Source organism: Ictalurus punctatus, chromosome 10 (genome assembly GCF_001660625.3).
Source record: "Ictalurus punctatus breed USDA103 chromosome 10, Coco_2.0, whole genome shotgun sequence".
NCBI classification, from domain to species: Eukaryota; Metazoa; Chordata; class Actinopteri; order Siluriformes; family Ictaluridae; genus Ictalurus; species Ictalurus punctatus.
The window spans coordinates 12,859,374-12,931,462 of NC_030425.2; the positions used below are offsets into that span (position 1 = coordinate 12,859,374).

Below are 72,089 nucleotides of genomic sequence, written 5' to 3' on the forward strand. Positions count from 1 at the left end.
ACATTTTTATGTTAACGATATTCATTATTTGGGGGCATAGCTTTGGATTTCTTCAGTTCTTTTTAGGCTGTGGTTGCAATGATCTGATGATTTGGATCAATGCATCGAATTAAAAGGCAACAATTGAGTGTGTAAAAAGTGCCTCATGTATTTAAATGGCTGTGTAAACCATTTAATAGGCTAGAAAGTTAGTTTATGTAACTCTGATTTGTCCTTCTGTATGTCATCATAACAGAATGGACAAATATCAAACCATTGCCAAATATTGTCAAATATCAAGCCATTGCCTAATGAATCAAAATCATATCATATTTTGTGGAAGGCTGAGGTTGATACCGCTTATTATTAGTTACCATTAGCTAGAGATACATCATAACACTAGTATACTTCATAAGATATACCAATCGGTCATGACATTAAAACCACCTGCCTAATATCATGTAGGTCTTCCTTGTGCTGCCAAAAATATAAGACCTCTGAAGGTGAGGTGTGATGTCTGGTAGCAAGATATTAGCAGCAGATCCTTTAAGTCCTTTATGTTGTGAGGTGGGGCCCCCATAGATTAGACTTGTTTGTCCAGCACTTCACACAGATGCTCGATCGAATTGAGATCTGGGGAATTTGTGAAATCTTTGTCATGTTCCTCAAACCATTTCTGAACAATTTTTTCAGTGTGGCAGGGTACATTATCCTGCTGAAAAAGGTCACTGCCATTAGGGAACACGGTTGCCATGAAGGGGTGCACTTGGTCTGGAACAATGTTTAGGAAGGTGGTACATGTCAAAGTAACATCCAAATGAATGCCAGGACCCAAGGTTTCCAGGCATAACATACCCCAGACCATCACACTTACTCTATCCGACTGGTCTGCAGCTACACAACCCCATACGCAACAAGTTGCAACGCAGTGTGTGTTCTGACACCTTTTTTTTTTTTTTATCATAGGCAGCATTAACTTTTCAGCAATTTGTTCTACAGTAGCTCTTCTGTGGGATCGGACCAGGTGGACTAGCCATGGGATGGTGCCCTCCCATGGTGTGAGCCCTGGTGTTTAAATAGCACTCCCATGGTGCTCTTTCAGCTCAGAAGTAGCGGATCTTTACGGGTCTGGGAGGTCTATTATATGAAACACCTTTCACCTGCTCATATTCATACCACACAGTTGCCATTGTTGCTATTCTACTTCATTTTGTATTTGTGGGCGTGAGAAGTTAGCATTAGCGGAGGCACCACTTTTATTTCATTAGCTATACACCAGTTGAACTATAATTACTACTGTAAGTACCAGCCTTTTGTCAAGCCCTTTGGTTGCCCTTGTTCAATTTTAAGAACTTGTAGTTTCTATATGAACAGGACTAAGAACATTTATCAGATACCAATTTTGGAATCCCTGTGAATATAGCTGTAGGGGTATGAAGCTGGGAAACTGAAAAAAGTATGAGAAATTTGGATATTTGAATTATATAAATACTACATCGCATTAAATGTGTTGTATTCTTGTGGTAGCCCAATTAAATGCCTAATATATTGTCCATAATGATTCTGCAGGATTTTAGGTAGTTGTCAAGTAATTTTGGTCTAGCATATATGAAATTGATGTAAAGGCTTGGTCTCAAGAAGGATTTGATGGTTTTTGGTCTCGATTTTGACTCACTTTCATTTGGACTTGTCATTGCCCCCTCAAGACTCAGCTAGTCCTGGTAGTGAACTTGTCTTGGATGTGACAGTAGTGGTCATAAGTATAATCCTAATAGTCCTACTGTTACACTTTAAAGGCAGTGTAGGCAGAGTTCAGGAGCTGCAGATTTTGATCATTTGCCTAATTTTGTTGCTACTGTTATAGCACTGACCTAGCAACACTATAAACAGAACAAATACACAACGAACAGCAGTGGGTGAGTGGAGGTAAAATAAGCAACATTTGGCAGAGAGATTTCAGGCTGTGTTGATTTATTTAGTGAAGTAGGAACAGAAAACAGAAAAATTGTCATTTTATTAAGTTTTTCTTTGAACATACTGGGCTTGCTGCTTCAATAGCTTCGAGCAAACACCCATAAACAGGACTCAAACTGCTACAACTAATCCTATGCTATCCATGCAGTGACATAATCCACCATGTGATATTTGGACCAATCACAGACATCTTTTTCCTGTGACACATCTTAAGCCAACTTAAGCTCCCTCATCTGATCACATAATGATTTGGCCTTCAAACTGGTCAGTAGAAAACTGGTAAGAATGCCATCCTTTCTTATAGTTCCACAATCTTATGAGTATTTATTGAAGACATAGACTGCAGTAGCTAAAACAGACTTATACAATGACCCTTTTTGCTGAATTCTCAATTTTGTTTGGTTAGAAGGTTAATTAATTTTCTGTAACAGCAACTCCACAAGGCTTATATTAATGCACCCATTCTAATGAGTCATATATGTTCACAGGGACTTCATATAAAATGTGTATAATTGTTGAAACTGTCTCCAGTGTCAGCCCTTTGTAACAGTCAGAGGTAAAGCCGTAACTTTAAATGAAAGTTTTCCACCATAGGAAAGTCTTCAGGACAGTTTTTCTATAACAGGACAAGCTGCATTTTGTCTTAAGAAGTTCAAGAGATGGATAAAAAAAAATAGAGGTTGGTGAAGAAATGATTATTTATAGATGTTAAAACATAACAGGAACTAACTTGTTTTATGGGAGTTCCACAACCTTATATGTACTATAAACAGATAAGAGTACTATACATCATGGTTTAATTAAGAGCAAAGTATAATCATTGGCAAATTGCTGTGGTATAAGAGGAAAAAAACTCTTTGGGATGTACTGTTATTGAAAATAATCAACTCTGAGCTGCATTACACCAATTATTTTCCTATATCAGCACATTCCAAAGTGTTATATTCCTTATGTGGATCCAATACAAATTGTGAATTTAAACAACCTGTCTAGCATAGCTATATACTGTAGTTTCAAAGCCCTATTTCATTTCAGATCAGTATGCTTTACCAGTGAATGGCACTGTACATTCCTATTCACCTGACATTTACTAAGTGCACTTGATGGAGCATGGAGTATCAGTGGGCAGAATAATACTAAAGAAAATAATAATAATAATAATGATTTCTTAGATCTATATAGTGATTTTCTAGAAACTCAAAGCGCTTTACATTGTATGGAGGGGAAATCTCCTCAAACCACCACCCGTGTGTAGCATTGACCTGGATGATGCGACGGCAGCCATAGTGCGCCAGAACGCCCACCACACATCGGCTATTGGTGGAGAGGAGAGGAGAGTGATGTCGCCAATTCAGGGATGAAGATTATTAGGGGGTCATGAGAGATAAGGGCCACTGTGGGAATTTCACCAGGACACAGAGGTTATAACCCTACTCTTTTACGAGAAGTGTACTGGGATTTTTAATGACCACAGAGAGCCAGGACCTTGGTTTAACGGCTCATCCAAAAGATATTAGTGTAATATATGTTGTTTTTTTCTTTTGCAACATGTATCATTTGTTTGGGTTTTATTATTATTATTATTATTATTATTATTATTATTATTATTATTATTATTCAATAAATCTATTTTTTTAAGCATTAGACAAACAACTCTCTAAAGCCTGTAGAGGCCAGGTAACATAACAGCTGTGAGCAGGGTTCTGTTTGCACTCCAGCATATAAATACTTTATTAGAACAGCTAGAATTCAGCCAGTGGCTTTAGATTTCCTCTCTCTGCCAGTCATATGATGTTCAACATTAGCTGTCAGATCAGCACATTGTGGTTTACGGCATAAAGTCAGTAATTCATGTACCAGGCCAACAGTTTGGAAAGAAAAAAACGATTGACAGGAACACCACCTCTAAACTCAATAATGTGTAAGGTTGAAACATATGAAATGCAGCATTTGCAACAGGTTGTGGGGGAAATGTTAGTGTGATTTAAACACAAATAATACAAAGTGTTATATAGAGAAATAGTCCAGTATACAAGCTGTCAATCCAGTCCATTGTTCTAATGGATGATCAATTGTGTGTGGAGGTTTGAAGCAGTGTTTGTGTCTGACCTCCATCATTCCAGCAAGAGTCCTTTGAGAAAAGTTGACAGTGAATATAATACAGTACTAATTAGTGTTTTTCCTGCTCCTAAAACACCTGTTCCAGCTCATTATCTCATTATCAGTCCAGATCAGCTGATTGAGGTGTGTTACAGAAGAGAAAATTTGACATTACAGAGTTATTAACTCCTGATCTAGTGTTTTGTGGTTAGTTCTGATATAACTCTACAGTATTTAAAAAAAAAAAAAAAAAAAAAAAAAAAAAAGGGTTCCTCTAGGGCTTTTTGGATGGTTAACAATTCTAGCACTCTAAAATGATTCTTGTAAATATGTAGCTTGGAAGCTGACTGAAGTATTTGAAGATGAATTTTGTAGATTTGAAATATAAACACATTATATTAAACATGAAAAAATTTTAGGATTTAGGAAATTTACTAAATGTGTTTTTTGTTTTTTTGATCTTGAGTAAGATTTTCCTTTAAAAACACATCATATGAAACTGCAGGTTTACCTTTTTCAGATAAAAAAAAAAATCAAAACCTTGATGCAAATCTCAAAAATTAAAAAGTTTATATAAAATTTATATAAATAAAGTTATTAAGTAAAAAGTTTATATAAATTAGGCCAAATGTGAATCATCCAGAGAAAAGTAGATCAGTCATTAAACGAATGAAAAAGCTTTATGTTCTACTAAAATAGCTAGTTCTTTCTACAGTGATGTTAAACACTCAATACCCAGTTTAGCTATGTAGTCTTGGGCATAACCTGGCCTGGGCATTCAAGGCTGTTCTTTAGCCACGAATGATTCTCCACTTGGAGTGGTTTGTCACAATGTAACTGAACATCAGTAAAAGAAGATGGCAGTGTTGTAACTTTGTATCTTCACTGAACAGTGTGTTGTATTTTGTCTACCAAACTGAAATACTTATATCCTCAGATTCTGAGCAGGATAACAAGGCTTGTAAATGTCTATATGAGTTCCAGTTTACGTGAACATGATATGGGCAGAGCATAAGGACAGCTAATGCACTTTGCATGGCACTGTAGCAGCAAAACCCATGCAATCATAGCTCATGTTAGACAGGTAAAAAGTTTTATATTTTATCGGTCTGGTAGTCTTGCAAACAGTGATAACAGCTGAGGCAAGTTTTATGATAATTTCACATTTTTTAAGCAGTTAGCCTTCACATGCAAGAAAAAATGCATGGAAACAGACTATTTAGAAGTACATTTTTAAATGTTTTTTTGATGGAGAAGAATCTAGGCTCAGCCCTGGATGATTAACAGCCCAGGTAATGCCCCTGTTGTAGCTAATGATCTGCCTAGTAATGTTAGCTTGCTGGCAAAGCGAGCTGCTTAACAGGAATTTAGCTACGTCTGTGGAACATAGAGCATTTTTGAGGTGCTTGGTCATGGTGCAAGCGTGACTGGCTTGACCACTGCCTTGGAATCCAGTATGCTTAACATTTGGCCCATTTTACAAAAAAAAAAAAAATAATAATAATAATAAAAAATCTCAAAACCATAACAAGTAATTTTGAATTATATGGTTTTTAATTGAAAATCCTACCCCTAACAAGTTCAAAACAAAGAAAAATAACATTGGCAAAAATTTAATTATATTAAATACACAGCAGAAAAATGTGGAATTTTATTTAATGTGATAATTCAAATATCCAAATTCATTTTCAAATACTTTTGTCAGCTGAAATGGAAATCCTCAGTTTTAGGGTTCTACATATAACTGTTTAGTTACATATAACTGTAAGGGTTCTCTCAAAGGCACAAACTTGATAACCCTTTAGGGTTCTACGTAATCTAAGTGTAGTTTGATTGCAGCAAAGATGTTAGAAGCACTTGGACTTGTATTTATATACCTGACATAAAAATACACATCTGAGTGAACACAAAATCTTTTTTTTTTTTTTTTTTTTTTTTTTTTTTAGGGACGTGGAAAACGTGTTTTGTCAAAACTGAAGACACAAATGTTACAACGCAAGTATCTTTCCATTATATCTAAGAAAACCGTGTTTGAGGATGTTTTGTTTCTAAAATGTTAACTACTAGTCTATTGCCGTGACGTAAAAATTATAATGTATTTTACAACAGCTGGTTAGAGATGTTGTAAATGCTTAGTGTCTCCAGCAAGAACATACTGTAAATATGGCAAGTAATTGCTTATGTATAATATTAAACACCTTACAACAGCTTTATTAGGCTTTAAGCTAACAGGGATGGAAGAATAAGTTAATATACTATGTGACAATGCAAAAAAAAGATGTAGAAAGTATCCTTTGCAAGCATACATTTATAGCTATATATGTGTATGACATTAATAATAATAATAATAATAATAATAATAATAATAATAATAATAATAATAATAAGCTAATTAGAGATTGCAGTTATGTTGGGAGCATTGGGAGGAAGTGAGTGGAAGGGTGTCGCCGTCTAGCTTTATGGCCCCTCCGCGGTTTCCCTCGACCATTCAGTGACACAAACATCTGTCTCCCGCCATGCTTCCAGCGCAAGGACGCGTATGTGTTGTAGCCGTTCTCCTCAATGCGCTCCTTAAACTTGCAGCTTGGGCTATATCTTACCTACAAAAAAGCAAGGGAATACATGAATATAGTTGACTTTGTCTAGTATTTCCTATCATATGATTATAATAAGCCAAATATAAGATTAATAATCTTACTTCTAGATATTTTTTTAATAATTGCGAGGTTTACATGTTCTTATTCTGTTAGCAGATAATTTTGCTTCGTTTTAGAAATAAATGCTTAAAATAGAACAAGGTTGAACCGATCCAATAAGAGTATGTGAATGTGAACATGAGTTGCTGCATTCATCCTTAGTAATTGCCTGGTCAGGGTCACAGTTTAGTGTACTAGCTAACTTACATATATTTTGGAGAATAAAAACAAAAATTATTTAGAAAATATCACAGGCAGGCACAGACCAAAAATATAACTGCAAGCAGTAATACCAGGGTCAAGCAAATTATCAGCACCGTGAGCAGCAAAAGGAGCTTTGTGACATGTTTTTGGTTAGAGTCTGATGAACAGCATATAAGGAGTAAGAAAAAGTAAACTTTCAATCATAAAAATACATTTATTTAAAAAAAAATACTAAAAATAGCTTTTTATCCAGTATGTGGCGCTGTTCTGAAACTGCTCAGGTAGCATTGGGCATGATGCTTATCATACAGGAAAGCGTTGAAGAGTTATAAGCCAAAAAACATTTTTTGCTATCTCCTGAACAGTAGGAGGCACTGTGCCAAAACTCTGCAGGTAAGCTCAGGGCCTAATGTTAATGACACGTACCAAGTTTCGTCACAATCCCTCAAAGTGTTGCGGAGATACAACCTCAAGTTCAATTTTGCATGTTCGGAAAAATTTTCTTGACGTCAAAGAATTTTGCTTCTAGGACTCATAGTTCAAAAGTTATTTACGTATACATGAGTGCAATTTTTGGCAGTTGGTGGCATGAAAGGGATTGAGTTAGAGAATCCAAATTTGCTGTATTAACACAACAGACTGTCCTCTATCTGTGTGCCAAATTTCAGAACGTTCCTGCAAGCGGTTCTATACACTGCCATAGACTCAAGAGCAGAAGCAGAATGATAATAAGAAAACTAACGAAGACAGTAGGGCTCTTCACCCCTTCAGGGCTTGACCCATAATAACTGTTTGACAAAATAATAAAGAAATAAAAAAAATAGTCCCACATACATCTGTTGTGATATCTGAGGTTGATGAACTGTCAGAGCCAGAATTCACAGACCACAATCAGTGCTGGCATTTTAAAATCTGAATACAGATACACTAAACAGATATAGATAGTAGTATTACATTACACTCCTACTATAGTGATATTTTGCTCTTCTGCTACGGCTGGGTAGAGCTCTTATCTCAAGAAGAAGAGATGGCACAATGACAATGTGGTTCATGTTTCCGCTTACAGGATGTTATCAGCGCCGTCCCACTGCCTGCACTTAGATAAGATCAGCTCCTGAGTGAGTGTTATGATTAATAGTCATTAGGGTGAGCTTCAAACAGGGATGAAATCAGATGTTTTCGTGCTACGTGAATTGTTTGTTTGTTTACTTTCATAATAGAGATGTCTGAAAGGCAGACTTATCATCGTTGGGTGACTGATTGTCATGTTGAATGGTCTCATAGAGTGCATAAAGTTCTCAGGCACCACACGCTCATTAAACGAGGCACAAACAACTGTCTGATGGCACGCACAAGGTTCACAGGAACAAGACTGTGACCAGCAGGAGCCCTCAAAGAGTTCTCGTAAAGCTCACTGAGCTCAGTTAAATGGGATTTAGGTCAGTGCACTTATTTTCTGGCATTTTAAATTCAGCGGCATTTCAGTGACATTTACTGCTAGGTTCATTCTTTCTTTTGGGCGAAGACAGAAATCAACCACATCCAGGTGTGGATGAAGGTAAATATTATTTTCACTTCAAGCAATATGAGGTTCCGTATTGAAAAGAAAAACCATATACCATTGCTCTAAATACTGTATTGTGTTAGTTCTCATGAGATTGGACTGTAGCCCTTACAGAATGTCTTGTAAAATGACTGAAGATGTACCTACCGATCCAAACAGTGTGCCTTTTTTGGACATTGCTAAGTACAGGCCGGTGCTGACAGATTTGATGGCGACAACTCCCACACTAACAGATCGAATTTCCATCAGACCTGGAGAAGAAAACAGAAAATAGAGGCCTAGGTTAGAGAAGGGGGAGTTTCCCCATCAAAAACTACTCTATCATTACCGATTAGAAAAACAGCCATCCATGTGCTAGGAATATTTCTTTCCCCAGTAGTAGAAAAACATAGGACAAGCAACAATAGCCCTTTTGAATTATTCTATTTATTGTGAAGTTAAGCATAGTTCAGGTACGTGTCTACTTGTGTACCTGCACTTGCACCTGCACCTGTATCCTGTAGTTATAGTAATACACTGACAAATGGGAATAAAAGAGATTTTTAAAAAATGCATCACGCTGGGTTTGTAAACACTCCACCCATGTTATTTTATCATTTAACAGAGCACAAACTATCTTTAATTGCTTCTTAGAAATCAGACCTTGCCCATGTTCTTTAGTGATCTGCTTCTGTTTAAAACTGGAAGCCAGATCACAACGATAAAGCAGATAGTCCACTACAAACCTCAGTGCTTGTCCATCAACATCTGAATGGGATCTGATTGCTGTAAGGGAGGCACTCATCTCAACACTGTTTCAGGTTTCACCTACAAAGGATCCCTGATGCATCGTGCTATCTGTTCGGATAATCCCTGTTACCTAAAGGCTGTGTTACTTAGCTCAAAGAGCAAAAACGCAAACACCCTAAGAAACATTCCACCTCCGCTGAGGGTCGTGAGGGGAAATGACATAGACAAATCAGCTGCCTGCACTGGACTGTAAATACAGAATCACATGAAGGTGCTGAATGTGATGTTGATCCAGCGCCAGTAAGGAAATGCAGGCAGCAAATGCAAAAACTAACCCAGAGGCCACTTCAAGGCTTTTAGAGTCTGAGGTCTGGTTGAAGACATTAAAGAATTAGATCGTACGTGTTACACCTAAGACCTTTAGGCCAAACACGGCCCGCTGCTTAGTTTCATTCACTTACATAATGATATTGTAAATATTAATACTGAAACACCAAGAAATACCTACTACTGAACATTTTCACAGTAGAATTCACACCAGACCCATAATGTATATGTAACAGTGCATGTAGGATAGTGTATCACAGTGATGAAACTGGTTAAAATCAATGTTTGATGCAAATGGGTTTGATACAAATCCGACCCCTGTCTAAATAACACTTCAGAAACATGTTTGGTGTTGGACTTGTAATTCAGTGATTCGCTGAACTTGTACACTGGTCATGCAGTTATTCAATCAGCCAATGTGGCATGTAACGGTCACACAATACATAGAATCATGCAAATACAGGTCAATAGCTTCAATTAATGTTTACATGAAGCATTAAAATGGGGGAAATGTGATCTCAGTGACTTTCACCATTTCAGATTTTGCTTCCAGGCATTTTGAGTATGAGTCTTTAAGCAACTGCTGATCTCCTGGGATTTTCAATGCATTACAGCTTACACAGAATGGTGTAGAAAACAAAAAACATCCAAGGTGTGGCAGTTCTGCTGGCACAAATGCCTTGCTGATGAGAGAGGACAGAGGAGAATCACCAGACTGGTTTGAGCTGAAATGAAGGCAAGAGTAAGTAAACTAAACACTCTTCACAATTGAGTGTCATTTGAAAAGATGATAGAGCATGACTTGAGGGAGGCATAATTGAGAGAGTAGCCAGAGTTACACCTAAGTTCTTCTTAACTTGAATTCTTAAAAACTTGTTATTTGAAAAACAGATATACTGTATATTTAAACAAGTAGAATTTGACAACGAGAATACCAATCAAATATTCTTCAAACCTTAAGGAAGCTACTGAAGAAGCTACTACTATTTGGATACTATTTTAAGTTTCCTAGCAAATGGTCTTATTTATCATAGTCAAACCAAAGTAAATACTACACTCTTAGGAGAAAAAGATAAAATTTAAAGGCTCCTTGGTACAATACTTTTAGGGAAACCCTTAAATTAATACAAACACACTTAAATACCCAAAGAATCTTTGAAGAACTTGTGATGAAACCTCGATAAAAAGTCATTCTCCAAGCAGAACATTAACCAATAGCTTATGTTGAAAGCTTGTATCAGATATGGCACACTCTGTATGAACAAAGAAATTTATTTCAGCTGCTTTTGTACATGTGAATCTATTATAGAGGACCAGCTTAAACTGATGAATAGCCAATGTAATAACCTGTTTTTTTTTGGAAGTTCCACAACATTAAATAAATGGATAAACTGTATGATGTGTCATTCTTTAATAAATAAAAATGGTAATCATTGGCAAATTGCTGTGTAGGAGGGGAAAACCACCTTGGGGTATGTTGTTATTGGAAAATAATAAATCTTTGAGGTGGTTACAGTAACAGTAAAACTACCCCATCGTTGATTATTTTCAACATTATTTATAGCAACATACCATGTCATGTTTTATTCCATGTTTTATTATTGAATATTGTATCACCTGGAAAACTTAACCTTAAGCGATCACTGGCTCCATTTGTGGTAATGACTCTCAACACAGCAAAAGAAGAGCAGCCACGTGTCCGTGTAAGCATGCCAGTTCAAGACATCACCCGCTTCAGGTGAAGGAAGAAAGTAAATAAATAAATCGAGCGGCTTTCTTCTTTGACATGCGGGTGAAGGAGGCCCAGTCGCGGCTAGAAGCCAAACTCTCAGGTCATGCAGGTAGCTTCCACCAGCTGCAGAGCCAACTCATCATCTCCATTAGAAATGCCCGTGCTTTGAAGACCAGTGTGTTTTTTCCTGTTTATATTTCCTTTGGGTGTTGCAAGCATCATGCAGTAGAAGCATGTGTACAGCTCATAATCCTCTCTGACAGCGTCCCAGATGACTGGGGTTCACAATGAGTTTATGAGGACTGAGCCAGTCAAATGAAATGTACTGGTGCCTGAAAATGCTGCTACTCCTAATCTCTGTAATTAGGTATGAGCCCAGGGAGTCAAGACCTCTCCTCATTGGCATATAATTGACCACTTATGGATTAGCTTTAGGATGCTTCAAAAGACATGAGTAATACTCTGGGATTCTTGAAGAGAAAACAAAATTAGCTTGGGATAGATCTGTAAAGGCACGATAGTTTAATACTAACATTAATTCCCTTTGATAATATAAAATGTGCTGAAGGCCATTATATTAGCTTAAGTTTAGGATATGTCTATTATATCAGCCAACACACCATGCTTTCACATCATGCAACCCAAAGAATCCAAACAGTCATTGGATACATTTTTTTAAAGTTACATTTCAAGAAAAAATACCACCAATGTATTAGTACCATCTTATGAAAAAGGATGGAAAGCTCGATTAAACAAACATCACTGACCAGGTTTATTTAGCCAGAACTTTGTAGAACTTTATAATTTTTTTAAACATTATATAGAAAAATTCTCAAACTTTTTGCAACCAGGGACCCTTTTAACTGCTAAATAAATTATTACAGACACATGGACACAGACACAGACACACGCATTTACCATCAGAACACATGGTCCATATGACATTACTCAGCTGTTTTTTAGTTACAGGGGTTTGGATTAAACCCATTCAGTTCAAATGTCAGTCAAAGACAAAGAGTCAAATGTGCTAACCACTAAGCCACCATAAGAAATTGAAATGCTCGAGCTCTTTAAAGCAGGATGGATTCTGATTGGCTGTCAGTGTTTTTAGCATTCATTAGCTGGGGAAAAACTCGTTCTGAAAGTGATTCCAACGATATCGTTTCTCTGTGCCATTCTCGTTATAGCTGTGGTGTGGACTCTGCTATTCTTTTATATTTAGAGCGATTTTTAAAAACTATATCTTTATAGTTATCCTTAAGGATTCCCCTGGAGGGACAAATGGAAAAAACCTTTAGGATTCCAGATGAAATCTTTTTTCTTAAACTTGTACATCACTAATCTCTTGGCCCACATAATCCATCTTAAACTAAACTGGATTATATACAAGAGAAAAAAAAAGCGTTGTAACCTATGCTTCAGGTTTGCAATGACAAAGATCGTTCAAAAAGGTCATTTTGTGTGTCTGTGCTCTCTTAACCTTTTAGCCAAAACTGTCAATTAAGCAAATCCTCGCTTCTGCTTAGTCAACTGTGGACCAGACATTTTCTGATCTTGCATGGGATTTCTCAAAGCGTGGAACAAGTCCTGTGCTTAGTCTTCTTTATTCGTTTTGTCTCCTCATTCAGTCTTCTCTTTCAGCCCCCCAGTCTGTAGAGTTTTTTGGAAGTGAGCCCATCGTCAGATCATTGGGTCTTTTTTTGACCTTGAAAATAGGTAGAAAGAGAAGCGGGGGAGAAAAGAGAATTCTCACTGGGTTCCTTTTGTCAAAATTATAGTTGAATAAGGAGAAGGGGAGGGCTAAGAGTTGTACATGGTTAGTAAGAAGGTTTTGGTGGTAGTGGTGGTGGTGGTGGTGGTGGAGGGGGTTACAGGGGTCAGGGGGGTCATAAAATTATGTTTCCTTCAACTGGCCCTTTGCTCCGAATAGGCCTTTGTTACCTACCTGAGATCTGGAAGCCGACAAGGACTTATTAATGACCCGGCTTTTGTTGCGAAAACCAAGGTTCCTCCCACCTCAATTAAAAGGGAAGGAGGGGGTAGACCGGGTGAAAGATTGGGCAGAGTTTCTCTAGCTTTTCCCAACTTGCCTGGAGGTCTTTAATTTTGCAGGTCGCCCCCTTCATCATCTCTCCCTGGCCTGTCGCCCCCTCTACAAAAAAGCATGGGAATCTCTCGGTTCCAACGGTACGCTTGCCCTTGATTGACATACCTTTTCAATTATTTCACAGTTTGCTAAGAGAGGGCACTGTTGTTTTTTTCTCTGCTCCTTCTCTTTCTCTTCTTTGCTTCCCTTTCAAAACACAGGCTTTTCATGTTGGGTTCCTCTCTGCTGGCCCTAATGGCCGTGACCAGGACCTTTGATCTGATCTGCCTCCGCGGATGTGCTCTCGAGCCGGCTCCTGCCTCGGCCTGTGTGTGGTGAGATCTCACACCATAAAAAGGCCACACTAGTTACTGCTATGAACAGCTTGGTGCCGACTCATGAGAGTTACAGTTTCAGGGTTCTCTGGGACTCGAGAACATTGGGCCTCATTTATCAACCTGGATATGAACACATATTTTCATAAATCATTTGAAGGACCTTGTACACAAGAAATGTGGCATTCATGAAAATCGAGTTAGCCTAGAAAAATGTTCATTGGTGTAAATTTATGTATAAGGACACTCACTAATGTGATCTTCAGTTGATCAGCTTCAGATCATATATAATTAGCATGAAGCACTCAATTTTATATACAGATTATGCTATCAAGTTTAAATAGCTTATTTATTTCAAATGCATACAAAAATTTGACAAAATGCAGTCACTGTCAAACTCAACCATTTCATATTAATGACTTGGAAGAAAGCTTTTCAAAATAAATACACAGCCTACATAAATAAAAAAATAAGACTAGTAATTGAATTAAAAAAATATATGTTGCTGTAAAAAAGGAGGAGGAGTTAGTATGCGTCTTTCATAGTTTGCATACTGCAATGGGTAAGCTGCTTTACTGGAACGTATTTAGGAGGTGCTCTTTTGCTGTTTAGTCTTTTTTTTTTACTTGGTAATTTAAGATCAATTAGAATTTATCAGCATACGCATTTGAGTATGAAGAAATCAGCATTACAGAAACATTTGTAAATCTTGTGGAATTTTTTTTTGTTTCGGTTTGGCTTAGGAAAACATTTACACAAACTAAAAGATTGACAATATTACTTCAATCCTTCTTGGGATTAATGGGATTGATTGAGATTTTTTCACCACAAAAACATGGTTAATTTCTCTTATTTAGCCTTTGTTATACAAGTTGTTATATAACATGAAATGCTTGATTAGCAGGACCCCACTGCTTTGTTGTCATTTTAGTCTATTGTTCAAGTCTATTGTTCATTTCTAAGATTAATTTCTTATCCTCATGAGTGAACAAGAATCATTTCACAGTAAACAACTTACAAATAACAAAGGCCAGCAACAGAGTTTTTTCAGGAAATAAAAAACAAATTTTCTGAGTGAAGCCCCCAAATGGTTGCTCATAATATTCCTACTTTTACTCATTTTTATGGATAACATAGATGTGTGATTTAGCCACGATGCTAAACTTACAGTTGTTTATTTAATTTATTTGACCTAACTGTTGCTTTAATTTAATGCTTTAATTGTCTGTAGGTCATCACAACTTTCCTGTGTCACAATTTGACATATTATGTCGGCAGAATTCCTGCTGCTGAGGTGCTGAGTAACACTTGGCATTCAAGCTTGTGAACCTGCAACATGATAGCATGATCTTTATGAATGAGCTGGGTTTGTGGTGACATCATCATGGAGGTGACAATGAGCAGTTGAATGGTGTCATTGTGAAGGGAAGGATGCTCTGTCCTGCCGGGGAGCAAAGATTTTAAAAAAAAATGTTTTGTAACGTCTTCAGCTGGCTTGTCAGGTTTGACACACAAACTCAGGGTGACATTTGTAGAACATTTTCTAGCTTTTAGGTCTGTAACTCTATTTTACATAATTTAAATAAATTTAAAAAATATTGCATGGGTATAAGTTTATTTTCATTTCATTTAAGGATTATTTTCAACAGTGCCCTCCACTAATATTGGCACCTTTGGTAAATATAAGCAAAGAAGGCAGTGACAAATTGTCTTTATGGTTTAAGCTTTTGATATTTTGTTCAAAATATTCACAAAATACTCTGCTCTCATGGATATCAAACAATTGCAAACAAAACACAGGGTTATCCAAAAATATCTTTGCTAAATATAGGTATATACAACATATAATATATACAATTATTGGCTCCTTTTAGTCAATACTTTGTGCTACCTCCCTTGGCATGGCAAGGGATCTGAGACCATTCCTTACTACAGAATCTCTCCAGATCCTACAAATTTCGAGGTCCATGCTGGTGGAATCTCCTATTCGGTTCACCCCACAAGTGTTCTATGGGGTTCAAGTCAGGGAACTGGGATGACCATGGCAGGACTTTGATTTTGTGGTCAGTAAACCATTTTTGTGTTGATTTTGAAGTATGTTTTGGATCATTGTCCTGCTGGAAGATCCAACCACGGCCCATTTTAAGCTGTCTGGCAGAGGCAAAATTCAGATTTTCATTTAATATTTGCTGATATCTGATAGAGTCCATGATGCCATGTATCCTAACAAAATGACCATGTCCAGAAAAACAGCCCCAAAACATTAAAGAGCCACCACCATATTTAACCGTGGACATGGGGTACTTTTCCATGCAGCTGCCTCTCTATGCTCGCCAAAACCACCTCTGGTGTTTATTGCCAAAAAGCTCTCTTTCATCTGATCATAGAACCCAGTCCCATTTGAAGTTCCAGTAGTGTCTGGCAAACTGAAGATGCTTGAGTTTGTTTTTGGATGAGAGTGGAGACTTTTTTCTTGAAACTCTTCCAAACAACGTGATGTAGATGACTTCGGATTGTAGTTTTGGAGACTTTCAGACCCGAAGACACAACTAATTTCTGTAATTCTTCAGCTGTGATCCTTGGAGATTTATTGGCCACTCGAACCATCCTCTTTCCAGTGCGATCAGACAATATAGACACACCTTCAATTCAATTTCCAGTTGACTGGAACTTCTTAATTATTGCCCTGATGGTGGAAATGGGCATTTTCAATGCTTTTGCTATATTCTTTTAACCACTTCCCATTTTGTGTAACCTCAAATTTATACCTCTGTAAAACAGGAAATCATGGTTGAACAATTTCCTGTTCCTAGTCACCCAGGTGTACTAAAGAAAAAAATTAAATATCAGTGGAATTTTTGAAGGAATATACTTCAAATATATTTTTCTCATATGAATTCATAGGGGTACCAATAATTGTTGCACACCTATATTTAACAAATATATCTTCTTTTTTATATATATATATATAAACTGGTGTTGTGTTTGCAATTATTTGATATTCATGAGAGCAGAGCATTTTTGTGAATTTCTTGAATTTTCATATTTACCAAGGGTGCCAATATTAGTGGAGGGAACTGTAGATCCCTATTCAGAATCCAATATAGTATGTTTCTGCTATGGATTTATCAGTACCAATACTGATATTAGGTATCAGTCCAATACCATGTTCATCTACTTGTACTCATAAACAAAGCAGAATTTTCCATTAAAAATGGTTTGTGCTGTATGAGTAGCTTGGAGTTTTCCGCAGAGACATTAGACAGGGTGAGCTGTGAGGAAAACACTTGTGTTTATAGATGTGCATCATACTCAGTAAGCGACTGAAGTCGAGTGAGATTCACTTATCCCACCCAACAGGCTATGAGAAACGTCTCAGTGGGCACACTGTGTGTATATCTATCTATCTATCTATCTATCTATCTATCTATATATATATATATATATATATATATATATATATATATATATATATATATATATATACACACACACACACTATCCTTGCAGGGACCTTCCATTGACATTATTTTTTAATGCAGCTACACTTAAATCTAACTGTAACCTTAACCACAGTAAACAAATGGCAAGCCTTTTAGCACATTTGTTTGTTTGTTTATTTATTTATTTTAAATAAAAGCTGCAGTTTTGTAAGCTTCAGAACCAGCCAAATGTCCCCTCCAGGTGCACCTGTCAGATATTCCTATCCCCCCCATACACATCCATATACTTTTTTTTTCCCCTCTAGAGTTTGATTTGGAATTTAAGATATGACCTTTTTACCCATCCTGGTTTACATAAGCACAATATTGACTGTACTGCAGTTGCCATGGGCTGGTCTCACATTCAATTCCTCAAATGAGGTAATTCTTCACAGCTTACAGTGATTACAATGAAGGCTTATGACACCCCACAGCACTAATAAACACAACTTCTCATAATTAATGATCTTATAATTTCTACTGTTTACAAAAGCTAACCAAGAATAATGTTAGTGGAAGGAAAAGTGAGAGGAAGTGAACTCGTTTTTGAGTCTGTGGCTGATGTAGAAAGGGAATCTAGACAGTTTAAGTGAAACCAATGGGTTACAGTCTTAGAAAATTTGTTTCTCAATGGTTCTTAAGGGTAGTTAAGGGGTTCTTTGCTTCCTAAAGGACAAGTTCTAGATTAAACCTTTTTTTTTTAATTGTGCAGTGTACTGTCACTTTTACTATTAATATATTCACCAATCATCCATAACATTAAAATGACAACTGAAGTGAAAACATTGATTATCCCACAACAATTGCACCTGTCAAGGGGTAGGATTTATTAGGCATCAAGTGAACAATCAGTTCAGGAAGTTGATGTGTTGGAAGAAGGAAAAATGGGCAAGCATAAGGATCTCAGCGACTTTAACATGGGCCAAATTGTGATGACTAGGCGTCTGGGTCCGAGCATCTCCAAAATGGCAGGTCTTGGGTGGTGTTCTTGGAATATAATGGTTAGTCATTGGATCAAAAAAAGTTGTCCAATTAAGGACAACTGGTGAACTACCGACAGGGACATGGATGCCCAGAGCTCATTGATGTGCATGGGGACTGAAGGCTAGCCTGTCTGGTCTGATCCCACAGAAGAGCTACTGTAGCACAAATTGAAGTTAACGCTGGCTATGATAGAAAGGTGTCAGAACACACATTGCATCACAACTTGCTGCATATGGGGCTGCTTAGCTTCAGACAGAGTGCCCATGCTGACACCTGTCCCCCGCCCTAAGTGCCTACAATGGACACATCAGAAATGGACCATGGAGCAATGGAAAAAGGTTGCCTGGTCTGATGAATCACAGTTTCCTTTACATTATGTGGACGGCCAGGTTGCTTACCTGGGGAAGAGATGTCACCTGGATACACTATGGGAAGAAGGCAAGCTGGAGGAGGAAGTGTGATGCTCTGGGCAATGTTCAGTTGGGAAACCTTGGGTCCTGACATTCATGGCATTCATTCTTTCAGTAGGATAATGCTCCCTGCCACACTGCAAAAAATTGTTCAGGAAAGTTTTGAGGAACATGACAAAGAGTTCAAGGTGTTGACTTGGCCTCCAAATTCACCAGATCTCAATCTGATCAAGCATCTGTGAGTGTTCTGGACAAACAAGTCTGATCCATGGAGGCAAACCTCACAACTTACAGGACTTAAAGGATCTGCTGCTACAGCACACCTTCAGAGGTCTTGTGGAGTCCATGCCGCGACGGATCAAACTGTTTAGGTGGAACAAAATTTTAGTGGTTTTAATGTTATGGCTGTTTGGTGTAAAGTAGGGTCCCAAAGAATGCAGACATAATTTATAAAAAATTATTTACAAATAAGTTTATTTTATGTCTCAAGCAAGATGTATTTCTTCAGTAATGTCAAAGATATTTGTTGTGGTTATCATTTCAAATAGAGATGCACCGATGTATCGGCCAATAATCTGTAACGGCCGATAAAGGCAATTTTTCATGTTAAACACACCCAGTGATCAGGGCAGATTATATCCTGTCAATCAAAAAATGGTGGGAAAACACACTGATTGCGTGCTGTGTGTAAAGAAGATGTCTCTTGTGTGGAATGATGACAAAACTGTGGTTTGTAATCTCTGTAATACTAAAACTTTACACCGTATGCTGCAGCAGAAGGTGTAATGAATGAAGGTGAATTGACGCACACGCCTCACACCTCCAGGGTCGGGGGTTCGATTCCCACCATGGCCCTGTGTGTGCGGAGTTTGCATGTTCTCCCCGTGCTGCAGGTTTACTACGGTTTCCTCCCCCAGTCCAAAGTGTCTGTAGTGTGTGAATGTGTATGTGATTGTGCCCTGCGATGGATTGGCACCCTGTGTACCTTGCCTTGTGCCTGATGCTCTTGGGATAGGCTCCAGGTTTCCCCCATGAATGGATTAAGTGGTATGGATGGATGGAGTTGACAAAAAGGTTTACAGTATTGCACAGAAAAATATATTTGTAGAGTAGTATTTTTCATATCCATTTAATGTTAATGTTAATATATAAAGTTTATATTATATTACCAGTTTGATATTCAGTGATGAAGTAGAAATGCTATTGTTTGTGGTAAGTGAATGTGAGACTAACAGGAGGTTTTTTAGAATTCAGTCATATATATATATATATATATATATATATATATATATATATATATATATATATATATATATATATATATATTCTAATATATATATATATTAGAATTCATACATATATATATATATATATATATATATATATATATATATATATATATATATATATATTAGAATTCATACATATATATAATATACATTAATAACATTCAATAAGTTAAGAAATCTTATTTTAATCTTCAGAATTTAGTGCATGTGTTAATGTTAATTTGAGTAATGTGTTTTCTGTTTATGAGACCAGTTACTGTGAAACAACTTGTTGAAATGGAGAGAATAAAGTTTTTATTTGCATTTCATTCAGAATTGTGGAATTAATTATGATTAATTTAAAAGAAGATGTAAAAGGCAGAACTATTGGTATCGGCCGATCTCACTCTGAATAATCGATTATCGGTATCAGCTGAGAAATTTAGTATAGGTCCATCTCTAGTTCCAAACCATTTTTCAAACACGTATACTGTATATTAACTGTTTCAGCTCAATATGAGGTTTGGAAAAATGGTGACATTAAAATCATTTCTGATGTGGATGTTAATGGACTGATAATAGACTTTTCAAATCCTACCTCAAGAAAAACACACTGATTATATCACCGGCTTAAGAAATGGACAAAGAGAAAGAGTGAAAGACAAAAAGTAAGGCGAAAGGAAAGGAGTTGAGTGACTGTATGGCCTGTTTCTCTTCTCTGTCCTCTCTGTCCCAAATTCTTCCCGTCTCGTGGGGGAAATAAACAGTGCTGACACTGATAACACCCTGTAGCTGTAAACCTATTCACTTGCACAAGAGGCTTGAGTGAGTTATATTATACTTATACCCCTATGCTGTTAAGTTCTCGTGCTCTGACAGTAGTACCGGCTGCGACTTTTACATTAATGCATTCTCTCTGGAATTATTATTATCATTTCTATAATAACAGATCATTCACAGAGACTTGCAGTTTCTCTGTAAGAAAGCTGCAGTTGTTGTTTTTTTTTGTCTGTTTGTTTCTTTGTTTTAATAACAACAAAAGTGAGGTTAGTGAGGGAACAACTGTTGCTGTAGTGTAATAATAAATGTAACATAAAAAGCATGGCATGTTGTTCTTTTATTAACAAACAAATTAAAAATTGTAATCATTGGCAAATCACAGGTGGTACAAATAACTATGCTTCACATATGGCTACATCACACCACCTCATTGTTGATTATTTTCCTATAACAGCATGCCCAGTCATGTTTTATTCCATACTTGCAATAATATTTGCCAAGATATCTTAACAAGATTATGCTATTTAACAGAGTTCACTGCTAAACAATGTCATATATAATAATGCAGATTTGTGCAACATTCAGTCTACTGGGTCTACTACTGGAATTTACAGCCTATGGTGATTTAATAATAATAATAATAATAATAATAATAATAATAATAATAATAATAATAATAAATTAATTAATTAATCAGTTAATCAATTAATTAATTAATCATAAATAAATAAATAAATAAATAGATAAATAAATAAATAAATAAATAAATGAAAATTCACAGTGTCACACCCAGTAAAATTTAACAGCTTTGCAGAGCATTCTGTCCTACCTAATAAACGTCCTTGGGTTATAATATGGAACACCTGTCTGAGACACAGTTTCTATTTCTTTTTTTGTCCTTCATCATGTTTCAATATATTAAAACATATGTCACATTCACTCAAGTTGTCCTGACAGTGAAAGGAATAGTCAATGCACCAAAGAGTTCCGGTTTGGAAACTGCATTCAACGCTGACGCTGTCAATTTTTCCACCTCCATGTCTATCACTGTGTTCCTTACCTGAACTTATTACACACTCCAGTAAGGTAGTGATCACTGTGATTTTATGCTGCTTGTTTAACAAATGATTAATAGAGGTCATCAGTTTTGCTTATAAAATGGTACATTTCAAATGACATTTTGTATAAATTAGGCGAGTAATTAGGGCAGCATGACCTGGCACCGCTGGCAGCAGGATCTTTGTGCTCTTTTCTCACACTGCTGCACACTTGGGTGACGTTCCTGCTCACACAATCCGCTGCTTGTACAGTTTCAGGGGCCTGCCCTGATCCCCGTTCCCCTTTTATGCCTCGCTGAATGCAGGCTCTAGGGATTAGCCAGGTCCTTCAAAGGCCATTAGTGGCAGTGACAGGTATCCCGTTACCCCCTGCACACACACATATGCACACACACACACACACACACAGATAGGCCAGGTGAGAGGCACAGAGGCAGGGGTCAGACAAGGACAGAGAGGTAGACCCACCTAAAGCCAAGGACCCCCTCACTGTAAAAGTCCCATTATGATCTAAGTAAAAGAGGTAAATGTCTCCTCATTTTGGTTCTAAAAAGTGTTAAAGTACCCAGTCCATACAGGATTTTGCAGAGTTTTTCTGTGATTGTTGAGGCCAAAAATAATTGATTTTGCTGTGGCTTTTTAAAAAAAAAAATTGTGATACAACTTGCGGAGTTTTTTGTGAATTGCGAATACACAAAATTGTCTTTCACAGTGATGTTTGTTGGTAAATGAGACCTTTTATCTCATGTTCAACGCACATGAATCGAAGTGGGCTTTGTCTGAAGGCACGTTGTAATGATGTGACATCACGTTGTGATGTCGCATGACACGTCTTGGCCCAGATCTGCGGTAATTTTTGAAAATTGCTGTGAATATTGCTGAGTTTCCTTGTAACCAAATAATGTGTTTCAAATACAGATACAAATAGAAGATGCATTAATCTAGAGGGTGTAAGCAAGTGGTTAGATATAATGCTTGAGGGACAAGCAAAGACCACATTCATTAAGGCCTAGTACACACTAAACAGTCACAGACTAAATGTACACACTGAGAGCTATCGATCATGTGACTTTTTTCACTATTCTGTTTGGAAACAAGAAAAAGAGAAATAAGAGAAGAAATACTGAGGTAATATTGGTTTGGGAGATGTGGGCAGTGAGGATTTTCTGGGCAGTGAGGATTTTCTGGGCAGTGAGGATTTTATACCAGAGGTATAGTGAAAATAACCTATTTTTATACTGCTCAATCAGGATTTATGTTATGGTTGTTTTTGTTTTTGCTTCTCATAGCAACCATTTGGTTATGACATGTCAATACTTCTTATAGAAGCATTACTATTGCACTTACATCAGGGATCTGTTGCACATGACAGCAGATTAATTTGATTTCCTCTTACACCTGCACTTCCTCTTGATTTCCTCTTGCACTCATTGGTTATTTTACATTGTTGTTTTTACATTTACATTTATAGCGTTTAGCAGTTGCCCTTATCCAGAATGACTTGCAAAAGTGCTTTGTAGTCCCTGTCAAAAACATCCTCATGCTAGTTCGCTAGGTCAGGGACTAAGAATACCATCAAGCTAACAAGTTATTGGAGAAGGTTAGTACAACATGAAAGAAAAGACACAATATAAGGGATTTATTTATTTATTCATTTATTTTTTGTTAAATAGAAGTGTTAATTCAAGTGCATAGTGAAAAGGTAGTTTTTTACTCTTCGGTTTGAAGACCATTCGTGACTCAGCTGTTCAGACAGCCAGGGGAAGTTCATTCCACCACCTGGGTGCCAGGACAGAGAAGAGTCTTGATTCATGTGTTCCTCTTATCCTTAAGGATAGTGGGACCAGTTGAGCTGTGCTAGAAGATCAGAGAGAGTATTGTACAGAATGGGGCATGATAATAGCTTTTAAGGTAGGTGGGTGCTGGTCCATTTTTGGCTTTGTAGGCAAGCATCAGTGTTTAAAATCTGATGCGGGCAGCTACAGGAAGCCAGTGCAGTGAACGCAGCAATAACGTGGTTTGGTAGAGCTTGGGGACATTAAAAACAAGTGTTGTGCATCTGCATTTTGGATCAGTTGCAAGGGTCTGATGGAAGACCTGCCAGAAGCAAGTTGCAGTAGTCCAATCTTGAAATGACAATGACTGAACAAGCATGTGAGTGGCCTCTATGCAAAGGAAAGAACAGATTTCCATTAGAAATGTGAGTCTAGAAGAATAATTGGTTGTTCAAAACCTCATGCATTAATGGCTGCATGAAGTAAATCCATTGGTGAGTGCACTGCAGGAAGTACCGTCATTGGCAAGAAAATACAAATATGCTTGAAAATATTACTAGTGGTTGCTGTGAGCATAGTCGTCAAGCGGAGGGTGGGTAGACACCGAGCCACAAAATTAGTTGGAAATCAGGGTTAAAATCATGTAGCGTGCACTAGGCTTTAACATGAACATGATACATTTACAGTAGCCTTAGTAAATGCTTACTGGTTTGTTTATATTTTGGGAAATAGAACCAACTAAATTTGTTAGAAAATAATGCAGCCAGGTACAAATATAATATCAGCACAAGCAGGATTGAAAAGGTATGTTCACACACATTGTTACAACCCTACTATGCATATATGCATATCAGAAAAACCCATAGTCGCACCCCCTCTTGACGCAGTGGAATATGGGGACATTCAGGGAATAGAGGAAGTCTTTAATTAGTCAATTACCGAGCCAGATAAATAGGCCACTTCCATAGTCAATGGTTTCTGGGGTCAGAGGCCATCTTTTCCTCAGATGAACACAGTCGGTCAGACTTATACACGCTTAGAATTGCACTCTGACAATCAGTCTGCACTCATCCAGGGACTTCCTGAACTACAGATTAAAGACAGGGATTTGTAATGCTCTTTAGGTGATCTTAAGGGAATCTGATCTGCACCATGCATAAACTGATTACAAGGGCGGTAATCTTATCAGTGTTGTGAAACGTACCTCATAACAGTTCAGGATGGCTGAAGTAACTCTGGATGATTGCTGATATATAGGCCTGAGCAGTGTTGAGAGCTGACTCGGTGTCTGCATTCATAAACAATGTGTGTAACCTTTCTTGAGTTTTTAATAACATTCAATATTTAAAGACTTCCGAAATGCCTAGCAAATGTAACCTACTGGAATTACTAAATAAATGACCAAAAAATCACTTGCCTTCCAACCCCAACCTGTGGAGTACTGGAGGTTTAGAATGGGTTCTCACTTGAGGGCCAATGAGGTGAAAGAGGTTAAGGAACCTGTGGTTAAGAAAGCCTGTTCCTGTGTGGTACCGAATGATTTGTGGGGGACAGAAATCAGGTCCAAGAAGGAACTTTTCTTTAATCAAGGAGAGGGTGGCCTTGCATCAAAAGGCCTGCTGTGGCATTTACGGACAGATTTGATGAGATTTGCTTGTTTCCAGCAGCTCTCAATAGGCCCAGGGGAGACTCAGAGGGAGCTAATTGCTCAGGAGAGCTTAATTGCACCAATTTGCTTCTGCAGCTGCTTGGCCTGTCCACAAACGGATTTGAGGAACACAATGTTACTCCTTTGTCATCATTGCTCTGCCCATATGGCATAGAATGACATGCTCATTTGAAACTTGAAATTTGGACAAACCAGATTATCATAAATTACATCACTCTTACTTCTTTTATTATGCCAAAACCTTAAAACCTAAAAACAGCTCCAGATATATGAGAAGAGAAGGGCAGCAAAGCAAGGTCTAGGATGTTACCCTCGGCTGATCAGACACATGACAGCATCTATTCTTCATTATTGAATTGAGACAAACTAGACAGGGAGGTGACAGATGACACAACAGTACTATCAGCCACCTGTCAGTCCCATTAAATGTCTTCAGCAGTGACAGAGGCCTTGACCTTAACCCTATCCTCCACAGGGGGTGACTGAGACCTGCTCAGCCAATCAGTGAAGTCAAGTGAGGGCTCTTTTTGGAAAAAAATCTGCTGCAGAAGACTGCAGACTGTATCTTTTCTGGATGGCCTTTGCTGTTAGTAAATTGGTTTGAGGAAGAAAAAACTTTAGGATGTCTTTTACATTCAAAGCCCTTTATTGTATATTAGACTATGTTTAATTTTATTACATTTTTGTTATTTTCTCAGTATAGAAATTGTGGCACTGCCACATATGTGGCAGATGTCATCAAGGTTAGTTTTTATTTATTTATTGGCAAACAAAATGGCAAAATACTATTTTTAGCATAACAGATCGTTCTCATCCTCATTATGGACACCTGTTCAGGTAATTAGCCAAAAAGGAAAAAGCTAGTGAAGTGTGTGTCAATACCAAATATTTGTAACAACTGTTTTCCAAATAGCAAGTGGCATTTAATAAATTATACAGAACTGACATATACCTTTTGTCACTGAACATGTGATGAATAATCCTGGTATCAAGTGTCAAAGTATTAAGTATCATTTACTAAACAATTGCTATGACTGAGAAGTTGGTAGTTCTGAGAATCAATTATTGTTCTATTTTAGTCTCTGTCAGGTACGCAAGCAACTTAATACATTCCTTGAAGACAAAGTCTCTGTTAACCACACATTTTATCAGGTAGCAGCTTTGTTCCTGGTTACTGTTGTACACAAATCTAGCCTGTAGGATCATAAACAGATTATACTTTATCCAAAAAAAAAGAGATTACACTAATATACAGCTTAAGATAAATTATAACAGGTCACGATTTCTTCTAATACAAGCTGCAGATTGTCTGGTCAACCCTGTCCACATTAGCACCTGGTGAAGCTATAAAGAAGTTATATTGCATATTCTGGAAGATTTTATAACCTACCTACATGTTATTTATGAACATGGATAAGTGACAGCTGGGCAAAGATCCTTATGAATTGCAGTGGTAAACAGGCCTGTCTCTTCCCTTGGATACGGATTAATTTTGTTCTTAGAGAGGAAAAAGCGTGTAGTTCTTGATTCAGTCTTATTTGTTATGTTCATCTGGGTTTGTTTTCACAGTGAATCAAATGCAGAAATTTATTCAAATTCAGGTGTAAATGTTAGACAGTGAATGGATGGGCTGCATGTACTGGCTATACAATTACCAAGTCAAGTCAATCAAACATGGGAGATCACATTATAGAGGATCATTGTATATATTATCTGAAGTATATATATAAGGATCATTGTATATATATCTGAAGTATACACTGATTGCTTTTTAAGGCATGAAATCTATATTTCTTTGGCAAAGTGTGGCTTTGGAGATCTTTTTTATATATGCCTACTATGACTCATCCGTTTTTATAGTTGCCTTTTGTGCCTTTTTATAACTCAATCAGTTGAATGTCCATGCAATCCTGGCTGAAATGTGAACGCCTGAATTGTGGGTGTGCCACCCTCTTATTATCATTTGGCCATCTGAGATTTGTAATGTCATATTTGTCTTTAGTCAGCAATGAAACAGTGGCTGGGTTTCACTGGAGCCATTTTGCATGATCAAATAGGCCATGAGTTACAGAGCCTAAGTCTCTCAACCCCTGAAATGCTTTCTTCCTATGTCGAGGAAAAGTGTGACGACCATGCCTCATGCATGCCATTTCATGCATGTTATAGCTCAAGATTAATGAATGTAATAAACCTTCGTGCTTTCAGCGCTCTTCTCCTGGAAAGCTTACATTAAATCTCTAGTTCACACAATCTTCTCAGTTAGACTCAGTTTGCTTAGTAGGTCTGAGAAGAACCTGCAACTCAGAAATCTCATAAGCAAATACAAGGGAATCCCCAGTAGTCCTGAGAAATCACCTTCCAAAAAATACTGTACTGTATGGGTGAACGTGCATCTTAATCAAAAGGTCAATTCAGAGCTCCTAAAATTCCCACAGAGCATTCTAAAGAGATGCTGCCAGTACCTCAGTCTTGACACAGTGAGGCTGAGACTGTCAGCGCCTGTCTGCTCTCGCTCATTTAGCCTCAGCAGGCAGAAAGAACGGCAAAGTTTCCTTTGGCAGATGTGAGTCAGCATATGGTGCTGCATGAGTAAGCCTAGCTGCAGATTCCCAACTGATCTAATTAATAGTTGTTTTACATCCTGCATAAAAACATTATAATAACAGTGCTAATGACTTTTCATTGAGGGAAAGAAAATTGGTCTTGGATCAGTTCTCAATAAACATCACCATTTAGCTGGTTTAGCACATTGTTGGTGTAGTGGAGCAATACCCATTCTACTAACATTACATCAATGATTTTGTATATATACATAAAATATCTTTATTTGGGCAGCATTTAGGTATATTTATTTTGTGCACTCCCACTTTTGACTGTCCCACTCAGAAGGCTGCCCTCTTAGGTGCTTTATTTTCAAATTTGAATGCAGCATTCCAAGTGTCCATCTCATTATTCACTGGATCAGAGCTCTCTGAGGGTTTGACAAACATGCTGGTCTTCAGACACAGGAGTAATAACAAATAAGTGAATTGCATGTATTGAGGCTATTGCTAGAAGCTGCTTTATGATTAACTAGCTAACCTCCCTGCTTATATATCTACATTATATATAGCTAGTTTAGTCAATGAATGTTAGACACTGATTCAACAGCCACATACAAACTACAGTTTCGTGCTTGGCCCACATGTTCTCAAAGCATGGACCTTGAAAATATCAGACCCAAAATCAAGAATGTCAATCTCACCCAAGAAAATGGAAAAGGTACATACCATAGTCTAGAACAAAAAGTACTCAATGTACTTTCTAATTCAGAAGAAGGATGCCAGTTTCTGTCCTTTTGGTAATATTACCCAATTTTGTAAACCAACCAAGTAGCCTTGGAGTGTTCTATAAAGGCAAAAATGTAGAGAATTCTCTGATGTGCCCAGTGCATGCCCTATAGTTCTACTTAGATAGAACAGTACCCCACTGGTTTGTGAATATCATCACCAAGGCCTATAGGCAGGCTGGACACTCAGACCTTGTATGACAGGGGTGTCCAATCTTATCCACAAAGGCTGGTGTGGCTGCAGGTTTTCATTCCAACCAAACAGGAGCCACACCTGATTTAATCAGTTGATCTTGGCTTTCAATAGACTCAGGTGTGGCTTCTGCTTGGTTGGAATGAAAACCTGCACCCACACCGGCCCTTTCCAGATAAGATTGGACACCCCTGCCCTATTAGGATTGTTTCTTCCTCATGCGCAATACTTAGAAATGTGCCAGTCCAGGAATACTGCACTGCTGCTACCTGGCCATTACAGTGCACCTTCCTCAGATTCTACAAGGTTAATATCATCCCTCACAGTGGTTTGAGGATGGTGGTCAGCTCCAAAAACCATTCCAGAGAATCTTAAGGTGGGGTCGGTTCCACATTGAGGCATGTGTTATCCAGGTGATTCTCACTACCCATAGTGGATAAGTAGGGTGAAACAGAATTTGAGCTGCATATGTAGCGGTGGTAACTGGCAAGTTTTTATTTTTTAATTTTTTTGGTCAAAGCTCAGTGAAAGTGTTCTATGGAAGACAGCTGTATGCCAGCAGTATTTATTGCAAATATTGTGTTAAGTTGCAACTTTCTTGGAAGGTCTCCTCATATGCACAAGAAAGTATCCAGGCGTTCCTTACCACCTCTGGCAGTTATCTGGAATCACAGAACCACAACTACATACATAATTGATCTTTTTGAAGTTGATTAAAACACCAAAACTAAAAGAGGCTTACTTAGCCTTTTAAATATGCAAATTTGTCTGACCTCATTCACAAAGCTTCAATATGTGTTGCACAGCTTGATCTGACTCCCAATGTTGTGTATGATAATTCAATCATTACTAGTAAAGACCACTCTGCGTATTAAGTACCCTGTATATTAAGCAGAAAAAAAGCCTTCTGTCAGACTCAGTAAAGATATTGATGAACCTAGTAAAATTGAGTATGAAGCCAAAAGCTGTAAACTGGAGGGGGGAAAAGAAAAGTGTAACTGCTAATTGTGACTTTTTGTGTCCATTCACGGTATCAAACTTGGCTCTTGGCTATACTAATTAAAATATTATTGCCACACTTTTCCTACAAGGTGTGTGTGTGTGTGTGTCTTTCATGTTTCTCCCTTGTCTCTATTCGGTGCCAAGAATAACTGGCAAGAGATGAACTTTCTGCATTTTCCCACTATAGTTGGAACCAATGTCCCTGTTTGAAAGGATTAAATGAGCAGTTTTCTCCATCTCTTTGGCACCATATGCCCCAGGAACTCTCTTTGGGCTTAAAGTAAGCAACATTCTAAGAGAAGCGTCTGGAATCACGTGGCATGCATGTCTGCTTAATCAGGACCACAATCTCTAGTGCACTCCCATAATTTAACATTGGAGTGCACATGACAAATAAATCTGCAACTCATACACTAGTTTTCACTCAAAAAGATAATGTGCAACATTTTGGATTGAAATTACAGTACAGCAATAGTAAGTAGGACAAAAGTGAGTAGCTTACCAATGAGATAGCCAGCAGATAATAACGAGTAGCGCTAGCATCAAGCTAGCCAATGGACCATAGCGAGTAGCATTAGCAACAAGCTAGCCAGCTAACGTAAGTGATAACGCTTACATTGATATTACCTTCTCAAAACAGCATTTAATGTGGTCAGTTTTATAGATTTAACCAAGTACTGTGTCTGTATATTAACAGATCTAAAGCCAAATACTGCTATAAAGGAACTGTGTACACTGTTCACAGTTAGCGCGGCCATGTAGATTTGACATCACTCCCTAAACAGGGACTGGTAGTTGAGAAGACCATCTCAAGTTGAGAGGTATTTTCAGTGGCTTTTACTGTTTGTAGGTGGGGATGTTGCGAAAATCAGTCACGCACAAGTCTAGTCTGGGCTCATCTTTGTGGGACAAGGTCCACACATTAGAATGACTAGCTTGTTCAATAATGATTTGAATGCCACATGGAAAATGGATACCTGCTTTGCTGAATTAAGATTATTATTATTATTATGTCTCATGAGGAAAGGTGCAGAGGTCATATATATGCTATTTTTTCCCCAGGCCCATGGCATTGATATGAACTAGCAAGACCTGGCTAAAAGAGAACTGTTCCAAAATTAATGTGTCAACAATTAATTTTGTGCAACTATATGGCAGTATGAAGTTACAGTATCAATATCAACCTCTCTGATTGAATAAATGGAAAGTTGAATAAAACCCTCACATATGCCTGTATGTGTCCATCAAAATACAGTACTTGACCGCTCAATTACTAGTGAAATATTTCCCATAATTACTGTCATTTCTGTGTTGAATTCATGAGTCTGTGAATCTGAGACACACTTTGTTATTGGACACGAGTAATTTAATGCATGTAAAAACACATTCTTCCAAAAAACTACGATTCATTTGACATGTTTGAGTAAAAATAATGAATATAACTTCTCTATACATTCCTTTTCACCTCTGCTGACTGCAAAAGGTCCTATGCTCCAGCATTAGCCGTGTACAGTCTCCCTACTGTGGCTTGTCTGTGCCTCAGTAGACTGACAGTCTTGCTTCTTGAAATATGTTTTAAATAATTCCACAATATATTCAGAACGGGTGGATGATTTTCTTCCTGTGACTTTGGGCCAAGCGCAACACGCCTATGAAATCACAGCAAAGGAAACGGGCAGCATGTAAAGGGAGATGCAGAACTTTGACGGGGAAACTTGGTAAACATGACACAAGCCCCTGGAAATACAGCCGAAACAGAGGCAAGAGGGGGGGGGGGGGGGTGCACAGGGCCTGGCACACAGCAAAGTGAGCATATTTTAACACAAGTGACTTTTCTGATTATGCCGGTTACATGACTTTATTTCCACAGGGCTGAGCGCAGTGTCACCACCTGGACTCGAATCAAACATTTGAGGTCGTTAGCCACACACACCCAAAACAGTGTGTCCTTTTAAAGTCCCATTTAAGAGGAAAAAAAGATTGTGCAACCTGGCCTGCTTGCCACCAATATTTTATAAGTACCTGTGACATGAATAATGAAAAGGAAAACAACTTTGGCTAAGCAAAATCTTCCAAATGGACTGCATTTGGAGAAAAAGAGTTGTGGATAAGGTGTGTGTGTGTGTGTTTTTTTTTTTTCTGCCTTCAGCAGAACTACGCCATCTATAATACAACATTTGAACATAAGATACTGAATGCGTTTTAGCTGTTTGATCTCTTGACCCTTGAGAGGACAGAATAGAGTTTATGATCTGTGTTTCTTCAAAAAATCTCTTGTTTAGTGAATGACCTCGTAAACCATGATTCATCCTTGCTAGTTTTTATGTCCTGTTCAGAACAAGTGGAGTTCCACCAATAAGCACTTTATCAAATGCTGAAAGACTTCTTTGATTTGCACAGATTATCCATCAACCTTGTAATTGCCTTATCTCAACCATTCATTGCTAAACCAATTTGTACTACAAAACTTTAACTTCAAACAAAGCCAAACTTCAGGAAATATAGCCAGCACAAGGTGTTTGAAAGGATTGAATTTCCTTGTGTAAGGGAAATTACTTGTTTCCCCAGAGTCAGGGTTATATCTTTCATAGTGGCTAAACTAGAGCTTTCCTAAAATAGGCACAGCAACAAACAAGTGCTAAAACCAGAACATTTGGAGAAAAAAAAAAATGTTTGCTTCAACTTGTGGCCAGGTTTTAATTTAGTTCAGACTGCGAGCGCTAGTCAAGATGGGTACTGTTCCATTCACTAAAATGCTTCTCTGACACAAAAGCTGCTCTGGCTTACTATCAGTCCCACACAAACCTCCTGTCTCTTCTTTCATTCCACCTTTTCTATATTTTAAACCGTGTTCCTCTTGCTCTCTCTCTCTCTCTCTCTCTCTCTCTCTCTCTCTCTCTCTCTCTCTCTCTCTCTCTCTCTCTCTCTCTGTTTCTGTTCTTTGAATTCATGGTTCTGCATCTTCCCCTCTGCTTGTTCCACTCCACTGGGATTGATACAATATTTTCCAACCTCAATTAGCCGAGGGCTCGTTGACTAATTCTGACTGTTTTTGCACCTGAGCAGTCAGGAACGGGGGCTGGAAAAAGGGAAAAAGTGAGCAGGGCCAGGGGTGGGCACGGACGTCCCCTGTTTGGGCTATGGCAGCGTGTTGACAGATCACATGGGCTATGCCGAGGATGAAGGTGGATGGCACCATTACCAGCACTCTCCACCCATGAGTACAGCACTAGTGTATATGTAAGAAATAAGATCTGATGTGTAAATGAGAATACGCTTACACAATAGCTCATTCAAGCCTGTTGTATGAAGGTATTTTTGCTGCATTACATAAGGCATTTTTAAGGAATACATAAATAATTAGGATCACATATGAACAGGTTTATGTTTAGGTGCATTCTGTACAGTAGTTTCATTTGATTTGATTAATGTTTAACATGCTTTGATTGGCCCTTCCTTACATTCTCAGTAAAACTGTCAATAAATCCAAGTCATCTATTATGCTAGGAATGTGTTGTTGGGTTTTTTTTTCCACTAGCACCAATAAGAACAATTCATGAGTTATGCAAGATATATTATACTATGGCAAAGGAGGCCCTTGTTACTCAAGGGGCACTTTTGAAATTTAGGAGCAGGAAATGAGAGTATAGTGCATATATATGCATGTGGAAATTGCATTGGAGGGCTGCACTATTTCACCTCACCAAACCCATGCGCAACATCTAAGCAGACCTGACAGAGCCCTGGAAACTAGAAACTGAGAAAATCCACAGTTATGGAAAGCAATTGTTGGTGATGGACATTCCCTGGGTCTATAACAACACAATACTGGCTGCAGAAATGACCAGACGCTTAGAGTTTTATGATATTAACTCGGTTTTTATGGTCACGTGTACGTCCGCATGGGTTTCCTGAACCTAATCCTGAAATCGCAAGTCTATCATATTGCTTGCCACGTGTTTCTCATTGTTGCACACCTAGTATCATGCAATGATATTCACTTGAAATTCCGTGTACTTCTATTGAATCTGGACAGCTGCACACCAACAGACTAAAGCTGTGCTCCCAGCTGGAGTGAGTGGTGTGGAAGAGATGATTCACACTGTTTGCAAAAAGGGTACTCAGCAACACATATAAACACACAAAGTAAGACTTTGGTCAAAGTAAGGTCAGACCCCCAAACCACTACAATGTTTTAGCCTCATGACCGTTAAAACCAAACTCAAACCAAAGCCAGACCACTGACCCCTTGACATGATCTCATATTGACAATTCTCCAGTTGCTGAGAATTAAATGTGGTAGATCATACGTGGCTATGATTTGCTATAAGCATGAAAGCCCAATGACAAAAGGAAAATGTAGGCAATTTGTCCCAGTAAATGTTGAGGAAAATGAATAAGCTGTTGCACCTGCGATTTCAAAACGGGAAAAGTTATGGGAAAGTTATGACTGTGGATAATTCGGAACCGGAATTTGGAACTACAGGTGAAATGTTAGAGTAATGGAAAATACTGCATGATACTATTCTTACCAGACACTATCATACCACCCTTATTATAAAGTGAATATAATATCTTGCGGCCAAATTTCTGGCGAGTTTCCTCAAAAGCACTCACTCCCTGCTCTCGTATTCCAGTCATTACACATGTCTGCCATCAAGTCTACTCCACTGTAAACATGGCCATGGCTTTCCCAAGGATATTCCAAAGGATATCTACCATTGCTTTGCACCAGCAGATAATGACACCAATTGCAGGTAAAATCTGTTGACCCAAGCAAGTGCAGAGGAATCCCAAGTGAAAAAATAAGCCATAAAATAGAGCATGCATGGTAATAAAAGTGAAGGCTGATACAAAATATGCTCCACACCCTTCTAGGAGATTACAAGGAAAGATCACTGTAGCGTACTCACTGTCAGGATAGTTTTTGCGCCGTGTGCCGTCCACCTTGCCTGTCTTGTCGATGCAGAGGAAGAACTTGTTGGCGGAATACAGGCGTCGTAGCCGCACGTCACCCTCCAGGTGGTTGTAACTGCGTGTGTGGCGTTCCAGAGTCCATGAGCAGTTTGTGCTCCTCGCCAGCATGTGCAGAGGGTCATGACCCAGTCCTGCCGGGCATCCTGCAAGAGCTCCACTGGCCAGAAAGAAGAGTAAGGAGACGCATGCAAGGCGCACAGGGAGAGCACCGGGGAGAAGAGGTAGCCTGATACGGTCTGAGCCGATAGAGCTGAGGTCGGCGCAGTGAGCAGCAACGGCCGCCGTCCATTTGCACATGTTGGGTCACACTCCCAAGGTGCACCTTGCACAAACAGCTGGCATGATGTTGCTCCCCATTCGCCACGCCACTGCGTACAGTCCCTGTGAGCAGTAGCTGCTTTCACCAGGAACCATTCGGAAAGAGCATGGCAAACCAAATTGATGTGAGTCAAAGATCTTGAGTCCGTGTGTCTGGTTGTCCTGCTCCTTCACTGCAGAGGTGATGTAGCACTTTGTAATTCCATCTCCAAAGAAGGTTCTAGCTCTTCTCAAGTTTCCCTGGAGTGCTCAGGTCTCTTGACTTGATTTTACCCGGCTGTGAAACCACTGCGGGATGGCTGCACCTTGCAGAGGCTCCCTCTTCTTCCAGCCAGGGGCAGAGCAAGGTGAAACGTGAGGCCGCCTGACCCGTGTCTGTGAATGAGTTGAGCAAATTGTGTGTCTATGTGTGTGTGTGTCAAAGAGAGCGAGTGAGAGTGGAGCAGGAGAGAGAGAGAGAGAGAGAGAGTACAAGCAGTGAGAGCACGTCTGTGTGATCGAAAGAGGCTGTAAAGCCGTAGCTGGGTGTCCACGCTCTTTCTCTTTGCCCTGCTGTCTGCTCTTTGGTGGTGTGGCTCTCTCTTCCCTCACATTTTATCCTGGGCTGGGCTTGTATCAGGGGGACTAATGAAGATAGGTGGGTCCAGGTTTATTCTTAATCACTGCAGAAGTATAATTCTCTCAATCATTTATCACCTTTTGTCCGATACTGCCATGCCCTTAAAGATAATCAGCATCTGGCAAGAGTAGTGTGTGTGTGTGTGTGTGTGTGTTATTAATTGCTCCAACCCACAGAACTGTTTCATGTTATTATTTTGCCCACATGCCATTTCTCTTTTAATGAGATTATGATATGTTTTCTTATAAAAGATAATGGGAGATTGTAAAGGATGTGACTGTTTAATAAATATGCATTTGATGTCTTGGTTCATGCCACCATGTTACAAAATCTGAATGAGAATTGCAATAATAAATATATAAAAGTATCCCAAGGTTATTAGTCTTGATGTTATACTCATGTGTATAATGGTCTACAATCACTATGACTTATTCCATGTTCTTGTAAAATAATTCATCATAACAAAAGATGCATCATTTATATAGAAAGCTTTAAATAAACATGGATATTACTGCAATGCCACTTTGATTTGATATGATGTTTGGTACAAATGTAACTTTTTAAATTAAACTAATGAGTTTTGTGCTGTTTTGTTTGTTATTTCCATACAGTTTCATTGATTCATTCTTTCATTACTTCCTTCATTTGTTCACTCATTCATTCATTTCGGTAACCACCTTATCCGGGTGTGACTCGGGTGTGAATACTTTAGTTTGTCGCAGGACTACAATACACACACGCGCACACACACACACACACACACACACACACACACACACACACACACACACACACACACACACACACACACACACACACACACATTCACACCTAGGGGAAATTTAAAATAGCCATTCCACCTACCAGCATGTTTTTTAGGAGGTGGGAAAAAACTGGGGGAAATGGAGGAAATCATTATCTTGTATTAATTTTGTCTTGGTTAACCTTTAAAAAAATTATTAATTAATTTGTTGTCTATTTGTTTGCTCATTCATTTATTTATGGAATTTAGTATTAATATGTTTAGTTAATACTTTTTTGAATTTGAGATTTTCTTATATACTGTAACCCCTACTTCAAATAATTTATAGGGTTCATGCTATTTTAAAAAGTAATGAAAGAATGAAATCCATTTCTCATCGTGTACAGAGACACAGTATCAAATATTTACCAATCATTTACCATTTATTTACACTGGTTGTTGCATGCTTCAGCAGTAGTGCTTAATGAAGCCTCTGCTCATTGGAAGTGCTTTCATCCCTTTATAAGGTTCTAGTGATCTGTGCAGAACTGAGGATGAAGAGGGAAAGGGATAGAAAAGGGACTTTTCCATCTGATGAACTGCATCAGGGAGAGAGGGGCCACAGTCACTTCACACTTACTACAGTAGGTAGTTAACAAACATCACGAAGAAACATTGGGGTTCACGCTTGACTCGTAAAACCTGGTGGAGACAGCAGTCTAGAGTGTCTGAACTCAGCCCCTCACTCATTCCTGTCCACTTGTGTTGGTTGGCCTTTGGAGTTCTTGGTGTTGGGCATCAAATTTTTTCTTTAGCCCCACCCCATTTCATCAGCTTTGGGCATCATAAAACAATTCACAGCCCTTTACCCCCAGTTATGCCTCACCACAGTGTTTCCTAAGTGCTCTCAGCATCCACAAGCATCTTCTGTCCTCACACAAAACAGCAGGACAGAATGATCGTAATTGCCACGCTTCACGCTAGTTTCTTCTTGCGCAAGGAACACGACAGCATTTATGTAGGACTGACTGTGGTTTGGTTACACGAGAGCTAAATTAACCATCTGTTAAAAAAATGTATGACTTGAAGTTGTGTTCAGGAGAGCTGAATGATTACAGGTTGTCTGTGTAATTGTTCAAGGATGTTCAGGTCTTGTTATGAAGCCCTGGGGATGGAAATCATTCCCTGCGTTCCTTAAAGGTGACCAAAGCCATCCAGAAGTTTGTTTAGCGCCATGAGTCCAAATGGTTTGGAAGTAAGCAATAATCCCGCGTAGACCTGTGGGTGATTCGTTTTTATTATGTGCTGTTAACAAATGAAATGTCCTCCGTCCACTAGCCTAGGAGCAGATGTCTGTTCTCAGCCATCCCATATGAGCAGGAAACCCTTTCATGCAGGCAATCTCTGCCCCTCCGGAACACTAAACCACCCCGGAAGTCTCTGTGCCCCTTTCCTTTTGGAAATTAATGGTAATTAAAATCATTCTGGGCACTGTAAGATGTTTCACTTTAAAGTCTGTGTGCCCTTGGGGTCAAGAACAAAGTCTCGTCGTCCATCTGAACGTCAGATGTGGCTGTAGATATCCCCACATTCAGCCGTGCACTCTGGTCACCGCTCTGAGAAACATGGTGCAAACAAGGACACTTTGTTTCATTTAGCATACTACTGTATGGCGAGATCCCTGAGATTTAGTACAAGGATCACACTTTTTGCATACTACTGTACCATTTTGAAATATAAGTGATGGGGCCTTAAATCTCATGTTCAATACAGAAAGATTTCCACCAGAGAGATTTTGATATATTAAATATTTTTCTAAGGATCACTATTTCACACCCATGTATGAGTCCTAAATAAACACATATTACACATATTACAGCTCTGTGTGCTCAAATGGTGTTTTAGAATGTCTGGGTGTGCCCCAAGTTTAGAAAACCTCCGCAGCTGGGAAGGATGTTCACAAGCGAAAGCAACCTAATCTTTCCCAGCAGGGCTCCGAGCAGCTCTGGAAGTGTATGAATGGAGATAATATCTCAGTAATGAGGCCTGTTTTGTATCATCGAAGTCCTCAAAAAGAGCCTGAAACCCGACCTCCCTCTTAGTACCGACAATATACCTCAAACAGCTTCCATTATTGTTTTCTCTCTCTCCTGTGAACTCACCGTTTCAATCCTAGAACTCCCATGACTCGCTTTTCAACTCTGCCTCTCCTTTTATTTATCACCCATGCTGCTATTTTTTTCTGTTGTTAAATGTGTCTATATTTTATTGCTTTGTCTTCCTTCCCAGCCAAATATTTGACACAGTTTTTCTGCACACTACACTAAGCAAACTATCCTGCCGTCTTTTATGGCTGTGTAGTTTACACCCCTTTTTTAAATAATAGCATTCCCTTAATTTTTTTTTTTTTAAAAAACAGCATGTGTAATATCTGAATGAAGGTATTCAAGATGTCTCGTGTCCATTGTCAACTTCCTGCCTTTCCTCCAAAGCAGGTGCCCAAGATAAGTTCCATGGCACACTGCAGGATTGCCTGTATAAACATCTGTTTCTAATTCAGGACCTGACCGCCACCGCCACCACTGGGCACCATTTGCATTTCCTGCTTCGTGACCATGCTCTATTGTCTGTAGTATCAGTGATAAGGGCAATCTGTCTGATCAACAGCACACTTCTTCCCTACAATGAATAGAGATTTCAGAGTGAGACATTTTTGAAGAGAAAAGAGTGGACGTGGCATATCTGATAGGGCAGTGGTGGCAGGTGGTGATATTAGATGGGAGGCATAAAATCTGTCAATAGCTCAACAATTAAAGTATTAGGGTCGACCAATAGATTATGTCCCAAAGTCAAAAGATTTAAAAAGAAATAATAATAATAATAATAATAATAATAATAATAATAATAATAATAGAAGGGCACAATGGCTTCGTGGTTAGCACATTTACCTTGCACCTCCATGGTTGGGGGTTCAATTCCCTCCACTACCTTGTGTGTGTGGAGTTTGCATGTTCTCCCCGTGCTTTGGGGGTTTCCTCTTGGTACTCCAGTTTCCTCCCCAAGTCCAAAGACATGTGTTGTAGGCTGATTGGCCTTTCCAAATTGTCTGTAGTATGTGAATGTGTGAGTGTGTGTGATTGTGCCCTACGACGGGTTGGCACCCGGTCCAGGGTGTCCCGTGCCTTGTGCCCTGAGTCCTCTGGGACAGGCTCCAGGCTCCACGTGACCCTGTGTACGATAATCGGATGGATGGATAATAATAATAATAATAATAATAATAATAATAATAACAACAATAATTACACACACAATGTTTCAATCCTGTAATGTTCTTCTGGTCCATGCTATGTTTCCTCTGAATAGTAAACCCAGAAAAGCTGAAACACTTTTGTTCAAAACAAAAACCACTAAACTTACGGTTCTGTCTTCTGTCCTTTCATCCCATGGCACTTGGTTTAAAATAAATAAATAAATAATCTACTTTAAAACATTTGTTAACCACAAATTAGACGATGTGGATACCAAAAATATATTGAATTTTTTTTTTTTTTTAAATTGACATTTTTTCATCTTTGAAAGACAGGGTGGTTTAGCCCCTCTAGCCATAGCAATATTGATATGAGCCACCCCTGCTGATAGGTGAGATATCTAGAATACAAACACTAGAGAGCATTTTACTGATTCCAGTCCAAGCACCTCTCAAACGTGGTGTGTAAACTGTTAAGACATAATAGTCTGCTTGTATGACAGCTGTACGTTTAACATGCCAGCATGAAATGAACATGTGGCACCCACTTAAACCTCAGTTCACACAGAGACAATGCACTATGAATTTATTGGTCAGTCTCTGAACCATGAGAATACTATGGCTTTACTGTGGTACTTTAACAAGAGACAACAGTTATTTATTTGTAATTTGCACAGTTAAACTGGGTACATTGTATGCCCAGTGTGGTTTTAACTGTGGTGTGGTTTTAGCAAAGGCTGTAACAAAGTTTGGACAAAGTTTGGGGGATGAAGGTGAGGGTAAATACTAAGTAGTTTCACCTGTGCATAATTATCCTATTCCCTATATAACCCACGCGTGCGGTTTCTAGTGATGCGGAGTCAAGAAGGAGTCAAGTCTGACACTGCAGTTTAATGACTTATCCAGATCCAGATCCAGATCCAGATCCAGATCCAGATCCAGATTCAGATGCAGATGCAGATTCAGATGCACACAGATAGCTGCACACTGAAGCATTAACTACATTGTGTTTGATGAGAAGTTCACAGCAGATGACGAATTGTCACAATTCTTGATTGTTCCACATTAATGAACTTCATTGGACTCTAAACTAAAATGGCTGGATGCTAAACTGACTCAGCTTGATTGACATATAGTGTACAGTCACTGGCTAGATGAGAAACGAGGCCATCAAGATCTGTAACAAGTACTTTGAAGGTCTAAATAAAAATATAAAAAGTAAAAAATAAGTTGTTTTTCTGGGAAATTGCAATAATACTCAAGTAAAGGAGAAATATGCCAAAATAATAATATAAAGTATAATAATGAAGTACAGTTACTCAATTACCTGAATATTACTTCAGTACTCAAAAAAAAAAAAAAAAATCATGGCTAATTTCCATTACGTAGCCTTTACTAAACTGAGACATGGAATTACAGGATTAGGAATATATTAACGGAACCTATGTAAATGAATATTAACGATATATTGTACAGCAAATTATGTAATAGCACCCTTAATTATACAACACTTGTGAACTGAATTTTAAAAGAGTTTTAGAGTCTAGACAGACTTCAAGTCATTGTGAAGAGCTACTTCAGTATTCCAAGCTCCTTTTTTCCCTTTCCTGAGGGTCACAGATGTCAAAAGCATTATCTAACAAGAACCATGCACAAAGTCTCATCTGTCCAACTGAAAGTCTTCAAATCTGCAAAACAAATAAATAGTTCCCACATAGGTGTGCATGCAGGTCCTGTGATCAAAGTCCATGAGAATGGTGGACCTGCTTTGGTCGATCTATTATTACAGGATTGAATGCCTGTCTTCTCTTCTTTTGTTGACAGTCTCTCCCCGGGCAATGACTGTCACACCAGCGCTAAGTGGCAGACGCCGACAAGGGCCAGAAGACATCAAAAACGAAAAGGAGGCAAGCTCATGAACTGTGACACCAAACACCCTCGGATTGCCACCTACAATCTTACACACACACACAGATACACATACACACATATCACTTGCTGACCACTATTACTTACTGTGTGAGCTGTCACAGTGTGAGGTATGCTTAACAGTTGTGTTGAGACTATATTTCACACTAGTCTTAGAGCGTGTTTTCACATGCTTTTTAAATATAATGTTCTGTTGAAAAGCCCGTGAAAAACCATAATGTTTAATAGAATGTTGAAGCCCAACACCCTCAAAGTTCCTTATTTCATATTTTAATAGTTATAGATTTATATTTCATTTCACATGATGGTTCAGAGCCAATCATATCTGATCAAGATACGGACAGACATAAATTTGTATATCAAAACCATCAGTGAAATTATTTATGGTTGCAGAAACTTGTCCCATTGGCCAACCAGAAACCAGCTCAGAATCCATCCCAGTATAAACTAATACAAAATATGGCCCTTTCAATCAATCATCATGACTATCATTTCCAAATGTTTTGTACTACTAACAAAGTAAACCTTACAAGTAAGACCTCTGCCGTCACTGTGAAGGATTTACTAATTTGAATACTTCCCAGCATGCTTAGTTGGTAGGCATAGTTCTTTGTTTAAAGTTCAGGCTGGCTGTGTGTTTCCTGTTAGGAACTGAGTGTTTGGAATGTTTGTGGTGGTGTATTGAGCCATGCTGTTGTCTTCTTGTGATGTGTGATGGTTCTCACTGTTCCTGTGTAACATGTGTAAGTGGATAAAGTGACTTAGTTGTTATCTGAGGAATCATTTACTAAACCTGTGAAAGAAACGACAGAAATCAATCCTCTACACACCAATGTTCAAGTTGAGCTTCCTAACAAGATGGGAATATGTTAAAAAAAGACTTTCACTCTGCTGTAATGTATGTGTGACAAATAAAGGGTTCTTCTTCTTAAGTGAACATGAAGAACCCAACAACTTGCTAACACTTTTTTTTAGGGGATAAAAGGTTCACTCCTCTTGTGTGCATCAAATCATAGTGATCTAGATTAGATGCATGGTTTTGACTTTAGCTCTTGACTTTAATAAACTGCAATGTGATGCACAAGCCCACTCCTCTTTTTAGACATATGCAGAGTGCCTCTTGCACATGGTGATCCATAAAAGCATTGCTGGGTGTATAATTAAAAAGAATCTATGTGCTCTTTTCCACTCCTCAATACTATATCATCATCATAATTAAATGTCATGTATGATATATGTTTTGTATTATTATCATCTGTTCGTATATTGATTTGCTAGCATTGTGTGGATTGTGCACCAATTTGCAGTAATGAGCTGTAATTTTTATTTTTATTTATTTATTTATTTATTTATTTTTTAAATAGTACATGGTCTGCACTTATGACCTTTTAACCCTAGAGGTTCTACAAAATGCTTTAGACTGTTTCTCATTCACCCACGCACACACACACCATGCAAGGTGCCAGCGTGCCATCGGGAGCAACTTGGGGTTCAGTGTATTGCCCAAGGACACTTCGGCATGTGAGCTGGGAATAAAACCACCAATCCTACGATTAGTACTCACTCTACCACCTGAGCCACAGCCGACCTTTCATTTCTACTAAAAACACTACAGGAATTATTTCCCAGAGAGGCAGTCACTAGAATGTGGGGTCTTTAAAATGTGGTCACTGGCCATTTTATTATATTTTTTAACTAGCATGTTCGTTCACTTTAATCACTACTCTATATTCATAATCAGTGTATATATGTGTGATTTTAGCTTCTTTGTTTGACCTGAGGAAAGTTTAATATATGTCAAACAACCAACTGCCTTTGAATTTCTAAGGTTGGGCAAACCTATAAAGGAATACTAGGGAAGACTGCCACCTACAGGTATACAGGTAAACCGGTAAACCACAAGTTTTATTTCTAGAAGATTAAACAGTTAATGAACAATTCAAATGTATATGCAAATTAATTCTTAATAATGGATATTTCTCAGCTAGAGCACCATATAGCCTCTAATATTAGTTGTAACTAACACTACAGAATATCAAAGGCTGGAACTCGATATGTCTGTGCTCATTTCGCTGTCCTGAACGCCAACCATCGCTCTTCTGATCGAGTCTGAATCAAAATGGCCGCCTGCTGAGAGAGTAATGCGGTTGTTGTGAACTCTTGAACATGCCGAAATGTCCCTTTTAAGACTGTGTGCCTTTCCGAAATACTTGAACGGTAGATTCATGTTTGAAAGAAGTGCTCGATTTACATTAAATAGCAACCACTGTCTAAACTGCCTCAGACTCCGGAATAACTGCGAGAGAGGAACGAGAGGTAATGAACGTGACTATTAAATATGATCTTGCAACCAGATTCATAATAGTAGCTGACGGTAGATGTATGACACGTGCTGGTTACTGTATATTGTTCTTCCAGGTGGGAAATGATAAGTCTTAGCTTAAGTTTATTACATTTAGCCTGGCGGCCCTTCAATCCCAAATGGCTTCGTAGTCACGTTATAAAAGCACTACACAGGGCATTAAATAGTGACATGCACACGCTATGTAGGACACTGTATGTGAAAATGTAAACGAATTGAGATGTAACCCATATTTACATGGCCAACAATTAGATTTACCCAAATATTATATTCATCAGAATGTGTTACAAAGTTATTAACTATGCTAGCGTTGTTGCTATACTCACATAATTTGTATCCTTGTCTTAATTTAAGAAAAATAAAGCTATATGTATCAGGGCACCATGGTAGTTGAGTCTGTGTACACTCAGTATAATCGAGCAGAATGTTTACTGGCTGCAGCTGCCATGTTTTTACAATTATTGGCAGATTTAGCATGTAAACCCACCATATAGGTGCACTTTATTGCTATACAATTACTGACTTTAGCCCATCCCTGTGTGGAAACAAAAAAAGAAACCATCACAGACATTATAATGGTTTCCCCACTACAAATGCCATCAAAAATCATCAGCTAACCATTAAAACCATTACTGGTCCTTAATGGTATCCAGTAGACGTAACATGTCACAAATAGAAGCAACAAATTACCAGTAGAGACAGCTATACACCTTTCTACCACATCCATCAATGGAGCAGGACCACTACTGTCCAATACCATGTCTGTATCTTAGATATACTCAGAATAATCCACCCACCAAATGATATCTGATTAGCTGTGGTGCTAACATGGTCCCTTTTCATTGTTTGACAGGGTAGAACTTGGATAACAAGTTGTATATGGAAACAGCCATGCTGAAAAAACCCCCAGTTGCAGTCCATTGAGAAATTCTCATGATTTCAATCCTTAATTGGATTTGGCTCAATAGTTAAATACCACCAAAATCCATTATGGCTGAAACGTCCCTTCGGATGGACTCCTGATACCTCATCACACCTTATTCTCTCTATTTTTGACCTTCTTGTCATTTATTTGATCTTAATTGTCTCTGTTTTCTCAGCTAACCCATGGACAACACTACACCAAAGGCACTACTCCGCTATTCCAAAGAAGGAAGATGGGAAAAGACGAGTGTGGGAACAGTCTCATTTGTTGGACGGTATTATTCTCACCTCTCTTGGTCGTGTGTCCTTAATATTCAAAAGTGTAGATCTGATGGTATAAGATCGACAAATCCATCTTTAACTACTATAAACGTAGTAATTGGAGTCAGAATTTTTTTGCCAATATATTCACCATTTGTAAAGTCACACATTCTTGACAAGAGTTTCAGAACACAGTGTGACTTACTGTAATCCGTAAACATTAACAAATCTTTACTGTGTAGCTGAACCAAATTTTTTATAGTTTGGTTTCATTCCAAGCAGCACATCAAGAGGCTGGGTTTATTAAAATGATATGGTTGCACTTTAAATTTAAATATATAAATATGGGCTATTTCACAAAATGATTTATTTAAAGATGAGATTACTTCCCACCTCCACCCTGAGTGTGCAGAGTTTTCATGTTCTCCCCATGCTTCAGGGGTTTTCCTCTTCGTACTCTGGTTTCCTCCTCTAGTCCAGAGACATGCATTTTATTCATTTCCAAACTGTCTGTAGTGTGTGAATGGGTTTGTTAGTGTGTGCGCGATTGTGTGGTTTGCACCCTGTCCAAGGTGTCCCCAGCCTTGTGCCCCGAATTCCCTCGGATAGGCTCCAGGCTCACCGTGACCCTGTGTAGGATAAGTGGTGTGGAAAATGGATGGAAGATGGGATTATACTGTTTAATAACATAATTTGAAACAAGTTTGAGAAAACAGGGTTGTGTACAGGTATTTAGGAAAATAGATTTTTTTCTAGCATTTGCTGAAGGGTCTGGTATAGTACAGTACACTGTGTCAATAAATATGGCAATGAAAGCCTTACTTTCCCAAATGGAGGCAGTTTGACTGATCTGGCACATGATCAACCACAGACCTATTCCCATAGCCTATCAGCAAATGCAAGAGATTATATAATTTACTTAACTGTTTTTCTCATTAATATATATTTTTTTCAATGAAGTCCAGTGTACAAATGGTTTTCTCCTAGAAAATCAGAGTATGGACATGCAGGGAGCAAATCAGATCCTGAAGCTAGTGGGCAGCTAGAGTATCTAAGGCTGATGAGTTACAGTACTTGTTGCCAGTATTAGCCTTGTACACCCAATGCAAAACTAATGAATATATTCTTTTTACCAGTCTATTAAGGCTTTTTCATCCTATACTGGAGAGTAATTTTTAATATCAATATTTAAAAAAAAAATTAACAGAGTTAAAAGATTCAGGGTTAGTAATATAATCTAGCCTTATACTTTTTTATGCTGTCAATTTGAAATACAACATTATAGAAGTAATGAATAATTTTTTTCATTTATTAATTATGATTTTGCTACATAGCACTAGCTTTCTGCTGGTCTTATGACTTTTAAATAAATAAAAAGTGTGTCATTGTTTATAAATGAAACTTATTTACCTGTTCAATTAATATATTGAAAGGAGGTGTTTATAGCCGTATGGGTGCAGTTATTGATCATCTTTGGAGTAACTGTATTGTTGATTCTTTTCAACTGCAGTTCTCGAGGCTCGGATGCAGCAGTTGCAGTCTGACGTTTTACATGTCAAACATTTGAAGGTTGAATTTGTCAAAGTGCCAAAGGGAGAAAAAAGAGACGCTCCAGTGAAGAGTCAAAAGACAGATGCAGAAACTAGTAAAGCTGTTCAGTCCACTAAAAAAGGTACCAGTTCACATAACCCGCCCTCCAAAGCACACGCGAGCCGCTGGATTGAGAAACTCAAGCTCGAGAAGTCAAACAAAACTAAAAAGCAGTCATCTCTGCAGCAGAAACTCCGTGACAAAATAGGAACAGCAGCAAAAAGCAGTAAAGGAAATCTGATGGCTCCTGGAACATCCATAAAAACAATCTCTATTGCCAAAAGGTGCAAACAACCCGAACCTGAGTCCACAACGGCTCCAATGCCTCAATCCAAACACTTACAACCAAAGGTGTCTAAACGCTGTACAAGTGCAACCACAATGAAAGCGGATCCTGAAAAACTTTCCAGAACTGCAGAGCTGGCTGAAGTCGAAGAGCTCGAAGGAATGATTGGTGAGTGGAGTCCGACCAACGCCGAGAAACTCCTAGAAGATAAAGACGGGAACCGTTATGGTGATGCACAGCTAAACTTGCGCTGCCACCTGGAGGCGTGTGTTTTTACAGGGGATGTGGAGCGAGCACAGCACTCCCTGTTCTTTCACCACCGGCACCTAAGCAAACGTAAAGCGCTCTCTGTCAGCGCTTACAACATCATGATGAGGTTGTGGGCCAAGAAGGTGAGTGCAAACCCTAAGCGACTACTGCAAACTCATTGTTTGAGCATTTATATAGAGCTGCAGTATGTTATGTATTATTATATGTAACAGTCATAGCTTGTTATGTTAGAACACACACAAGGATGCGCTGTAGTCTTGTAATCTATAAATGAATGCCTTGATTCACCAGAAATGTCACATGCTTTGTTGACAATGCAGAAGTTGTCTATTGGAACCTTTGACAATCAGATATTCTCTTGCGCATTTTGTAGGGATCTGTGAATCACATTGGTCGCTTATTCGCTATGGTGGAAGAGGCAGGCCTGAAGCCCAACTTGGCGTCATACTCTGCTGCGCTGGAGTGCATGGGCCGCAATCCCGACACCTCTTCACGCACCATTAACAGGTAAACGTCCTCCGGCCTGAGCCAGATTTTCTAAACTACTACTGCCTGCTATGTTTGAACAGGAATGATGTCGATAGCAAATTTATAAAAAGTCATGAATAGCAGTTCATGTGTTGATCAGACTCATTAGCGATTAGTTTAATATAACAATTCTTTTAATAAAAAAGGTCATTTGATTTGTAACATTTTAGGTAAGGAATTAAACGTGACCGGGCATGATGTTATAGGAGAATAACCAGTGACAGGGTGGTGGGATGCAACCTGACCTGAAGTGAACCGTTACCACTTTAAGATTGATTATTTCCTTATAACAGTCTGTCCTGTGGTGTTTTATTCCTGTTACACCATGGTCTGTCTGAATACTCGATTCTGATGTGATTGAACGTGTGCATTCAAACAGTTGAATGCGCAGGTTGTTCCAGACAGTTTAATCACTGTTCTAAATGAATGCACTGCCTAGAAACGACTATAACCATAGTAACATACAGTTGCATACAGTAGTTTAACTCACAGCTTCATTGTTAGTAAAGACACAGCACAGACACAGGTAATTCACACACGCACATCGCTCTCTCTCGTAACTATTTATTATGATTCCTTCTAATAAATGTAATCTCATCGGACTACTTTATCTCTGTATGATTTAGAGCGGGCAGAATTATAGCTCTAACAGCCTGTATATAAAATAACTAGTGAAAATGAACTATTATTTTTATCCTTTTAACTTTCAAGCTGTCAAGTGTCCATGGTATAAGAAGGATAATCCACTTCTAGGTGTGTGTTACATGATTTTAATGCACCTCTTCGCTTCGGGTGGTTCTTTGCCTCCATGTTGTGCATTAAAACCGTGTAATTCACACTTAGCCATGGATTATCCCTTACTTATACCACAGTTATTTGCCATCAGTAGTAATTGTTCCTTTATTACCGATTATTAATGATACGTTTAATCCATTTATAGTTATATTTAAAACACATTCATGTCTGTTATTACAGTATTTCTGCTATAAACGGTTGTTCCTTCACCAGCGTCTGTTTTCCCCCACTGTTTTTCTTAGTTTATTAATAAAAACCTTGTAGATTCAACTACAGTCAGACCCGCTGTTACAGATAAATGAATAGCTTTTGACCTATCAGAAGCAAGAAATCAGCAGAACTGTGCTGTGGTGTAATAATCATTTCACAAAGTTTCAATAATTCATTCTTTATGGAAAAACACCAGCTTGTTAATGATCTGCTTTGGATCCAGATGAAGAAATAACTCTGTTAATGTTGAGGTGTTTTCCCCAGTAGGGAAAATGCTGTTTTAGATTTCAAGTCCTGTCACATAAATATATTTCATGAAGTGTTTTGTGCCTATGGTGATGCCCTCCAGGGGTCAGTGTTTCTCTTTTGCATATCCCCAAAGTTTGTAAAATCGTGTAATGTACACAAAAATAAATTTATCCTTCCACTTTAGTGATCTGTTTCTCCTGAGAGAATCCTCACTGCATGGGTGTGTATGCATTTCCCCCCCAGCGTTCTAGCAAGCTGTAACAGTCAGTTGATCAGGCATGAAGGTGTTTGACAGACGATGTTGAGCAGACCCTGACAATGCCCAAAAATAGAAATGGCAATTGTTGTTATGGATCAGGAGAGCATGTGCTCAGGGTGTATGTCTTTTCATTATGGACTATGGTTTGTTTTATACTCTGCTCTCCTCTCCAAGCCTGGGTGTTTGGGTATTTGTTGGACAGAATGAGTTTATGTCAAAGCTACTAGCTACAGGTCGGTTTTAAACAGTGTTGCATTTCGCAATGATCCTTGTTCAGAAGTCAAAGGAGACATTTATCTTCCCCCCAGACTAATATGTGGTATTTAAAATGTATAAAATCTTTTAGCAAGTCATTCTCAGAAATGAACTTGAATGTGCAGAAATAGTCACTCGAGCAGTTTTATTAAAAATCACATGGGGGGGAAAGCCGAGTTAGTAACAAACAGCAAGCTCTACAGTTTAGGTGTAGCATTTGCAAATGATGACCTCATCCTACTGCTATATACAGTGCTCTAGTGTGAAAAGTATTTGATTTCTTTTGTTTTTGTGTATATCTCGTACTAAATTGTTTCAGAAATGAAAACAAAATCTACGCTAAAGCAAAGGCGACCTGAGTAAACACAAAATACAGTTTTTACATGAGAATTTTATTTATTGAAGCAAAAAAAGTTATCCAATACCAACTGGGCCTGTGTGAAAATGTATTTGCTCCCGTAGTTACTAATTCACCAAATCTATGAAACTACATTCATAATGGGGTTCAGCTGGACTAGACACAACCAGGCCTGATTACTGCAAACCCTGTTCAATCAAATCAACACTTAAATAGAACTTTTTCAACAGCATGAATTTGGTTAAAAGGTCTTACCCAGTAACACACTATGCCAAAGTTGAAAGAAATTCCAGAAATGATGAGGAAGAAGGTGATTGAAATACAGCAGTCTGGGAAGGGTTACAAAGCCATTTCAAAGGATCTGGGACTCCAAAGATCCACAGTGAGAGCCATTATCTCCAAATGGAAAAACTCTGCACAGTTGTGAACCTTCTCAGAAGTGGCTGACCTTCTAAAATTTCTCCAAGAGCATTGCAACTACTCATCCATCAAATCACACAATAGCCAAGGACAACATCAAAGGACCTACAGGCCTCTCTTGCATCAATAAAGGTCACTGTTCATGACTCCACTATCAGACAGACTCTGGGAAAAATGGCATCCATGGAAGAGTGGCGAGGTGAAAACCACTGCTAACCCAGAAGAACATTAAGGCTCATCTGAATTGTGCCAAAACACACCTTGATGAGCTTCAAACCTTTTGGGAGAATGTTCTGTGGATTAATGAGTCGAAAGTGGAACTGTTTGGAAGACAGGAGTCCTGTTACATCTGCCGTAAACTAAACACTGAATTCCACAAAAAGAACATCATACCTACGGTCAAGCATGGTGGTGGTATTGTGATGGTGTGGGGATGCTTTGCTGCTTCAGGGCCTGGGAAATTTGCAGCAATTGAGGGGAAATATCAATTCTGCTCTCTACCAGAAAATCCTAAAGGAGAATGTCCGGTCTTCGGTCCCTAAGTTGAAAGTCAAAAACAACTGGATTTTGCAGCAAGACAATGATCCAATGTGTAGGAATAAGTCCTAGAAGTAAGTGAAAGACTGATCTCCAGTTATCGGAAGCATTTGTTTGCAGTTATTGCTGCTACAGGTGGCACAAACAGATTTTAAATTCAAGGGGGCAATTTATTTTTTTTTGCATGGGTGATAGGTGTTGGATAACTTTTTTTTGCTTCAATAAAACATAAAAACTGTATTGTTTGTTTACTCTTGTTGGCTTTGTTTTATGTTTTTATTTGTTTGAAGATGAGGAAATACTTTTTCACAGCACTGTATGAGCAACATGAAAATGACACTTTTCCGCTTTTTTAGCTGTTAGACCAAACCCAAGTAAAAGTTGCGCTACCAAAAGCCAGTTCATTGAAGAGGAAAGGACATGTGATGTGAAAGGCATTTGGTTGCTATTATTTCCACTTAAACTTTATCTCGGTGGATTTTGACACGTGAATCCATGAGCTTTGATACTATGAGCCTATAGAAATCAAGTTAACAAGATCTGTCAAGATCAAGATCTGTCTGGTCAGTAGAAAATATGATTAATATTTTGCTTATTATTAAGTAGCATCACACTGAAGTTTTCCCTTGCTGTTTTCTTACTGTTGTTGTCACATATCAAACATGCCTTAAGGCAGGGATTCTCAACTGTTTTATAGCCAGGGCACACTTTAACCATAAACTAAATTTCACAGTCTGTCCCGGTAAAGATTAATGAACGTAATCCAATTACATAAATACTAACCTAATTTTTTTTGTGTGTGTGTACAATAATATTTTGCCTATTTATTGGAGCCATCATTTCTTCCCACTGATGTAACATCTTGTAGGTTCACGTGACATAGATATGTTTATAGACTGTTTGTTTTTGGAGTTATTGAGGTTTGGATTAAAAACATTCAATTAAAGTGACCAGTCAAACAGATAATAACTATAAGAACTTGTTAAAAGTAATAAATGTAATGACTTTGATAAAGTATGTTGTGATTTCCACCACTGTAATAAAAAAACAGACTTTTGATGGACAGAGCAGCACTCATTCTGCTCAGAAGATGTGAAGGTGACTGTTGGCATTCAGTCCAATGACAGGAGGAGGGTGTATGGGGCAGGTGGCGCTGCATAGCCAATCGATCTCTGTAACGCAATAGTAATGACATTGTCCTCCTTCAGCTCAGCTCATCTCCCTTTACTTCAGTATTCCTCCCAGCTCAGTCTCTTGTCACCTACTCCACTCATCCATGCATTTCTCATTCTCCTTTGAAAATTTCCTCACCTTTCCTCAATTGACATTCCTGTACTGCCAGTCTGCTACCTGTCTTGTGTCATCATGATTCCTCAGTACACAAAAGCAACACCTCCCACAGACTGAGGCAATGTGTTTCAGCCATTCACTAAATGAAAATGACACACTCGATGTTCCAAAATGGCATGGCCTGACGCTCATAGTAACTGTTTGTGGTTTTGGTCGGCTCTGTTTTTGTTTAAAATGGCCTTGCAGATGAACAAAGAAATTTATCAAAGGAGTCATGTTGATTAGGCCATGGAGGAAACTTGATAACCATGTGTGCATCATAACAAGTTTGTGTATGAAAGGCCAAGGAGTCGGCGATGTGATTGTGATTGTTACTGAGCGACATGCAGAAGGGACGGTCGATCAGCTTTTTATGACCTGCCCCTCCCTGTGTCTGCTCCAACCCTTCACTTAAAGCCCACAAGAGGGAGTGCGTGCTCTGTTCCGGCTGGAACGAGACTTTGCATTGCAGGATTGTGAAACGTGCCTCTGCAAGGCCCAGCATCTCCCTTTGTATAGATTATGATGGCATTGTAAATAGATTACTGGCTTGATCCAGCTTCACATGGCTTCTCAGTGTCCTCTTTGTCTTCTCTGCCCTGAATATGTCCTCAAAGAAAGTGTCCAGTGTCTTGTCCCTTAAGGTTTTTCATGACCTCATATGTAGGTGAGACTCATGTGTGAATCTTTAAAGGCCAGATAACAGGTGATGATATGATGTATTATTAATTACAATATATATCCCAATCCACTCAGGTGTCGTCGATAGTTTTAGAACACTGAGCAACTTCACATGAGTTATATTTGGATGATGGGATGCTAAAATCGGCGTTAAAACCTATTTTTTCCCCTACAATCGGCATTATGGGTATTCTGTGCCCACTAGGATACATAATTTGGTCATGAACCTGTTGCTGTACATTGTGGACTTTTATGAGCACTCTGGATAACACTAGTGTATTTTCGTAAACGTTAAAAAAAATAAATAAATAAGTTTTTTAAGCCTTTAACGTTTTTTCAAAACTAAATATGATATGTCGATGAGAGAAGTGTGAGGAGAATGGCCAGTCAATTGTAAGGAGGTGTGAGGAGAATGGTCAGACTGATTCAAGCTGACAGGAGGGCTATGGTTACTCAATTAACCACTCTTTACAACCATGATGAGCAGAAAAGTATTTCAGAATGCACAACATGCAAGACCTTGAGGTATATGGGCTACAAAAGCAGAAGACCACATCAAGTTCCATTCCTGTCAGCCAAGAATAGTAATCTGAGGCTACAGTTGGCATAGACTCATCGTAACTGGACAGTTGTCACTTGGTCAGTTATATGCATTCATTTGCTACTACTAGTCAATTCTCTATGACCTGCATGAGCACAAATCTTCACAAACATCTGTTAAAAATGGAATAGCAGGAAAAGGACTCTGAATCTTCAAAAGCTCCATCCCCTCTGTCTTCTTCCTGTATAAGATATCCATATTTATAAGCCAGCCAATGCTAAACTCTGTCCTTTATTCTCCTGTGAGCAAATTGCAAATAACTCCAGTCTAGATTCCTCCTAGTAAGTCGTATCATTAAGAATTCTGCCTGCGGCCACATCAAGCAGTCCGCTCCCGTCAGACGTCGAGCCCTCGGGTCCTTTTCATTTCAACAACAATACCCGTGCATTTTCTTGACCATATGGCGGTGGCCTATCATATGAGAACAGCGTTCTGTCCCAAGACTCTTGGCGTCAGTGTAAATATTTGATATTCTGATGCCATGACTCGCCATTACCTTTGCTGTCAGGATTGTCACATTAAGGCACAATTTGGAATTCAAGAGCCCAAGGTTTTGCAAGAGCATCGAGCACGAGTGCCTGTCACAAAGAATAAGGGAAAGATTCAAATTGTCCACTGCATGCTTTTCATCCTCATGCTACTCGAATAAATCTGCATAAACTGGAAGTCAGTGATGTATAACGTATTTCACTTTTGTTCAAAATGTTCTGCTCGCCATCACTGAGGGTCACTTTAAAGTGCACCTATTATGGTTTTTCAAATATTACCTTTCATGTAGTGTGTTATAGAACTGTTTGTGAATGTAAAAAGTCTGCAAAGTGCATGACAAATGGAGTTATTGACTCCCAAAAGAAGGAACTGCTTAAATGAGTAGTTAGTAATTCCAGACTTACTTCCTGTACTAACCTACATAGTTTTGTAACAAAAAAAACCCCACCTCTGGTCTTCATCGGCTGCTCACTGACAGCGGTAGACCAATCACAACAGACTGGGACATCTGACCAATCAGAGCAGAGTATGCTCTCTGAAAGGAGGAGTTTAGAATGAATCCTTTAGAATGGATCATTTAACAAGTCGTTTGTGTGACACTGGGGGTTAAAAAGGTAATGCTACAATTTAAATTATAAGCACATTAAAGTGTTTTTTGACCTCGGATACATGAAAGTCTGTATGAGACCTTTAAAACAAAATTAAGCACGTTTCAAAACCATAATAGGTACACTTTAATGTACACTTATGACTGTTACTTTTAAGCATAACATGACATGCTACAGCATAACAGAACGTCCAGCTGTGTAGTTCAGTGCTGCATTTATCCTTTATTCCATTTACAGCTCTAGAGTCTATAAACAGACCAGGCGTACGAGTCTGTTAAGTTGTAGATGAGATCTTTCTCCTCCAAATGATATCACGAGACCAAAACACAGAACTGCTGTCCAGAGTTAGCACCTTTAATGCAAATAAGCAATGTATACATTTATGATTTTTATATATATATATTTTTTAAACAAATAAAATCTTTTGAGTCATGCAATGTCATTCAAAATAGTGGTTGCTAAATTGTTGGAGGTATTTGTATAAGGATCTTGGTCCCCTCCATGTTTCCTTCACTATAATCACTTTGTTTATCTAGAAGTATATGCTTGGCTTGTCTTCTTGTTGAAATGTTTTTCTGTGGCTAAGTCTTAACCTCCTGGCAAAGGCAGTCATCTGTCTCTTTTGTTAAATTTTTTTTTTTTTTTTTTTTTTTTTTACACGTGTGTGAAACCTCATTTGTATCCCAGGAAAGAGCAAATAATTCTTTAATAAGTCTTTATATTGCATTATCACTGTGAACTTGCTAACTTATTCCCAGATCGAGCCAGACTTCTAGCTCTTACAGTGCATCCAGAAAGTATTCACAGCGCTTCACGTTTTCCACATTTTGTTATGTTACAGCCTTGTTCCAAAATGGATTAAATTAATTATTTTCCTCAAAATTCTACAAACAATACCCCATAATGACAACGGGAAAGAAGTTTGTTTGAAATCTTTGCATATTTATTAAAAATAAAAAACAAAAAAGCACGTACATAAGTATTCACAGCCTTTGCTCAATACTTTGGTGAAGCGCCTTTGGCACCAATTACAGCCTGAAGTCTTTTTGAGAATGTGGCTACAAGCTTGGCACACCTATTTTTGGGCAGTTTCTCCCATTCTTCTTTGCAGGACCTCTCAAGCTCCATCAGGTTGGATGGGAAGCGTCGGTGCACAGAGAGCTTTCAGAGATGTTCAATCGGGTTCACATCTGGGCTCTGGCTGGGCCACTGAAGGACATTCACAGAGTTGTCCTGTAGCCACTCCTTTGTTATCTTGGCTGTGTGCTTAGGGTTGTTGTCCTCTGGGAAGATGAACCTTCGCTCCAGTCTGAGGTCCAGAGCAGGTTTTCATCAAGGATGTCTCTGTACATTGCTGCATTCATCTTTCCCTCGATCCTGACTAGTCTCTCAGTTCCTGCCACTGATAAACATCCCCACAGCATGATGCTGCCACCACCATGCTTCACTGTAGGGATGGTATTGGCCAGGTGATGACTGGTGCCTGGTTTCCTCCAGACATGATGCTTGCCATTCAGGCCAAAGAGTTCAATCTTCAGATCAGATCAGTTCCTTCAAGTGTCTTTTGGCAAACTCCGAGTGGGCTGTCATGTGCCTTTTACTGAGGAGTGTCTTCCATCTGGCCACTCCACCATTCAGGCCTGATTGATGGAGTTCTGCAGAGATGGTTGTTGTTCTGGAAGTTTCTCCTCTCTCCACTGAGACAGGCTGGAGCTCTGTCAGAGTGACCATCGGGTTTTTGGTCACCTCCCTGACTAAGGCCCTTCTCCCCCGATCGCTCAGTTTGACCGGGTCGCCAGCTCTAGGAAGAGTCCTGGTGGTTTCAAACTTCTTCCATTTACGGATGATGGAGGCTACTGTGCTCATTGGGACCTTCAATGCTGCAGAAATGTTTCTGTACCCTTCCCCAGATCTGTGCCTCAATACAATCCTGTCTCAGAGGACTACAGACTATTCATTGGACTTCATTGCTTAGTTTGTGCTCTGACATGCATTGTGAACTGTGGGACCTTATATAGACAGGTGTGTGCCTTTCCAAATCATGTCCAATCAACTGAATTGACCACAGGTGGACTCCAATCAAGTTGTAGAAACATCTCAAGGATGACCAGTGAAAGAGGATGCACCTGAGCTCAATTTTGAGTGTCATGACAAAGGCTGTGAATACTTATGTACATTTGCTTTGTTTGTTTTTTATTTTTAATAAATTTGCAAAGATGTCAAACAAACTTCTTTCACGTTGTCATTATGGGGTATTGTTTTGGGGTGTAATTTTGAGGCAAATAATGAATTTAATCCATTTTGGAATAAGGCTGTAACGTAACAAAATGTGGAAAAAGTGAAGCGCTGTGAATACTTTCTGGGTGCACTGTAGTACAGCTTTTTCATCATTTAGTCTTGCCAAGAATTCCCTACATGCATTGGAAAAGGGTGAGTGTACGACACATATCAGATTGTACAATACACCTAGAACTAGCTAACCTTAGCTAACTCGAGCAGCATCACTCTGCAAAATTAGCAAGATGGTTACAACAACATAGTCTACATATTAGCCAAAGTATCAAGGCCATAAAGCAATAATGAGCTTGACCAGAGTATTTAGAAGGTGCTCACTTCCAATTCCCTCTATGTCTGTAGATGTCTGCAGCAGATGGCTGAAAGTGGCCTGCATTTGGACGACATGTTCAGACAGTGTGTATTCAGACAGGATGAGCGAGACATGGTGCTGAAGGCCATCCGGACCGTACAACTCGACTACGAGCCACACACCCCTTCTGAACAGCCACGCTGCTCATTACCACTGGTGGAGAACTTCTATACTGAGGTACCCATTCTGACAGCTCATCTTATCCATTCGTCCATCTTCATTCATCCATCATTCATTTATCTTCAGTAAAATCTTTATCCCGGTAATGGTCGTGGTGGATCCGGAGCCTTTGCCATGCACACACACATTCTCACACTGAGGCAATTTAAAGTCGAAATTCACACGGACACAAGGAGAACATGCACAGAAACTCACACAGGAAGTAACCACAGCTCCTGATCAAACCAGGATCCCTGGAGCTGCGAGGTAGCAACACTACCCCCTGGGCCACCAGGACTCCCCATATATGCTAAACATGCTCTTCTTAAACATCGCTTGTTGGCACACAGACATGACTCGACAATGCAAATTATCCACACAGTCTCTCCTTTGACAAATTGCAGTGAAAAGCAGATGCGTCATACAGCTTCTATTTATTTCATACTAGCAGACTTGCGCTTGGGAGGGCAGACCTGGTTTATAAAAGTGCCTAAACAGGCCTTGGCTTTTATGAATGAGCACTCACAAGACAGGCTATTTTTAACCAGATGAGATGTTGCCATCAGGACTCGGTGCCCTGCTTTTCCTCCTCAATGATTCATTACTGTGGTCCACCTCAGCCCATTTATTGTCCGTCGTGCCACACGCTGCATTCCTGTTGCTGTAGCAGACAGCAGGAACAAATCTGTCACTGGTAACAAGCGTGTCTGAGAGCACCGTCTGCACTACAACATGTTTTTTTTCAGTGCTGAAAAAGTCAGAAACTGGAGCATAAGGCAGTTTTACTTAATTAAGCTGTATTTATCACTGCTTCTCTCAGCACATTGGGAGTATTGAGGGTTGAACCATTTAGAGTAGACTTGCAATTTTTGAAACCATGTATGTGTACAAGTACTTGTTTTTTTGGTAATTATTGATAGCAGTACTGGTAACTGCCTCAGTATTAGGCGATTAGGTGCATCATGGAACATTTTATTTAGCTCTGTTTATGTTGGTTTCTGTCGTGTGCTGCTAGAAATAAACTCCTCCCGCTGAGTTCTATGTGTAAGATTTGATGGTGTTTAACAGTATCTTTAATAGAGCGCAAAGCAGTATCAACGAGTGTGGCCATTAAAACTGAGTAAATGGTGCTATGAAGTGCGCCTTGATTTGCTAGCAAAGTGTAGACCCGAAGCATGCATGTCCCATTGCTCAGTGCACACTTTCTCTCATGTGCAACAGTTTCTCTGCACACTTGCTATACTGCTTCACGCTCACGCTGTTTCTGGTCAGAAACATTAGGAAGAGATATTTGATTCAAAGAATGAATTGTGTTTGAGTTGATATGGTGCACTTTAGAAATAGAGGGCTTGGAGGAAGGTCTCAGCTGCACATTTCCTGCAGGGCTGAACCCACACACATACATGGCCACTAAAAAGCCAGTAAGTAACAGCAGTCTCTATCAGTAAAGTATGAACAGAGAGCTGTAATCAGTACAAAGAGAATATTTAGGAGGAATAGTGCAAAGTAGTGAAACATGGCATAAGCGCTCTGTTTGCACAGCTGATGAAGGATTTGTAACTAAAGGTTCCTGTTTCTACATAATGTTACTATTGTGACACATTTATTTCACACAGTCTCATAAACACATCCAACTTTATCACTCAGCATTAATATTTATGTTGCAAACTTGCAGCACGTGGCTTCCATGTACTCTAGAGATGTGTGTGTTTGTGTGTGTGTAATTATATATATCGGTCGATACCGATTATCTTACCGATACTGATTATGCATCTCTAATATATGAGGCATTGTCATGCTGGAACAGGTTTGGACTCCTTACTTCCTGTGAAGGGAAATTGTAATGTTACAGAATTCTTTCACTTTGTGGCAACGGTTTGGGAGGCATATGGGTGTAATGGTCAGATATCCACAAACTTTTGGCCAAATAGCGTAGCGTTTACTTTTTAATTATAACACCAGATGTCCATAAAGCACCTTTTCAATATAAAAATGTATTCTCAGCACCACTGGCGAAGCCTCTCCCGTGATGTACATCAGTTTTGCAGTTTGTTCTTTGGGTAGCTTGGAGTTGGCTGTTTTCCAAGCTGTTGGTGTGCCCTGAAAGTCAGAGCTTGACCATGACTGAAAAACTCATTTCATTTTAATTGAATACAAGTAAATTAAGATCTAATCGACGTGTTCAGCGTGTATTAATCAAAGCCATTGCCTAAGGCCTGTTTACTGTCCCAGCAGGTCACATTGTTTGAGTAAGTGGTGTTGCTACCATACATCGATTTAAACTGTCTGTTTAGATTGATTGGTCAAAAAAAGCTTTGTCGCTTATTCATTTTGTATGAAATGATACAGGCTCAGTATACATAAGGGCTGTGCTTGCATGGAGATTTTCACCAAACTGAATGAATTCATTGAGTTGGAAAGGACTTCCATTCAAATTGGCCTCAGTTGTTTTATTCTGTTCTGACTGAAATTTATACTTAAAGGTTTTTATTGCAACTGAGCCATCTGTGAGATTATTAGTGTATTATTAGGCTGCATGTAAATGTAGCTTATGCACACAAATTACATAGTGTAATTAATTATGATCTGAGTTAACCTCTGGTCCACTTCCATATGTTGCAGTATAACAATAAACCCCTGTTAAGTGGGATTTGATTTCAGTTTTCTTGATTATAGTTGGAGCATTCTGACATCTATGCGAAATGATTTGCTGTACTCTTTACCTTGTTTCAGAGGGAAGAAACCAGCTATCCTAAGCTAGACTTTAGCGTTGCTGAGCTGCAGGAGCGCTTCAGGCGTCAGCTGGCTATGGAACAGGCCAATACCATCACCATCGACTCTGTGGAGGCCATTAAACCTGTCACGGAACACATGGCCAGGATGGTACGTGGCTCCCGCTCATTCATGCACTTGCACACTAACTAGGCTCAGGGGAGTCCAGTCCTGCTTCTGCACGCCAGCCCTCTCTCCTAACAGACTTAAACTAGTAAAAGTTGTAATATAAATGGACTGGTGAACATTTAGGAGCGAGTTTGGCCACCTTCGAACAATTTAATAATATTAATAAAACGTTTTACTATAACCCAGAGACACTGACGGTGAGTATAATAAAAAACAATTATGTGAGCAATGAAAACAGAGCACAGTTAATTAAAAATGTGCTGGGATATGTGAGACTTTACAATGTCACTGAAAAGCTTTAATTTAAATGTTATAAAATAAGTAATTCAACAAGGAAATAATAAACAAATGAAACAATCAGTACAAATATCGATTTTTAAAAAAAATAAAAAAAAATTTTAAAGTCCAGTTTCTATAAAGTCAATGTACTTCTGGCTGCAAATCAAATCACAGATTATATAAATACACTTTTTCTAATATGTTATTGTTTCTATAGTAACATTTTACAGAGGAACTTGTATGGAGGACGTTCCACATAAGTGGATTTAAAAATTGTGTTCTTGTTGCTATTTCTGTGAGGAGTTTATTTAATGTTTTTGTAAGGAGTCTCCAGTGTCAGCACTGTGTAGCAATCAGAGGTAAAGCTGTAACTTTTTTTTATGCTGGATAAATGGATAAAAAAGTACAATTTGTCATTTTTTAATAAGTAAAAATCGCTTGCATTGTCGTATTGCTGTGGTTTAAGTGGAATAAAAGATTTCAGGGTGTGCTGTTAGAGGAAATTAATCAACTGTGGAGTGGAATCTGTAACCCACTTCATCACACCACCCTGTCATGGTGATTTTCTTGTAACAGCACAACACTGAGGATTTTATTCCTTACTTATTGGTGCCTTCATGTGCTATCAGAGTTATTGCAAATATGAGTTCCTGACTCAATGTTTGCCTGTGAAGCCATAAATAAAGTCATATTATTTTAAAGTCAAATAATGTTTGAGTGTTTAAACACATTTCAGTACATTAGTTAAAGGCTGGTAATTATTTTATTTTTGTAAATATTTACTTTAGATAACATAGTCCTTACTTATTAATATTTCTTTCTGTAAAAGGAACAACATTTGAATGCAAAAAAAAAAAAAGTCATGTCATATGAGTGTGAAAGTATTATCAGAAATTCACTGATATTTTCTGTAGTGGCATTTACTTGCTCAGCTCGTCATGCTTGTGGTCTCAGATCGGAGAGGTCAGGGGCTCCCTGGTGGTCCAGCAGCATTTACTGCAGTGCTGAATAGAATACTAATGCCGTATAATCTGCCCCCACGTTTGGGCATCAAGGCCAGCCTGTCAGTGCTGTGTCAATCTGCTCACTCTGCTGGGTCGAGGGAATGAACAACCCTGCTGATTGTTTAACCCACTTTCATGCAGTGTGTTGGAGACATGCAGTAGTAGTTAACACAACTATATTATAATGAAAAGAAATATTAAAATGGGACGTTTTCAGTATTGTGGCGTGTTTTCTTCCTTTAGCAGATGTCTGATTCTGCTGCTCTTTGTGTAACAATAGTAGCAATAATAGAAATGAAAATAACAACAATAATAAGTAAGAACAGTGATAGTTGTAATAGTAACAATAATAGTAAAAGTAACAATAATGGTAACAGTGACATCAACAAAGTTATAGTAATCGTGTATATTAACAATAATAATAAAAGTAACAGTATTGGTAATGGTAACAATTGTAGTAAGAATAGTAACATAAATAACAGTAGCAACCATAATAGTAACCATAATAGTAACAGTAATAGTAACAACAATCGTAACAAGAGGAGCAATAATATTAATAACAGTAGTAACTGAGAGACTTGTATTTAATTAGACATTACAACAGGCTCTGAAATATTTGTCATGCCATATCTGTCCTTTGTTCTGAACATTCACTCTGCACTCTGATGTGTTTCAGAGGAAGCTGTTAGCTGAGCAGCACTCTCACTGGCAGAAAGCTCTGCTAAAGGCTCTGCGAGAGAGTCGGATGGTTTTAGGCAGCAGCAACCAGAGGAACTGGAAGATCAACATCTACCCGTTTCTGCGCATCCTCCGTGATGAGGATTACGTCAACATCATGCTGCAGGTACACGCTTCTGTTGTTTAACCCTGTGAGATCTTCAGCTTGTGCTTTGAATGCAATATTGGCAATGAAACTAATAGAAACAACAATAATTACAAAACTCATTCAGCTCCCACTTGAAGCTTCGCCCATCATATTTAAGGCTTGTAGCCAAACAGAGATGTTTCTGGTGTTGCAAAAGAGAGTTTTTGGTTTTTCTGCATTTAATTTGTTCCCTGCACATGTGTGCACTCATATATTCTTAACTGGTGTCTTCATAAGGATTTGTACAGTATATGCTTAGAAATTTGAAAGTGTGTGTTCACCACCACGTTCCTACCTACCCTTAAGCCAAACTATCTTGTTTGGTATCTCCAGACATGTATTCTTGTTAGAGATCTGTCTGGTCATGTGAGAGTAGACCAATAGTGATGTTCAGTAAGACCAAAGATTTCCTAGTCTGCCATGACTATAGCTATGGTGAAACTGAAATCAACCCTGTTTCTCCTGTGAACCATGCCTAAAAATCCTGTGTTTATGGAACTTATATGAGTTCCTCAAAAGGTTGTGGTAGGAAAATAACCTGCCTTTACTTCTTCAAACTGTTCCTTAAAATTACTGAAAATGTTCATGTACTTAATTACCTTCTGTGTTGCACTCGTGATGCTTAGGGATTGGCCAACCTGCCGCCAAGCGGAGAATCTCTGCTATTCCTGGCTAAGGAACTGGGCAACAGAATCCACAATGTGTACTGCATACAACAGAAGAGTCACAGCCAGATAGTGGCGAAACTGGGCAACATCTACAACTCGTACGTCAAACTGCTCGGAAAAGACACAGAGGTATCGAATCTACCTTCTGCAGAAAGGGTTTAAACAGAACCTTGATTTTTCTTATTTATTAAGATTTTTGATAAAAACATTGATCCTGGAATAGGGTAGTAGTGTTATAGTTTATAGTAGTAACTTTTCATGGTGTGAAGTAGTCAATAAAAAGTCTAAAACAGTCCAAAAATATAAGTTTTCAGGACTTTAATCAACCAAAAATATTAACCGAAAATTTTAATTAAAAAAAATATATTATGAATTTATTATGAAGTTTTTTGCACACTGCATAAAATCTTTTGCACATTTTGTGTGTGTATATATACAGTGGCGGACTTAGCACTAGGCAAATATGGCAACCGCCTTGGGCCCAAAGAAGCCAAGGGCCCCCTAAAAATGTAAATTCTATATATTTTCATTTATTAATACTAAATAATGTTTGCTGAAATTTAAATATCAGTGTTAAAAAACTAAATAGTGCTGCATTCCTATATTTTGCCTAGGGCACCCAAATCACTAAATGATAAAAAAAAATAAAAATAAATAATAATAATAAAAGCAACTAAACAATCAAATCCCCTAATTGTTGTTCTTTCTTAGAATTATATTCTTGAGAATTACTTTTCCATAAATTCTTTTACATTGTCACTATTTATCTTGTTGTAGTTATAAGCTGAAAGAGATGGTGGCTGTGAGGAAAGGTGGCAAAACCCTAGCAGTATGCAGTGCTGGTTAGCCGGAAAAAATAGCTGTTTGATTTAGTAATACCATGTTCTTCTGTATGTTTGCTAACTGTCATGAATAATAAAGTTACAAACATTCTAGGAGTGGAAACATTGGAGGTTGGGGAGGGTTGTGAACTTTTTGTTGTAAGTGGATACAATTTGGATCAGAACCTCTGAAGAAACATGTTTAGGTAAAATAAATTGATGGTAATAGATCAGTAGTGAGGCAACCGTCTAATCATACACCGTGACACTGTAAAAACCCTATTCTGCAATAAAATAACACTCACTAGAAGTGTCAATATTATCTTTAGTGTCTAAATACAAGACTGTGTTTAATCATGTCATGTTCTGTGCAATTCCAGCCCAGCATTGTGTTGCCACGGGAACAATGGAGCACTTTGGAGGCAGAGCATACCGCTGGCCCCTCCCTCCTGAGTGATGACACGCCCTGGCCACACATGCTGGTCATTCAGCTGGGCAGCTTCCTGGTGGATCTGCTGGTGCGTGAGCTCAAAATTCCGAACAACATCTTGAACCCTGCCCAGGAGAACAAGCTCATCCCTGTGCTCTATCACATGTACACGTTCCGCAGCAATCGACAGGTGAGACTTGCATCTTGGTTTCTAAACAAAGCAAAAAAAAACGAGAAAAGTACGGACGTGGTATAAATAGTAATATGACACATAGTGAAAGAATGCAAAATAATAGCAAAGTGAATATATAATATGTTCACGTTCTCCCTAGATCTGTAAGCATTTCTTCGCACCTCTAAGCATTTCCTAGCACCTCTCAAACACATGGTGACTACTCTAAATTACACCATGCATTACCCCATGCATGTGTGTGTTTGTGAAGCCATGCCATGGAGTGAAATAATACATTCTTGAACAGAAATCCTTTGGTAGGGGAACTCACCATAGAAAGTCAGAACAGGAGAGAAAAGTTAATACTCAGTAGCATGATGCACAGCATGATCTTTTGGCTCTCTAAACCCTAAAGGCTCCATCACAGCCCTTTGCAATTTCAGCAGAGCACAAGTGGTTTGGCAAATCAAATGCTCTAATACAGTCGCTATATTTTGTGATGCGATCAGCATGGGGTAATGAGAGAGAAAAGGAAAGATGACGTGATCTGAACTGCTCTCAAGTGGTGAGAGTAAGAGATTCTCATCTTTAAGCCTGTCTGGAGCATGAGCCACCAGAAAAAAGTGAGTCAGTGAGTAATTCGAGGCAGCTTCTCATGTGTCAACTCTGCTTTTTTTTGTTTCTCGGTGTTGTGTATTTTCATACTCCTCCTGTACAGCTGCCAGCTGGGAGCAATCAGTAATCAGAAGCCTCTATTAACATGTAGTTGGGTTCTGTCTTACCTCTGGTCCATGTGTGTGTGCTTGTTTGGGATGATGTCTATGGAGCTGACCCGGTGTCAGTATTTGATCATGTCTGGTGTGCAGCACTGTCTGCTGTTCATCCTTTTTTGCTGGTAGTGCTTGGGATTTATTTATTCACGTTCCTTGTTTACAGAGATCCAGATAACTAACTAAGAGGACTGAATGGTGACAACAGTTGTTTTAATGCTTAATCTTTAATGATCAGATTATGTCTATAAATAAGTCGGATGGATGTGGTTAGGTTTTGTTATCTAGTGGCCACAATAAAAATAAATAAATATATATATATATATATATATATATATATATATATATATATATATATATATATATATATATATATATATATATATATATATAAAACTGGTGTGTGTGTGTGTGTGTGTGTGTGTGTGTGTTGTTTTATACATATATATATATATATATATATATATATATATGTATGTGTGTGTATATATATATATATATATATATATATATATATATATATATATATATATATATATATATATATAACAGATAGGAGTAAATGGCCAGAATAAATTCTTCAAATGTTACTTCAACACCATAGTCATTGTTTCTTGCTACATTTTGTTGGAGTGCAGTGCTCCAGCAGGCTGCATCATAATTGCTTGAGTGATGAGGCCAGTCCTTAATGAGATGGCCTCCAAGTTTACATCCCCAGACTTTCCCTCTTTCTCTCCCTAATTTTTCCCTTTATACTACAGGTTCATATTACTTACACAGCTCTCAGACGCATGTGCTGGTAGGATTTATGGAACCGTTTTTCTTGCTAGAATGGACACACGGACGACGAAGGAGAACGATCGCTCTGAAACTAATTCCTTTTTCACTGAGCTCTTAATTGGCCGGGTGATTTACAGGCTAAGGGTTGCACGTGTGTATAAGTGTGTGGGTTAGAAGGAGGATGACGGATAGCGTGAGAGGTTGGATTTTTCCCTGTGCTGGCCTGAGCAGCAGGAAGGATCTTAGCCTGGGTCACACAGATACAATGTAGGGAATCGGTTAAAAAATCAGGGCCTCTCCACTTTCAGTGCAGTTTTTTGAATGAGGAGTAATGACTGTAGCTGTGTGGTTATACTGCTATTTTTAGTTGGAGTGCACGTCATGCTGCTTTGTCGAGTGCTTTCCGCTGATTTTTGACGGTCCTTATGAAGGCTTGTAACTCCTGCAGAAGTACCCTCATTTTTCTTGTTTTATATCCAAAAATCATAACCCGGTGCCTCTAAAGACAGCAGGCGCTCTAGGAGGTACTTCAAAAGTGTTTATGTTCAACAGTGTTGAAAACTGGAAAGCAAGTTTGTCTTCCACTTGAACATCACTTGATATTTCATATTTTAAAAAACATGGCATTACAGATACTGGACAGTAAATGCAAGATGTGCTCCTTGTCATGTTTTGTTCAAAATGCACACATTTTCTCACAACTCCTGAACTTAAATATCCTCAAACCATCATCTAATGCTGCTTTTCCGCTAGGTGGTGAGGCTTGGCTGAGAAAATTACTGGCAATCCTCCATGATGTCGTGATTTCCACCATCAAGCGAGCCGTCTTGTATATAAGGACTTAAATACAACAATATTAGGACATGTGGGTCAAGCTAAAAATAGTGGAGACAAGCACAAACAAAACAATTTTTGTATTGATTATATGTAGAGATGCATCAAAGCCAATAGCGATATCAGTCTAATACCACACTCATTTATTCATACTTCACTATCAGCATTGAATACTATGTGATACTACGTGACGTAAGCCTGGTATGCCCTGTTGCGCAAAAGGACATATGACACAAAATGACAGCAGTCTTGAAGTATTTTACGATTAATAATGAAAGCAAAGCAGATTTCAAACTGTGCTCTGTGAAAACATTTTATGGCGTTTATACTGTATATTTAATAGAGAGCATAAGGGTGGCTGACTTGAGGGCTCAGAGCAGTATCAGCAAGCGTGATCCTTTAAAAATGAGTATGGGGTGCAAGAAACTGCAGAAAACCTGTGACATGCACACACTCTTTTTTTGACCGAGTCTACACTTTGCTCGCAAGTCAAGGCGCATTCGCAGCACTTTACGCTCATTTTTAATGACCACGGTCGTTGAACTAGCTTTGCCCAATCAGGTCGGCTTTCTTAGTTCTCTTGTTTAATGATACTGTTAAAACGATACAACATCTTACATGTGAAACTCTATAAACCTTAGTTTCCATGATTGAGATAATACAGTCATGGCAGCACTTCTTGGGAAATGTGGTCTGTGGGGCTTAGCAGGCAGGTGATCTGTATGAGCAAATGGCTCCAAGATAAAGAAGCAGGAGAAACCACAGCAGGGGAAATCTTACTTTGGCATCTGTATGATGATCTAATTTTATTTTGGCACAAAACAGCTGTATTGGTTCCTCTTGGCTTATGTCAGGTGTATGTATAAGTCAGGTTAATGGACTTGAAATTATCTGGTTTAATCTGGTTTCTTCTCTTCATTGATATGCTAGATTGGTTTTATCAAGCCACACCCAATCCTGACCCAAATACAGTCAGAAGCCATGGAGACCAAGCTGACCTTTGACTCATATGTGATGCCCATGCTGTGCCCACCGGTGCCTTGGACATCAGCCAAAAGTGGGGCTTACTTGCTGACGCCCACCAAGCTGATGCGCTCAGTGGAGGGTGCCATCCAGCACCAACTGCTGCTGGAGAAGTGCCAGGATGAGGAGCTGCATGCTGTGCTGGACTCCCTCAGCCAGCTGGGCAACTGTGCATGGAGGATCAACAAGCCTCTGTTGGACATCATCATCTCCATCTTTAACGATAAGGGCAGTGAGAAGCTGGACGTGCCTCCACCCATTTCTGAGGCGCCAGAAATCCCACGCTTCAACCCTCATGACCCGGCATACTCGCCTGCCGAGAAGGCCCACCTGAAGCGCGAGGCCACAAGGGCCAAGAAGAAGGTGGCTGAGATGCACAGTCTGCGCATGGATGCGCTCTACAAGCTGTCCATTGCCAACCACATGAGGGATGAGATCTTCTGGTTCCCTCACAACATGGATTTCCGAGGGCGTACTTACCCATGCCCACCCTACTTTAACCATCTGGGAAGTGATGTAACCAGAGCCATCTTGCTGTTTGCTGAGGGGAAGCCGTTGGGTCCTAAAGGCCTAGACTGGTTAAAGATCCACCTGGTGAACCTCACAGGTCTGAAGAAGCGGAGTTCGCTGGCTGGGAGACTGGAATACGCCAACACCATCATGGATGACATCCTGGACTCTGCAGACAACCCGTTAATGGTGGGTGGTAACTTTAAGTTTCTGTTTTATACAAAATTAATATCACCTTACAATATCGCTGCCTTCATCATGGTTTTTAATGGCTGATTCTGATTGCACTATTTTTTAAGCACTGCTGTATTTACTTAAAACTGAGATTTGTCAGTAGATCTATAAATATCTGAGCTGGAGGCTTTTCTGTATCTCATTTTGTCATCTCACAAAATATGAATGAAGGCTTTAAAAATTTATGTAATATATGGAAACTTTAGCCGCATAATCTGCCTGCTAGCTAGCTAGCTTATCTTTTGTTACTAATAAATCATATCATTGTTATGACTATGCAAATCAGGACTCAAATACTGAAACCAGACTGTGAACTAGTTCTCTAGCTGGCTGTTTATGTTGGTTATGAACAATTGTTTTTAATATAAATTTCTGAGCATATGAAAAATGCTAACTAATGTACTAGAGGTTAGATATCCAGCTAATTATTTGCGATTGCAGTTGGTTTCTAATTTGCAAACTAATGCTGCAGTTTTTATTGAGTGTAAGGGTGTAAAGATGTTCCTAGGTAATTTTTATCTTGGGAATAAAAAAATCATTAAACGATACATTATTTGACACTGACTATTTTTGTGACTAGCCATGAATGGGTCAAATTTTCGGTCTTACTGCATGTATCCTACTGCAATTTTCTATTGACTGATTAACTAATGTAACTAAAACATGACTACAACATCCCAAGAGCCTGGTGGTTACCATAGATACCATATAGTGAAAATGTGCTGTGTTCTTTATCTCCTGTAACCAATGCTGGTTCTGTGCATTATTCCTCTTTGGGGTTGGAGGGTCTGATAATGTTATCTGGATATGTGTCATGTTCTTATAGTGACAGAGTGGTGTTGCATTGTTTTTTAGGGGAGGAAGTGGTGGATGAATGCTGATGAGCCTTGGCAGACTCTGGCATGCTGCATGGAAATAGCAAATGCCTCCAGATCATGTGACCCCACACAGTTCATCTCCCATTTCCCTGTACATCAGGTATAGTATATTGTCCATAGTATATTGTGTGTCTGTGTGTGTGTGTGTGTGTGTGTCTGTGTGTGTGTGTGTGTGTAATAGAAAGTGTGAGACATTGGAAACTGGGCTTTATTTTCTTCTAAAGTTGAGGGTTGACCCCGTCTCTGCCACAGCAACACACTTTGTCTCACTTTAATTTGGATTTGACACCCCGTTAAAACTTGCTGCTGTTGCTCTCTTGGCTTTCATTATAGACTGTCCTGCTGATGCACAGCACAGTGACTGTTGTTCTTTTGGAATGACTGTTGTTCTTTTGGAATTGTTCTTTTGGAATGAATTGCTGTTTTATATTGAATTTTAATAGTGCTTTGCTCATTAAGCACATTACGGTTGCTTATTTAAGCAAAAATGCATGTTAAATTGCAAAAAAAAATCATTATAGATAACTTGTCCCATTTCCTTCCTGCACCATAATACATAGTCTGAATAATTTATTCCGATTTCCCAATTGCAGATTTCAATAGTGTTTGTATGCACTCTAAGTTCTTATAAACGTTGCTTTGGAATTGGCAAGGAATTTGTACACATACGTCACACGCCAGCTTAGATATATCAAATGCTACCACACCCCAGTTTTAGGCAGTAAAGAAGTCTGACTTCTTTTGCTGAGGAGTATGAGACACCAACCAGTCAAGGGTGAACAAAGCAAACAGTACTGAGAGTGTAACAGAGATGTAGCAGATTATGTACATGGTTAGTCTCAAATACTTTGATTGCATCCCAAGCAGCCCTGAATTCTCTCTGAATGTGTACTGATGCGATCTGTGCGATGGAGAAAGGTGCCGCACTGTCCAAGTAGCTTGCAATAACACTTTTCTACCAGAGAGGGCGACATTTCAAAATATTCATTAAAACACCAGGCAGCTTTAATCAGTCCGTACAGGATTTCTCCTTTTTTTGTGATTATTGTGGCCAAAAATGCTTGATTTTGCTGCGGCTTTTTACAAACTTTGCGAGTTGTTTGTGCTTTTTTGCGGAAAACTGCTTGAATTGGCGAAATTGCAATTGCACGAAATTGTTTTGCACGCTCTTTCGCAGTGATGTTTGTTAGTAAATGAGACCTTTTAGCTGTACACATGTTCGATGCACATGAATTGAAGAGGGGTTTGGCTGAGTGGTCGTTGTGATGACATTATATGGCTCGTTGTGTTACCCAAATCTGCGGTAATTTTGAAAAATTGCAAGCTGCTCCGAATTTTGCAGACTTGATTTTGCATTCATTTCTACGATCGCAAAATTGTAAAATCCTACAGGGACTGTTTAATGGATTGGTGATTTATTCACTTTCGATTCTTTGTTGTTTATTATGATAGAATGATAAAGTTGGGTTATTAAAAGAGCATTACAATGCATGTAAATGCAGCTGTTGTAACCTGTTCCTTCATGAACTGTTAGTTATTATATAATAAATGAATGTAATTTTCCTCGCCTCTTTGTGTTTCACTCAGGATGGCTCCTGTAATGGCCTCCAGCACTATGCTGCACTGGGTCGTGATGTGATTGGTGCAACATCGGTAAACTTACTGCCCTGTGAAGAACCGCAGGATGTGTACAGTGGTGTGGCTCAGCAGGTCAGTGAGAATAAACCACCAGAAAGCTTCCTCCAAACCTCCAGAGCCGGAACCAGGCTCAGCTCTTCCTTCCTGTCTTCTTGTCATTACATCATCTGAAGCTGAGTGCTAAGAGCCCTTGTGTGTGCATTCTGTTTTGTAGCTTTGCAGCATCTTTAAGCTCTCACTTTTAATGAAAGATGCTGAGGCCTGAGGTTCAGAAAGCAGCAAGAGAGTGAGGGACTAAACAAAAGGCTCATGTTCCAACAAGACTGCAAAGTTTTAATGCCCTGCCTTATTGATTTCATCTCCGCTGGGAGTGCGAGTGTGAATGCTAAGTAAAGCTTCATCTAGTTCTGGCCAGAAACATTAGACCACACAGCAGATTTAAACATCATGGGGGAAAGTCTCGAGTCAGGTTTTGGAACACTGTCTCATTGTGTCTGGACTTGTTTAAAGCAGTTAGTAATTTTCCAGATCTCTGCTGCGACTGCAATAAAACACTGACAAACCTTTCTTTAACCAAACCTGACCCTCCTTCTCTGTTAAAACTATGTATTCCTTGTACTTTGTCTTTTAAAGGAAAAAGAGAAGCTTTGTTCCAATTGGGGCAGGGCACATTTCAGGGCCAGAAATTTGTAAACAGAAGCTTTACATTATATGGCCTTATTGTGAAACACAGTTTCTCAAAGGTAATTTTAGCATATATATGATTAATACAGATCTATCAATTATACTATAACTGTGGAAGCATCAGTGACTCTTCTGCATTCTCCTTATTATTTTTGGTTCATTTGATTTCTAACTCCATAAAGAATGAAGTAATCATGTTGAGCTGTTTGATGTTCATCATTGATTCTTGGTAAAGATGAAAGCACTGGCTATGGAGCGTGAAAGTGGCAGGAG

General features: G+C 38.8%; 2 protein-coding genes across 2 annotated transcripts in view; one reads left to right on the forward strand and one right to left on the reverse strand.

Moving 5' to 3' along the window:
• Positions 1-3,608: 3,608 nt before the first annotated feature.
• On the reverse strand, positions 3,609-34,949 carry fgf22 (fibroblast growth factor 22). The gene is made up of 3 exons (XM_017477410.3): positions 34,589-34,949; positions 8,665-8,768; positions 3,609-6,653 (listed from the first exon to the last, which is right to left on the reverse strand). The coding sequence occupies exons 1-3, from the start codon at positions 34,947-34,949 to the stop codon at positions 6,459-6,461; spliced, it is 660 nt and encodes a 219-aa protein (XP_017332899.1). The 3' UTR covers positions 3,609-6,458.
• Positions 34,950-43,579: 8,630 nt separating this feature from the next.
• Positions 43,580-72,089, forward strand: part of polrmt (polymerase (RNA) mitochondrial (DNA directed)) — a 55,152-nt gene continuing 26,642 nt past the window's right edge. The window contains exons 1-12 of the mRNA XM_017478809.3: positions 43,580-43,823; positions 44,970-45,068; positions 46,565-47,322; positions 47,574-47,707; positions 57,157-57,343; positions 60,059-60,208; positions 62,186-62,353; positions 63,001-63,171; positions 64,244-64,483; positions 67,780-68,571; positions 69,472-69,594; positions 71,082-71,204. Coding sequence (XP_017334298.1) covers positions 43,682-43,823; positions 44,970-45,068; positions 46,565-47,322; positions 47,574-47,707; positions 57,157-57,343; positions 60,059-60,208; positions 62,186-62,353; positions 63,001-63,171; positions 64,244-64,483; positions 67,780-68,571; positions 69,472-69,594; positions 71,082-71,204 — 3,087 coding nt within the window. The 5' untranslated portion in view covers positions 43,580-43,681. The remainder of the gene's footprint in view (positions 43,824-44,969; positions 45,069-46,564; positions 47,323-47,573; positions 47,708-57,156; positions 57,344-60,058; positions 60,209-62,185; positions 62,354-63,000; positions 63,172-64,243; positions 64,484-67,779; positions 68,572-69,471; positions 69,595-71,081; positions 71,205-72,089) is intronic.

Bases quoted from the DNA above. Each gene is read 5' to 3' on its own strand.
- fgf22 (XM_017477410.3), bottom strand. From the start codon at position 34,949: ATGTGCAAATGGACGGCGGCCGTTGCTGCTCACTGCGCCGACCTCAGC. The intron at 8,769-34,588 runs GTGAGTACGCTA...TTTCTTCTCCAG, and splicing joins GCGCAAAAACTATCCTGACA to GTCTGATGGAAATTCGATCT. The intron at 6,654-8,664 runs GTAGGTACATCT...GCTTTTTTGTAG, and splicing joins AAGGCACACTGTTTGGATCG to GTAAGATATAGCCCAAGCTG.